Source organism: Muscardinus avellanarius (assembly GCF_963383645.1).
Source record: "Muscardinus avellanarius genome assembly, chromosome: 3".
Taxonomy (NCBI): Eukaryota; Metazoa; Chordata; class Mammalia; order Rodentia; family Gliridae; genus Muscardinus; species Muscardinus avellanarius.
In genome coordinates this window covers 12561787-12631632 of record NC_137788.1, presented here as the reverse complement: position 1 = coordinate 12631632, position 69846 = coordinate 12561787, and the positions used below count along the sequence as shown (strand labels likewise).

The window sequence follows — 69846 nt, the reverse complement described above, 5'->3', positions numbered from 1 at the left end:
ACCCTCCTTACATCTGAGAACTAAGAGGAAAAGATGGGAAGAGGGATGAAGAAATCAAGAGAAAGCTCGAGAGAGCCGGGCGTGGTGGCGCACACTTGTAATCCCAGCTTTTGGGAGGCTGAGACCGGGGGATCATGGTTCGTGGCCAGCCTCAGCTACTTAGTGAGGCCCTCTGCAACTCAGTGAGACCCTGTTTCAAAATAAAGAATAAAAAATAGGGCAGGGGGTGTAGCTCAGGGGAAGAATGCCCCTGGGTTCCATGCCCAGTACCATACAAAAAAAAAAAGATCAAGAGGAGGAGCAGGAACCAGAGGAAGGTGACCCCGAGGAGAGGATATGGTGATGGAGAGCGCAAGATAGGAGAGAGGGAGCGGAGGGAAAAGAAACACATGTTTCCACTCAAAGTTCTTTTTTGTTTAAAATAAAATGGACCCAACAATGTCTGTTGCTGACGCTTGGCGCTTGGCCGGAGCCCAGGCCCCGGGCGGGCAGAGTGTGACCGCGGCCTCCTGGCCCCCTGCCTGGAAACTCTAGCCATCCCTGCTGGGGCCGGCTCCCAGCCACCTCTGACACGGTGCCCTGTCCCTGGATGCAGGCTCGGGCTGGAGGGTCCCAGGAGAGGCCCGCAGGCAGAGCCCCTGCCCTGGCGCAGGCTCCAATACGAGCATCTTTGGCCATTCTTGGCTAAGGCCAACAGACAGCCAGACACCGGAGGCCTGGGGTGGGGGCCAGGCAGAGGACTGCAGGGGTGGGGGGCTGAGAAGGGACAGGCTCCAGGCTGTAACTTGGGGCTGCACTCTGAACCCCAAGAGGCTTCCGCTTCTGCTCTCCAGAGACAGAGACACAGGCCAGGCTCTGCAAACCCTTGGGTCCTGCACCCTACAGCCCCGGGCTGAGAGTGACACTCGTTCCCTGGGGATTGTGCAAGTGTGCATGTGGGGAGGGGCAAATAGGTGTCAGGGTGGGGCCGTGTCTCCAGCACCCCTGGCCTGCTCCAAGTCCCCACTGCATGCACGCGCTGTACACACTGCAGTCCAACCCTACCCTTGTTCTAGCCTGAGCCCCGGGTAGGTGGGCGAGGCCCACACCGCGTGCTCCCCACCCATCTTCTGGACCCCTCAAGCCCACCAGGTGGGAGCCATCCTGGGGTCCACTCACAGATGGCAAAACTGAGGCTCAGGGAGGTTGAAACACCTGTGCACGCCTCCTGGTGACTCAGACCCCTGGGCGGGATCTGAACCCAGTTTCTCACACACCGCAGCCCCACCCTGGGGTAGCGAGGCACTTCAAGAGTGCATCCCAGTCTGAGCCCCAGGGCCCACGAGGGACCCCAGTTCATCCCTCAGGCCCAGGCCTCCATCCCTTCCGGGCTGAGAGGGGCCAGTCAGAGGACAGCTGATCCCCGGGTTTTGTTCTTGGCACAAAGGCTCCCGGATCCGGGCTTAGCAGTGAATGGCGGCCCAGCAGCCCCCTCCCTGGGGCAGGCCTGGCAGGCCCAGCCCTGCCGGCTTCCCCACAGCCCGAGCTTCCCATTCAGAGCCGGGCTCAGCCACCCCCAGGGGAATCAAAGGCCGGCAGGTCTAGGGGATTAAAGGAGGCCGTGGGGGGCAGGTTGGCAGGGGGCTGGAGCGTGCACCTGGGCTCTGGTTTCCAAGGACCTGCGTGTGCGGGGCACCGCATGATCTCCTGTGCAGCGGTCTGAGCACATGAGTATTTATTTGAGTCTGAGCATCTCTAACCTGAAAAGCCCCAAATCTGAAACTTTCCTCTGAGTGCCAACATGATACCCACTGGACTTCAAAGGCGAGAGAAATGGGGATTTTGAGCTTAGGGTTGCTTAACTGGCAAAGTCTACGTAACCATGCCCAGATCTAAAAGTTCTGCAATCTGAAAACTCCCAAATCGGAACCATGTCTGGTCCCAAGGGACACGCAACCTACAATGGGAAACGGAAGACCGGAGAGGACAGGGAGCCGGCCAGCGCCACACGGCAAGTCAGACACAGAATCAGGTGTGAGCCTCGAGGGCTCAGCTCCAAGCCAAGCCTCTCTTCACAAAAGGGCTTCTGCGTGCTGCAGACACCCCTGGCCGGTGGCCTCTAAAGACCAGAGAAGAGAGACAGAGAGGAGGAGGAGGCCATGTCAGCTGCAGGGCGGGCGCAGAAGGAAGGAGACAGGGGGTGTCCAGGGATACAGCCAATCCCTGGTCTGGTGGATGAGCCGGAGGTGGGCAGTGGTCCCCACTGGGATGGGGTTCCTGGAAGAGGGCAATGGGAGGCAAGTCCCCCCCCCCCGAAACCCCACAGACAGTGTGAGGAGCGGGGCCTGGGGGTCCTCGTGGGCCTGGGGGGCTCAGACTTGCCCAGGAGAGGAGAGTGAGTCTTGCTCCTCTGGGACACAGAAGCTGCATCCCAGGCAGTCAGGCCTTGACACTGCCCCTGCTGTGTGGCTGCAAGGAGGTGCCAGTGCCTCTCTGGGCCTCAGTCTCCCTCCAGAGCGCCAGAGCCTGAAGGTGCCTCTCATTCCATGGCAGAAATGAGGGCTCAGTAACCGAGGCCCTTTTATGGAATCGCTCCTCTGGAGAAGCAGGCTTGTCTGGGTCTGCGTTCCTATCATCCAGTCCTGTCTAAAAGCTTCTGTTATTTCCTTCCCGCGCTACAGGCGAGGAAACTGAGGTTCGAAGAGGCCTCGTCAAAGGTCACGCAGTGTATAAAGGGGCATGGTAGCACACGCCTATAATCAGTTCTTGGGAGGCTGAGACAGGAGGATCTCAGGTTTGAAGCCAGCCTCAGCAACTTGGCAAGACCTCAGCAATTTAGTAAGACCAATTCAAAATAAACATTTAAAAGCCGGGCATGGTGGCGCACACTTGTAATCCCCACGCTTTGGGAGGCTGAGACAGGAGGATCGCACAGGTTCGAAGCCAGCCTCAGCTACTAAGTGAGGCTCTCAGCAACTTAGTGAGACCCTGTTTCCAAATAAAGTGTAAAATAGGTCTGGTAGTGTAGCCTGAAGGTAGAAAGCCCCTGGTTCCATTCATTCCTGGTATCACAAAAATAAATAAATAAAATAAATTAAAATGAAAAAGAGCTGGGGGTGCAGCTTGGTACTGGGCTCAATCTCCAGTATCAAAAATAAAATAAAATAGCCGGGCGCGGTGGTGCACGCTTGTGATCCCAGCGCTTGGGAGGCTGAGACAGGAGGATCGCACAGGTTCAAAGCCAGCCTCAGCTACTTAGTGAAGCTCTCAGCAATTTAGTGAGACCCTGTTTCCAAATAAAAAATATCAAATAGGTCTGGGAGTATAGCCCGGAGATAGAAAGCCGCTGGGTTCCACCCCCAGTACCACCAAAATAATAATAATAAAATAAAAAATAAAATAAATAAGAGCCTTGTTCGCTTCCTCTGGCCCTGGGCTGGGGCCCTGCAGCAAGCTGACCCAGAGCCCGGGCCTGGCTGGCTCCTGCCTGAGGCTCCCTCTTGCAGGTGCCAGGGTGGCAGAGGAGGAAGGTGTCTACCTGCACCCGTCCCAGGCGCCTCGCCACGGCACCCCCCAGGAATGCCGCTGCATTCCATTGCGGCGGGGTGTGGCTGCCCGCGGCTCTGTTTGCCCGAGGCGGGGCGTTGCTAGGCAGCCAGCTGGGGCGCTGAGTCAGCGGCTCGACTCTCCAGCGCTCTCTCTCTCTCTCCCCGGGAAGGTGGCTGCAGAGAGGGGAGGAAGCGCCGCTTCCCCGGAGAAGGGAGCGAGGGAGGCGCGGGCTTAAACCTGGGGTGACGCTGGGAGTGGTGGGGAAGGCGGGCCCAGGACTCCGCATGGGAGAGGCAAGCCATCCCTCCGAGAAGTTGGGGGTGCATGTTTTGGGGGTCAGGGTAAGGATTTCAGAGGGGAAGGAAGGTGACTGCCTTGCTCAGCACAATCCGAGCGCCAGGCGCCTGGCTGGCGGCTGTGCCCATTCTCTATCTCATAATAAAACTGACTCACCCCTTATCTTCGATTTCAAATGAGGGGAAACCGAGGGGCACTTGGCTCTTTAATTGTGTGTGTGGTACTGGGGCTTGACCCCAGAGCCATTTTACCTCTGGGCTCCACCCCCCCCCCAGCCCTATTTTATTTTGTATTTTGAAATAGGGTCTCGCTAAGTTAATAAGACTGGCCTGGAACCTGTGCAGCCCCCAGGTGCTGGGGCTCCCGGTGTGCGTTGGCGCACGTGTGGCCGGGACAGGCCTTGTGACCGGGCGTGCTGTGCTCGCCAGACCCCCTGGGCCTCAGTTTCCCCATCCAGGGTCTCTCCAGGGAAGGTGAGATAATCAGTTCTTGGGAGGCTGAGATGGGAGGAGCGCAGGTTTGGGGCCAGCCTCAGCAACTTGGCAAGACCCTCAGATATTTAGTAAGACCATTTCAAAATCAAAATGAAAAAGAGCTGGGGGTGTAGCTGGTACTGGGCTCAGTCCCCCTCAGCGTGACTGGCTCCGGACTAGGGACCGGAGACTTCACGAGCTGGCCTTTCCCCTCCGGCGGCCTTTGAAGGCCCAGTAGCCTCCGGCCTCGGATCCCTTTATCTTCATGGGCAGTGTGCCCTGGCCAGCCACTCCACCCCATCCCAGGCTGGCATCTGGAGGGCAAACAATGGCACACCCAGGAGGAGCCAGGTGGGGGCCCTGGGGGCGGGGCCTCGGGGGTGGGGGTCTGGGATGCCTGCCTCCTGAGAGGCCAGTTCCGTGCCCTCTGGGGCCTCCTTGGAACAGAATTGGCGGGGTGTGAGCATTGGGTGCCCAGATGGCGCAGGCGGGGTGGGACGGAGGGGGGGAGGTGGAGGGAGAGGTCCAAGAGGCCCGGAGTTTCGATGGCTGGTTTTGGGGTTCTTGATAAGAGAACCAAGGGGCGGGCAGAGTCCGTGGGAGCGGAAGGGCAGGCGGGCGGGGCAGTAGGTCTGACTCCCAGGCCACAGAAGCATTTCTGTCTCTTTGCTCAGCCCAGGTCTGGCCCCTGCTGCCCGTTCAGAGCAGATGGCATTGAGCTGGGTGTGGCAGCCCACACCTATAATCCCAGTTCTTGGGAGGCTGAGACGGGAGGATCACAGGCTTGGGGCCAGCAACTTAGACTCTCAGAAGCTTAGTGAGACCTTGTTTCAAAATAAAAAAATAAAATGGGAGCCAGGTGTGGTAGCTCATGCTTGTAATCCCAGTCCTTGGGAGACTGCGACAGGAGGATCAGTTTCCGCTGCCAATCTCAGCTTCTTAGACCCTCTACAATTTAGTGAGACCCTGTTTCAAAATAAAGAATAAAAATTAGGGCTGGGGGTGTAGCTCCGAGTTAGAATGCCCCTGGGTTCCATCTCTAGTACCAAAATAATAATAATAATAATAATAATAATAATAATGATAATAATAATGATAATAATAAAAATAGGGCTGGGGCCGGGCGTGATAGCGCATGCTTGTAACCCCAGCATTTGGGAGGCTGAGACCGGAGGATTGCGGTTCACAGACAGCCTCAGCTACTTAGTGAGGCCCTCCACAATTTAGTGAGATCCTGTCTCAAAATAAAGAATAAAAAATAGGGCAGGGGGTGTAGCTTGGAGGTTGAATGCCTCTGGGTTCCAACCCTAAACCTCCCCCCCCAAAAATAGGGCTGGGGGTATAGCTCAGAGGTAGAATGCTCCTGGGTTCCACCCTCAGACCCACACACACACAAAAAATTAAAATTAAAAAAAATGGATCAGGAGGTGCAGCTCAGAGATAGAATGACCTGGGGTCAATCCCCAGCACCCCTCTACGCACACACACACAGGCTAACAGATGGCATTAATTGTGTCAGGGCTGGAAGCGGCAGTGTCTCTGCAGCGCTGATGTCCCTGCCCCTGAGATGTGGTCCTCTGATGGGGGAAGCTGGCCTCTGTCCTGGGAACAGCCCTATCTGGTGCAGGAGCCATTACCCCTGCTGGAGGACAGCTCATCTGCTGAGGGCACACACTCCAGTCCTGGTAAAGCCCTCATCAGCTGGAAGAGCTTCCCCTCTGGGAGCTCCCGGCCTGAGGGCGGGGGCAGGGGGCGCAGCCACAGACTAGCAGGCTGGCTCAGTGCCCAGGCCCTTTCCTGCTGGGCCCTGCCAGGCCAGTGTGAACGTTTCCCATGACTCCCCCGGCCCAGGATTGGCTGGGTCAGCCCTGGGTGAGGCCTGGCTGGGGAGGGGTCTCCCTCAGATGGGCCTGAGGCCGTGACAGGAGGCAGATTCACTGAGCAAAACAGTTATTACCAGCGCTCCTCCAGGCCGGGCGAGACAGGCAGGGCCCATTACAGGGTGGGGCACAGGCAGCCCTCCCTCTCCCCACCCTACCCACCGCACACAGACACACTCAGATCCAGACACACACCTGCACGCACATGCCCGCCAGAGACACGCTGGCCAACCCCACTCCTTCTACCCTCCACTTCTCTCTCTCTCTCTCTGGCCCTTTCTTTCTTTCTCTCTCTCTCTCTCTCTCTCTCTCTCTCTCTCTCTCTCTCTCTTTCTCTCTCTCTTTAGTGCTGAGGATGGAACCCAGGGGTGTTCTACCTCTGAGCTATCCCCCCAGGCACCACAGGCAAAGTGCTCACGCGCATGTACAAGACATTGGAGGGCTGTGGCCAGTACCCCAAAGGGAGCCCTCACTGCCTCCACCAGCAGCACTCTGTTGGAGTGAACCTCAAGACAGCCAGGTCCCACCCAGTAGGGTGCGCAGGCTCAGGGCTCCTTAAGCCTTAGCTCCCCGAGAAATGTCAGTTTAGCCGAGGGAAAATGGGTGTGAGAAGCTGGGCGTGGTGGTGCACCCTTAAAATCCCAGCATCTGGGAAGCTGAGACAGGAGGCTCGAGGTTCCTGGACAGCCTCAGCTACTTAGTGAGGCCCTTTTCAACTCAGTGAGACACTGTTCCAAAATAAAGAATAAAAAAAAAATAGGGCTTTCCAACTTGGGCCCGGCAAAATGGCTCCCGCAAAAAAGGGTGGCGAGAAGAAGAGCCGTTCAGCCATCAACAAGGTGGTGACGCGGGAGTACACCATCAATATTCACAAGCGCATCCACGGAGTGGGTTTCAAGAAGAGTGCCCCTCGGGCACTCAAGGAGATCCGGAAGTTTGCCATGAAGGAGATGGGGACTCCAGATGTGCGCATCGATACCAGGCTCAACAAAGCCGTCGGGGCCAAAGGAACCAGGAACGTTCCATATCGGATTCGTGGGCGATTGTCCAGAAAGCAGAATGAGGATGAAGACTCGCCCAACAAACTTCACACCGTGGTCACCTACGTTCCCGTTACCACCTTCAAAAATCTGCAGACAGTCAACGTGGATGAGAACTAACCACTGAAAGCCAAATAAAAGTTATAAAGCTGAAAAAAAAAAAATAGGGCTGGGAGTGTAGCTTGGAGGTAGAATGCCCTGGGTTCCATTCCCAGTACCATTAAAAATATATATACATATATATATAATTTAAAATATATATAATATATAATATATATTTTAATATATATTTTTAATATTTTTAAATATTTTTATATATTTTAATATATGTTTTAAATATATATTTATTTTTTATTTTATTTTATTTTTTTGGTGGTACTGGGGGTGGAACCCAGAGGCTTTCTACCTCCGGGCTATACTCCCAGACCTTTTTTATATTTTATTTGGAAACAGGGTCTCACTAAGTTGCTGAGAGCCTCACTAAGTAGCTGACGCTGTCTTTGAACCTGTGCGATCCTCCTGTCTCAGCCTCCCAAGTGCGGGGATTACAAGTGTGTGCCACCACGCCCGGCTGTATGTATGTGTATGTGTGTGTGTGTGTGTATATATATATATATATATATATATAATATATATATATTTTAAATGAGTGTCCAAATGCCAGCTCTGGGGCTGGGGTATAGCTCAGTGGTGAGCCCTTATTTAGAGTGTCCAAAGCCCTGGGCTCTACCCCAGTGGCAGGGGAAAACAAAAAGCCACCAGAGCAGGATATCTGGGTGAACACCAGAACACCTGTCATCCCAGCTACTTAGGAGGCTGAGGCAGGAAGGCTGCAAGTTTGAGGACAGCCGCAGCAATAGAGTTGGCAACTTAGGGAGGCCCTGCCTCTAAATAAAATGTGAAAAAAGGGGGCTTAGTTCAGTGGGAAAGCCCCCTGGATTCCATCCCCTGTTCAAGAGAGGGAAAAAGCTGGGCGTGGTGCCTCTCATTTATAATCCCAGTACTTGGGAGACACACAGGAGGATCACAGATTCATGGCCAGCCAGCCTCGGCAACTTAGTGAGGCCATCTGTAACTTAGGAAGGCTCGGTTGCAAAGTAAAGAATAAAAAATAGGGCTGGGGGTGTATCTCGAAGGTAGAATGCTCCCTGGGCTCCATCTCTAGCCACACACACACACACACACACACACACACACACACACACACACACAGCACCTCTGCCCCTCTGGGGCTCAGTTTCCTCCGTCAAATGGGGAGTGGGAGAGGGGGGTGGGCTCCATAAGACGGTCCAAGTCAAGTGCGGTGCACGTGAGGTGCCTGGGATGTAGCAGTGCTGGATGGATTGACTTGGGAAGGCAAAACCCATCCGGAATGTGAAAGAAAAGAGATAATTATCAGGTGCATTCAACAAAACTATCATGTTCCAGGCCCTGAGCTGGGCTTTGGAGCCTCCGATTAAAAACAAAGCAAAACCAAACCGAACCAAACCCTGTTCCCTCCCTTCTCCGAAGGTGCTCACCCAGCCCTGGAGACAGCCAGCCCCAGTGTGAGGCGCTCGGGAGACCCAGGGCACAGGGGAAGGACCTGGATTCCCACTCGCTAGGGGGTAATCTTAGTTAAGTGACTTAACCTCTCGAACTCAGTTTCCCTAGCCATAAAATAGAAAGAAACAGCCACCTTGCTGGGCTGTGGTTTCTTTTCAGGTGTTGGGCACATAGCTAGACTTGCTAAGGGGTGCTGGTGCTGGCGGGGGTAGCTTTCTGGGGGGTGGTCTCGGGGGCCCTCCTCTTCTGAGCCTGTGTGAGGAAGGCCCTGAGAGTCTATGCCCATGGCAGAGCCTGCCAATGACCCAGGTCCAGAATGCAGGAACAGGGTAAAGAACTGAGACGGAGCTCTGGGATGCGCTTGTTCACACAGACGTGGCCGGCCGTGGCCAGCCTGGGTTGGGCCATTTTGTGACCACAGTCCTGGGGGAGTGGCAGAGACATGCTAACCCTTAGCAGCACCCAGTCTAGTGGGAGAGGCACCACCCTGCCCCAGGAAGTATCTCTTGTCCTGGAGTGGGTGCAAGTCACCCCTGAAGGGTTTGGAGCTGGAAAGTCCTTTAGAGATGTCCCTGGGGTCACCAACAGCTTGACCTGGAGAGACCGACTCAGAATATACAGGGTGAGCCAGGCATGGTGGCCCACACTTGTAATCCCAGGACTTGGGAGGTTGAGACAGGAGGATCACAGGTTCGAGGACAGCCTCAGCAAGTAGTGAGCAGCTCACCAACCTCGTGAGATCCTGTTTCAAAATAAAAATAAAATAGGGCTGGGGGGTTTAGCTCAGAGGTAGAATGTCTCTGGGTTCAATTCTCAGTACCAAAAAAAAAAAAATATCGAGGGTGAAACTGATACCAGAGGTGATTTTTTCTAGCTGCAAGACTTTGAGCGGACTCTCTGCCAGCCTTAGTTTACTCGTTGGTAACCACAGACAAAAGTAGTCTGTCCATACAGGGGTTAGTACAAGGACAAAAAAAAAAAAAAAAAAAAAAGCTGTCTGAGTCTGGCGGGGTGGCACACGCTGGTATCCCAGTACTTGGCAGGCTGAGATAAGAGGATGGCAGGTTCATGGCCAGCCTCAGCCAGTTAATGAGGCCCTTCGAACTTAGATCCTGTTTCAAAATAAAGAATAAAAAATAGGGCTGGGATGTAGGTAGAATACCCCTGGGTTTAGTCCCTAGTACCTAAGAAGAAAAACAGGGGACTGGAAGGGCGCGGCCCAGAGCCTGGCAGAAACAAAGTCCAGCTCGCGCTAGCTGCGATGATGATTATTAAATATTATTGTTAGGAAGCGCGGTGGCGGTAGCTGGAGTCGCTCAGGAGGAGGTGGCCTAAAGGGTGTGTTTTGCGGAGAGGGAAGGGCCGGCGGGGTGTCCGGGACTCTGGTTAGCGTGCAAAGAAATTCAAGGTTCGCAGCGTGAGCGCAGAGAGAGTCCGGATGCCGGGTCCGCGGCCGCCGCCCCCAGGGCCGCCCCTGTTTCCATGGCGACGGAGGCATCCCCACCGCCGCGGGGCGGGGTTTACGAGGCGCAGAGGGACGAGGTTCGCGCTCGGCCATAAACCGCACGCGGCGACCCTCAAAGGCGGCACCTGCGGGGTCGGAAGCGGGGGCCGCGGGGGTGCGAGACGGGGGCGGGGTCGCTTCCTGGCCTCCCGCCCCCCGGCCCTGCGACCCTCCGGAGCTGCGGCCCGGCGGAGGGGGCGCCCCCAGCCCGTGACCCTGCAGGGGACCGGAGTCCCGATCTCCGCACCTCTCCAGGCTCCCCCTGGCAGCTCCTTTGTCCGGACCCCCTTCGCGCTCCCGCCCCCTCGGGTCCGCCTGGGCTCCACGTGGCCGGGCTCCCCGGGCTGCTCTGGGCTGAGGCTGTGTGTGTGGCCCCCCTCTGCGCAAGTGGCCCTCTGGTCCCTCTGCAGCAGGGACAGCCGAGGGAGCAGCGGTGGCAGGCAGTGCCCTGGAGGAGGGAGCTGCTGGCCCGAGGCAAGGGCTTCCAGGACTGGCAGCTGGACCCCCAGCCGTCTTGGGCACTGCAAATAGGAATGGGGGCAGGAGCCGGGCCTGGTGGTGCACTCCTGTAATCCCAGCCCTGGGGGTGGGGGCTGGTACAGGAGGATGGCAAGTTTAAGGACAGCCTTAGCAACTCAGACTCTCAGCAACTTAGACCCTGTTTCCAAATAAGAAATAAAACAGAGCCAGGTATGGTGTCGCACGCTTGTAATCCCCGCATTTGGGAGGCTGAGACCTGGGGATCACGGTTCACCGACAGCCTCAGCTACTTAGTGAGGCAACTAAGTGAAACCCGTTTTCAAAATAAAAGAATTAGTCGGGCGTGGTGGCACACACTTGTAATCCCCGCACTTGGGAGGCGGAGACAGGAGGATACGATGGTTCGAAGCCACGCTCTGGTTTAAGAGACCTGTTTCAAAAAAAAGTATAAAAATAGGTCTGGGAGGGTGTATTCATTTTGGGTCACCACCCCATGCCATTTATGGGTCTGTATTTCTATTTTCTTTATTTCTATCTTTCTAATAAACTTCTTAAAAAAAAAATAAGTCTGGGAGTATAGTCCGGAGGCAGAGGGTTTCCAGGAACCCCAGTACCACCAAAAATAAATAAATAAAGAAAGAAAGAAAGAAAGAAAGAAAGAAAGAAAGAAAGAAAGAAGAAAGAAAAAACAGGCAGGGGGTGTAGCTCGGAGGTCAAATGCCTCTGGGTTCCACCCCCAGAACTGCCAAAAGAAAAAAGAAAGAAAGAAAAAAAACAGGACTAGCAGTGTGGACGGGAGGTCGAATGCCCTTGGGTTTAATCCCCAGGACCAATAAAAGAAAGAAAAAAAAGAAAGAAAAAATAAAGAAAAAAAAGGGCCGCAGAGCTTTTCAAATTTGTATTTTGAGGATTTTGTTGTTGTTTGGTTTTGAGGTTTGAGCAATTGAATCCATTTTACCTCAGAACTACACCCCCAGCCTGGTTTCAAAACATCACTGTACTGGGATTACAAGCATGTGCCACCAGCTCCACTTTCAAAATATGTTTCTTTTTCGTGTGTGTGTGTGTGTGTGTGTGTGTGTGTGTGTGTGTGTGTGTGTGTGTTTGGTACTGGGGATTGAACCCAGAGGCAACACCCAAGCTACACCCAAGCTACACCCCCAGCCCTATTTTTTATTCTTTATTTTGAAACAGGGTCTCACTAGGTTGATTAGAGTCTCACTACTTGCCCCCTCCTTTCCTCAGGAAGGCCCCAGTTTCCCCTCCCAGCTCACTCACACAAGGCCCTTCTCACACGAGGCAGAACCGTGTCCGGGTCTCTGGCCCTCATGTGCTTGGCAGAGGACTCAGCACAGTGCCCCCACGTGAACACAGTTTCCTGTACACACACACACACACACACACACACACACACACACACACACACACACACAGCCCAACCCCAGAGCTGGCTGATGAGAACCCTGGTAACCTGATCAGGGGACATGTGGCCTGTGGCGTGATGGATGGGCTGGCAGACAGACTGATGGATGGGCAGATAGACGGATGGACCGGTGGACAAACAGAGCAGCCAGGAAGAGGCTACCTGGCAGGCAGATCTGTCTGGGAGGTGATGGATGGGCTGCAGAGAAGGCTGAGAGGGACTGGGCCCAGAGGGGGAAGGAAGGAAGTAAGGACGGATAGATGGACAGACTGACAGATGAGGGAGACAGATGAGAGGGTGTGGAGGGGAAGAGTGATGAGGGACCCTGCTGAGAGAGGGGACAGCGGCTCGCTGGGGTGGGTGTGGCAGAGATGAAGGACAGGGCCGGGTAAGGATGGACTGTTCACAGCTGGACTGGCCTCTGGCTGACAGATGGACTTGTCATGGAAGAGTGTCTCCGGAAAAGTGTCCCAGGGGCTCCCAGAGGAGGACACTCGACTCGGGCCGGCGGGGTCCTCGAGGTGGCTCATGGGAAAGAATGTCAGCACGTGTCAGTAGAGATGCAGAGATTTACTTGGGAAAACAAGAGAGGTGGCTGGGTGTAGCGGCGCACGCCTGTGGTCCCGGCGCTTGGGAGGCAGACAGGAGGATTGAGGCCAGAGAGACCTGCAGCAACTTAGTGACACTCATGATATTATAATAAATATAAAATATTATATTTATTATTATAAAATATTATAATAAATTTTTTAAGAAGGAAAGCTAGCTGGGCTTGGGGGCGCACGCTCGTAATCCCCGCGCTTGGGAGGCTGAGACAGGAGGATCGCACGGGTTTGAAGCCAGCCGTCCTGACTTAAGAGACCCTGTTTCCAAATTTAAAAAAAAGTATAAAATAGGCCTGGGAGTGTAGCCCGGAGGTAGAAGGGTTTCCACGAATCCCAGTACCACCAAAAAAAGAAAAAAAAAGAAAAAAAAAGAAAGCAAGAAAAACACGTTCAAGGGAAAATGTGGCCAAATCCAGTGAGAGGTTTCTTTGGGGGCTCATGGCTCTTGTTTTGTTTTGCTTTTTGGAGCTGGGGATTGAACCCAGGGTGCCTTCTACTTCTGAACTATATCCTTTTTATTTTTATTTTTATCTTTTTTTTTTTTTTGCAGTACTGGGGATGGAACCCAGGGGCATTCTACTTCCAAGCTACACCCCCAGCCCTATTTTTTATTCTTTATTTTGAAACAGGGTCTCACTGAGTTGCAAAGGGCCTCACTAAGTCCCTGAGGCTGTCTGCGAACCGCGATCCTCCTGTCTCAGCCTCCAAAATGCTGGGATTCCAAGCGTGCGCCACCACGCCCGGCTTATTTTTTAATTTTGAAACGCAGTCTTGCTAAGTCATGGCATGCTGGCCTCAACCCTGTGATCCTCCTGTCTCTGTCTCCCAAGTACTGGGATGACAGGCTTGCACCACCAGCCCAGGGGCTACGGCTCTTTTGTTGAAGGAAGTTTGGGGACAGGTGGGGGGTATGGGAAGGGATGTAGGGATGGCATCAGTCCAGTGATCACAGGAAGGCTTATGGTGATCTGGCCATCTTCCGGACCCTTGACATGGTCTGCATTGTCTGATCAATAGATCATTTGGGAAAGTCCTCTAAATTATAGGTTTCTCAAGATATCCTATCTGTCTTGGCTAAACTCTTTATCAGGAAAGTTAACAGTGCACAAGGTAATTATGGTTTCTGGTTAATTTGAAAATGTACAGATTTCCCAGGAAATTGGGAGGAGTGACAGCCTGGGAAAGAGAATGGGTTGGGGAGGCACAGGCCTGGAAAAATATGTGGAAATTCTGAATTAAAATTGTATTTCTAGCCGGGTGTGGTGGCACACGCTTGTAATCCCAGCATCTGGGAGGCTGAGACTGGAGGATCGCAGTTCGCAGAAAGCCTCAGCTACTTAGTGAGGCCCTCTGCAACTCAGTGAGACCCGCTTTCAAAACAAACAAAAAAATAGGGCAGGGGGTGTAGCTCAGAGGTTGAATGCCCCTGGGTTTCATCTCCAGACCCCCCCCAAAAAATTGTATTTCTAAGCCAGGTATAATGGAGTATACCTGTAATCCTAGTACTTGGGAGGCTGAGACAGGAAGATGGCGGGTTCGCAGCTAGCCTCAGCCACTTAGTGAGGCCCTCTGTAACTTAGTGAGACCCTGTTTCCAAATAAACAATAAAAAGTAGGGCTGGGGATATAGCATGGAGGTAGACTGACCCTGGGTTCAATCCCCAGAACTACATAAATAAATAAATAAATAAATAATAAATAAATAAGCCGGGAGTGGTGGCGCACACTTGTAATCCCCGCGCTTGGGAGGCTGAGACAGGAGGATCGCACAGGTTCGAAGCCAGCCTCGGTTACTTAGTGAGGCTCTCAGCAACCTAGTGAGACCCTGTTTCCAAGTAAAGTAGGAAATAAGTCTGGGAGTATAGCCCACAGGTAGAAAAGCCCCTGGGTTCTACCCCCAGTGCCACAAAAAATAAATAAATAAAAATAAATAAGTTAATAAATAAAAATAAAATATGGCTGAGGACGTAGCTCCAGGGGAAAGCCCCGGGCTCACTGTATTTCCTTCCTCTTCTTTTATGTCTTCTTTCTGCCTTTTCATCCTTCTGTCCTGCCTCGGACTCACACAGGGTCCCCCTGGGACTTGTTGATAGAGATGGATGGACAGATGGAAGGAGCCAGGACAGGAAGGAGGAGTGGGGGGGGGGCTGGTTCTGTCTGAGATGTCCCGGTGGAGCGGCAGGGACCTGGCCATTAGAAAAGTGCATGTTTAGAAGCTGAGTGTGGTGGCGCACACTTGTAATCCCAGCATTCGGGAGGCTGAGACCGGAGGATCACGTTTTGCGGACAGCCTCAGCTACTTAGTGAGGCCTTTTGCAACTCAATGAGACCCAGATTCAAAATAAAGAATAGCTGGGCATGGTGGCGCACGCTTGTAATCCTCGCGCTTGGGAGGCTGAGACAGGAGGATCGCACAGGTTCAAAGCCAGCCTCAGCTACTGAGTGAGGCTCTCAGCAACTTAGTGAGACCCTGTTTCCAAATAAAGTATAAAATAGGTCTGGGAGGATAGCCTGGAGGTAGAAAAGCCCCTGGGTTCCACCCTCAGTACCACAGAAAAGAAAAAAAAAGAATAAAAAATAGAGCTGGGGGTGTAGCTTAGAGGTAGAATGCCCCTGGGTTCCATCCCCAGTACAGCAAAAAAAAAAAAAAAAAAAAAAAAAAGTGCATGCTTAGGATGCTTGTGGACACACGTGTGTGTGTGTGTGTGTGTGTGTGTGTGTGTGTGTGCGCGCGCGCATGTGTAGGCTTGTGAGGGTGAAGGCCTAGTGATGGGCTTGGGAATGGGAGTCTGGAGTGTAGAGGTCTCCCCTTTTCTCAGGGGCTTGATGGGGTCCTGGCAGGTTTCTCCAAGGGACACTGCAAGAAGAGGGTTTGGGCAGACTTAGTTATTTTTTGGTACTGGGGATGGAACCTAGGGGCATTCTACCTCTGAGTTACACCCTCAACCTTATTTTATTCTTTCATTTTGAAACAGGGTCTCACTAAATTGTAGAGGGCCTCACAAGTTGCTGAGGCTGGCTGCAATCCTGCGATCCTCCTGTCTCAGCCTCCCAAGTACTGGGATTACAAGCGTGCGTCACCACTCCGGGTTCTGGGGCAGACTTATTAATGAATGGGCCTTGCTAGTCGGAGCCAGCTGGGAGAGAAGGAGCTAAGGCGGGTTTGGGGATTCTCAGAGGGAGAAAACAAACAGGCCAGCTTCTCTGATTCTTTTCTCTGTCCACCAGAGCCTCCACGCTGGCCGGCAGGACCCAGGAAGGGAGCTATACCTGGCAGGTACTGTGCCAGCCTGGGCCCCCCAAATATGGTATCAGTGATAAAAAATAATCACAGCTGACATTTTTGGAATCGCTGCCGCGTGCCAGGCTTTCTGCCAAGTTCTTCACACTTTTAATTCTCTCCCCACACACAAGGTGAATATTGGATTATTTTTATCCTGCTTAATGGAAGAGAACACAAGTTCAGAGCTGTGAAGTGCCTCATCTGAGTCCCATGTGGTGGCCCTGGAAGCCTCAGTCCCTGGCTCACCAGGGCTCCATCCCACTTTCTGCTCCCATCCAGGGGACCCAGCTGTCAGGGAGGGGACCAGGCGGACAGAAGACAGCAGTAGGCGCAGTGGCCCCCCGGGGAGCTGAGATGTCTGGAGCCAGGGAACACCAGGAGCTTGACTTAGGTCTTGGCTTCTTCCCTCTTGCCTGCTACACAGCTCTGAGCAGGTTACTTTGCCTCTGTGTTCTTGTCTGTGAAATGGGGAACACGCTGTTCACAGGGCTGTAATGAAGGTTTGAGATAGGCTTGAAGAAATAAAAGAACTAGGCTGCCAGGCGTGGTGGTGCACGCTTGTAATCCCCGCGCTTGGGGGGCTGAGACTGGAGGATCGCACGGGTTCGAAGCCAGCCTCAGCTACTTAGTGAGGCTCTCAGCAACTTAGTGAGACCCTGTTTCCAAATAAAATATTTTTTAAAAAAGGTCTGGGAGTATAGCCCGGAGGTAGAAAGCCTCTGGGTTCCACCCCCAATACCACCAAATAAATAAATAAATAAATAAACAAACAAACTAGGCCAAAAGCGGTCCTTTAGGCTGAGACTGGAGGATCACAGCTTCAAGGCCAGCCTCAGCACCTTAACAAGACCTTGTTTCAAAGTGAAAAAATAAAAAAGCCCAAAACAGAAAAAGAAATGGGTAGGTAGGTAGAATGGAGACATCAAAGGAAGGATGAGGAAAATAAAACTTTTACTATTTTTATTTTTTGTGGTATTGGAGATGAAACCTCTGAGCTACACCCCCAGCTTTCTTTTATTTTTTGTTTTTTGACACAGGGTCTCACTAAGTTGCTGGAGACTCTTACAAACTTGCTGAGGCTGGCCTTGAACCTGCAATCCTCCCGTCTCAACCACCCAAGTAATGACATTATAGGCATGCGCTTCCACGCCCGGCTAAAAACCTAACTTTACCATGAAAGTCTGGTGCTACGGTTCCTCAAGCCTGCACTCCCCGGCCAGGTGCAGCAGCTCTCCAACATTTCTGGGAATCTACGAGTCTTTCCGCATTTGCCTATGATAATTGCCTTGAGCCTGGCTGGATGTCTCACCGATATGTGAGTCAAGCAAGAGAGATCCATCGAGCAGACAATGGGACCACATCAAAGATCCGGAAGGAGGCTCACCCTGAGCTCCAGGTAATCAGTGGGCTGCGGTCACCCTCGCCCACCCATTCCAACCTCCCCTGCGCCAAGCTTCCTTTAAAAGAAGAGCCGCAGACCTCCAAGATTCTCCCTGCACTTGCTCCGCTAAACAAATCTGTCTACGATTCTAACTGATGCTCCCTGAAATTCCTGACATTCCCTCCAGCCTCCCACCCACCCCCATCTCCTGAGTTGAGTTCCCCTCTCCTACAACTGAGAGCTCATTGGACCCTTGTAGTACTGTGTGTGTGTGTGTGTGTGTGTGTGTGTGTGTGTGTGTGTGTGTTCGTGCGCATGCACAAGGGCGCGTGCTCACAACTGGAGCTTGAACTCAGGGGCATTCTACCTCTGAGCTACACCTCTACCTCTGTTTTATTTTTTTATTTTTTTATTTTTTTATTTTTGTGATACTGGGGATGGAACCCAGGGGCATTCTACCTCTGAGCTCCACCCCCAGCCCTAGTTTTTTTTTTTTTTTTTTTTTTGTGGTACTGGGGTTCCTGGAAGCCCTTCTACCTCCGGCTACACTCCCAAACCTATTTTTATACTTTTTTATTTGGAAACAGGGTCTCTCTCTCTCTCTCTCTCTCTTTTTTTTTTTTTTTTTGGTGGTACTGGGGTTCCTGGAAGCCCTTCTACCTCCGGGCTACACTCCCAGACCTATTTTTACATTTTTATTTGGAAACAGGGTCTCCTAAGCCAGCGCGCACAGCTGGCTTCGAACCTGCGCGATCCTCCTGTCTCTGCCTCCCAAGCGCGGGGATTACAAGCGTGTGCCACCACGCCCGGCCTAGTTTTTATTCTTTATTTTGAAACAGGGTTTCAGAGTTGCAGAGGGCCTCACTATGTAGCTGAGGCTGTCCATGAACTGCCAGCCTCCTGTCTCAGCCTCCCGAATGCTGGGATTACAAACGTGTGCCACCACGCCCGGCTTATTTTTTATTTGGAAACAGGGTCTTGCGAAGTTGCTGCAGCCACCTCAACCTTGTGATCCTCCTGTCTCAGCCTCCCGAGAACTGGTATTACAGGCATGCACCACCACACCCAGTTTTGTCCCTCCTTAAAATACTGTCTTCTTCCAGGACAAAGGTAAAATAAGATAATGTGGGGGAAGCAGGGTAGAAGGCCCCAGGGCCAGCGTGGAGGATTCTGGGACTCCAGGGAGGCCGCTTGGGGGCTCCGCTGGCCTCGTCCCTGCAGCAGTGGGGATTCCCATCGGGTGTCATCTCTGAGGTCTCTCCTGGTCTCTAAGCAGGAAGCCAGGCTGCTGCCTGGCACCTGGTCACCTGTGCCTTCTTGGCATCTAAGAGCCTGAGATGCTGTTATCCCCCAGTGACTGATGGGAAAGTGAGGCCCACTACACATCCAGGAAGGGGGGCAGGGAGTAAGGGGAGTGTGGGCTCTCATTTTGCTATTTTGTTTGTTTATTTATTTATCGGTACTGGAGATTGAACCCAGGGGCATTCTACTTCCAAGATATACCTCCCATTGCTTTTTATTTTTTATTTTTTGCTGTACTGGGGATGGAACCCAGGGACATTTCTACCTCCGACCTACACCCCCAGCACTATTTTTTATTCTTTAATTTGAAACAGGGTCTCACTGAGTTGCAAAGGGCCTCGCTAAGTAGCTGAGGCTGTCCGCAAACCCCGGTCTTCCAGTCTCAGCCTCCCGAATGCTGGGATGACAAGCGTGCGTCACTAAAGCCCGGCTCCTCCCAGTCCTTTTCTAATTTTTATTTTGAAACAAGGTCTGGCTAAGTTGCTGAGGGTATTGCTAAATTGATCTTGAACCTGTAATCCTCCTGTCTCAGCCTTCTAAATACTGGGATTATAGGTGTGTGCCACTGTGCCAGAGGACGACAACTACTACTACTACTAATTATTATTACCATTATTATTATTATTATTATTATTATTATTATTATTATTATTTTGCAGTACTGGGCATTGAACCTAGGGACATTCTACCTCCAAGCTATACCCCCCCATCTACTTTTTATTCTTTATTTTGAAACAGTGTCTCATTAAGTTGCAGAGGGCCTAAGTAGCTGAGGCTGGCCAGAAACCTGCAATCCTCCTGTCTCAGCCTCCCAAGTACTGGGATTTCAGTCTGGAACCATGCCTGGCTCCAGACTTATTTTTTTAATTATTATTATTTTTTAAATTTATTTTGGTACCAGGAATTGAGTCCAGGGGTATTCTACCTCTGAGCTGGTGTTCCCCAGCCCTTTTTGTTTGTGTGTTTGTTTGTGTGTTTGTTTGTTTGGCACTAGGTTACTGAGGCTGTCTAAGAACCTCACAATCCTCCTGTCTCAGCCTCCCAAGTACTAGGATTACAGGTGTGCCACCATACTGAGCAGGTTTATTTGTTTATTTTTTATTTATGAGTCAGGATCTTGCTAAGTTTCCCAAATTGGCCTTGAATTTGCTGTTCTCCTGAGTAACTAGGATTATAGGCCTATACCACTGAGTGTGGCAGGGTGTTACTAGTTTCTTTCTTTCTTTCTCTCTTTCTTTTTTTTTTTTTTGGTACTAGAGATTGAACCCAGGAATATTCTAATTCTGAGCCACATCTCCAGCCCTGTTTCATTTATTTATTTTTTACAAGTTTTCAAAGGCCTGATTCTTTTTTCTTTTTCTTTCTTTATGGTCTTATTTTATTTGTATACTCATGTATTTATTTTGTTTTGTTGAACCCAGGGGTATTCTACCCCAGAGCTTACCCTTTCCCCAAGGCTTGCTAAATTGCTGAGGCTGGTCTCGAACCTGCGATCCTCCTATCTCAGCCTCTTAAGTACTGGGATTACAGATATGTGCCACCACACCCGGCCTTATTTCATGTTTTATTTTAAAGGTCTTGGTATGTTACCCAGGCTGGCCTGGAACTCGGAATGTTCCTGCCTCAGCCTCCCAACTACTAGGATTACAGGCCTGTGCCATCCAGCTGAAATGGCCTATCTCAGTATTTCAGATTTGCTTATTTTGTTTGTTTCTGTGGTGCTGAGGGTTGAACCCAGGGGCATTCTACCTCTGAGCTACACTCCCAGCCCGATTGTTTATTCTTTATTTTGAAACCGGGTCTCACTGAGTTGCAAAGGGCCTCACTGAGTAGCTGAGGCCGAATATGGATACTCTGGTCTCAGCCTCCCAACTGCTGGGATTCCGAGCGTGCGTCACCACGCCCGGCTGTATTTTTTATTTTGAAGCAGGGTCTGGCTAAGTTGCTGAGGGCCTCTCTAGGTGGCTGGGGCTGTCTGCAAACCTGTGATCCTCCAGTTTCAGCCTCCCAAGAACTGGGGTCAATTACAGGCGTGCACCACTGTCCTTGACTTTGATTTTTGAAATACCTGACCGTGGACTGGCGCTCAGAGGCTGGGGATGGGCCTGGGATCAGATAGTCAGGGAAGGGAGTGGAGGGCCACGTCTTGTTGGAAGGGCAGGAGAATATGGAGGGATGGGGGAAGGAAGGCCAAGCAAAAGAAGAGCGCGAGCCAGTAGCTGGGTTGAAGCCGGGACTGGGAGGAGGCGGGAGGGGGCGTGGCCTGAGGGAGGGGCGTGGCCGTCTGCTGCCCCCGCGGAGGCCCCGCCCCGGAGGCCCCACCCACCGGGCCCCGCGGGCAGGATTTGCCCAGAACCCACTTCAAAGGGTCCCAGGAAGCGCGAGTGAGCCCCAGAGGAAGCGGCGCAGCCTCTAATCCAGCTCGGGGGTGGGGGAAGCCCCGCAATTATGGAGGGGTTTCCTCCTGCGCCACCCCCCCAAATTCAGGAGCCCACCTTTCCTTTCAGTCGTTCCCCCCACCCCCCTCACCTCAGATCGCCTCGTCGCTGGGGGCGGGGGAGTCACGGTGCTCAGCAGTTTCACCCCAAAAACTTCACCTGGAAAGCTGAATTCACAGTCTCGGGTTGCAGCTGCAACTGCGGAGGGTGTTCTTTTGAAAAAGATGGAGTTCTAGTAACCCAGAGACATGTGCTGAGCACCTGGGGCTCCTGGGGCCGACAAAATGGAGTAGACAGGGTCTTCGTCCCTCCAGGAGCTTCTAAAGGGGAGGGATTATGAAAGACTAAGGGGGCCCGCAGTGGCGCTCCCCCTGCAATCGGCACTAGAGAGGCTGAGACAGGGGATCGCACCTCGGAGGCCAGCCTCAGCAATTTAGTGAGACCTTGTTTCAAAATGAAGAATAAAGCCGGGCGTGGTGGCGCACGCTTGTAATCCCCGCGCTTGGGAGGCTGAGACAGGAGGATCGCACGGGTTCGAAGCCAGCCTCAGCTACTTAGTGAGGCTCTCAGCAACTTAGTGAGACCCTGTTTCCAAATAAAATATAAAAAAGGCCTGGGAGTATAGCCCAGAGGTAGAAAGCCTCAGGGTACCACCACCAAAAAAAATAAATAAGTAAAATAAAATCTGGGGGTGGTGGCCCACACCTGTAATCCCAGTACTTGGGAGGCTGAGACAGGCAGATTGCAGGTTCTAAGACAATCTCAAAAAGTAATGAGACTGTCATTAACCTAGCGAGATCCTGTTTCAAAAACAGAAACAGGGCTGGGGTGTAGCTCAGAGGTAGAATATCCCTGGCTTCAATTCCCAGGGATATACCAGTATTAAAAAAAAAAAAAAAAAAGCCGGTCATGGTGGCACAGGAGGATGGCAGGTTTGTGGTGAGGCCTTTTGCAACTCTGTGAGACCCTGTTTCAAAATAAATAATAAAAAATAGGGCTGGCGGTGTAGCTCAGAGGTAGAATGCCCCAGCTTCAATTCCCAGTACTACAAATAAATAAATAAATAAATAATAAATGAAAATCATGAGAATGGATTGTTGTTCATTACAGGTTAAAGCTGTTTATTGGGCCTCAGAAGTCCAGCTGGCTTTGGCTTTTCAGAAGTGGCTTTCGCTGTAGAGGCAGCAATAGCCAAGATTTAATACGCGCACTGGGTGTCAGACAGTGCTAAGAGCATTAGCCGTATGATCTCATTTAATCCCAGCAGCCACCCTGGGGGGTGGGAACCTTTGTTACCATGCCCACGGTACAGGCCACACCGTTAGCTGCCTCCGTCCATTTACCGGGTCTATTTTGGGTGCACACTGCGGGTCGGGTGCTCTCCTATGCTTTGGGGGTCCTCTCTCCAGGGCTCCTCCGAGGCAGATTTGAAACAGTGGATGGATGGCCAGATAGAAAGAGCCAGGGAGAGGGTACAGCGGGGGCAGAGGCACGCAGGCACGAAAGCCTAGGACACGGGAGGGCTAGCCTCGCTCTGGGGCCGGGCGCACTGAAGCCTTTAGTTCCATCCCTGCCACACGGTAGTTGCGTGACTACAGGGAGGCCCTTTTCTCCCAGCCCCACTTTCTCCATCTGTAAAAATGGGATGCCGGGCGTGGCGAGTGGTGCACGCTTGTAATCCCAGCATTTGGGAGGCTGAGACAGGAAGACTGCGGTTCGTGGCCAGCCACAGTTAGTGAGGCCCTTTGCAACCCCGTGAGACCCTGTTTCAAAATAAAGAATAAAAAATAGGGCTGGGGTTGTAGCTCGGAGGTAGAATGCCCCTGGATTCCATCCCTACTACCACAATAAAATAAAATAAAGAATAAAAAATAGGGCTGGGGTGTAGCTCAGAGGGAGAATGCCCCTGGGTTCAATCCCCAGTACTGAAAAAAAAAAAAAAAAAAAGAAAAGAAAGAAAGAAAAGGAATATTAGTTTTTCCTTCCAGGGCTTCTGGGAGAAGGAAATGGGTTTACATAGGTGAAGTAGCTGGGCATATGGCAGAAAGTCGAGAAATACGGATTGAAATGGGCGGAGGAAACTGATTCAAAATGTCATCACCAAATGAAAGCATCTGCTGAGTGACTCTCGCCAGTGTCAGGAACGCAAAGGGCTCTTGGTCATTCAGCCCTGCCTCAGGGAACTTTGCGGTCAGTCTAGGAGAAAGAGCGGACACTCAGGAGGGCAAGGAAGACTTTAGTGTGTACTGGGGGGGGTGGCACCCACTTGTAATCAAAGTCCTTGGGAGGCCGAGGTAGAAGGACCAGCCATGTAGTGAGACCTTATCTCAAGACAAAAAATAAAATGGGGCTGAGGGTGTGGCCTGCAAGTAGAGCACCCAGTACCAAAAAAGAAAAAGAAAAGAAAAAGAAAAAGAGTTCAGTCTGCCTGAAGCTTAGGGTCTCAGGGGAAGGCCTGGTCCCTGGGGTTCCTGGGAGAGGCAGTCCTTAGGCCTTGAAGACCTGGCTATAGAAATGGGCAGAGTGTTGAGGGAGGCTGCTGTCTGGGTTCTGTGAATTTAAAGCAGAGGAAGAGCGAGGCACCCAGGAAGGTGTGTGTTGGATCCCAAATGAGTAGAATCCCAGCTCCAACTTTCCAACTTTTTTATTTTTTATTTTTTGTGGTATAGGGATCCCTTGGGGGCATTCTACCTCCAAGCTATACCTCCAGCCCTATTTTTTTTTTTTTTTTTAGTCTTTTTATTTTGAAACAGGGTGTCACTGAGTTGCAAAGGGCCTCACTAAGTAGCTGAGGCTGTCCTCGAATCACGATTCTCCTGTCTCAGCCTCCCAAATGCTGGGGTAAGAAGCATGTTCCATCACATTGGGCTTTCAATTTTCAATTATTATTATTTTTTTTTTAAGGAACTGGGGATTGAACTCAGGGACATTCTACCTTCAAGCTATACCCCAAGCCCTATTTTATTTTTTTATTTGGAAACAGGGTCTCGAGTTGCTAAGTTGCTGAGGCTGGCTTTGAATCTGCAATCCTCCTGTCTCAGCCTTCCAAGTACTGGGGATTACAAGTGTGTGTCACCATACCCAGCTCAGAGTAAACATTTTACTTTTTATTTTTATTTTTATATTTTTTTGGTACTGAAGGTGGAATCCCAGGGTGCTCTCTACCCCTGGGCTTCATCTGCAGCCCTTTTTATTCTTTATTATGAGATAGTCTTCCTAAATTGCCCAGAATGGCCTCAAACATGCAGTCCTCCCTCCTGTCTCAGCCTCCAGTCTCTGAGAAGCTGGGCGTGGTGGTGCATACTTGTAATCCCAATTTAGGAGGCTGAGACAAGAGGATCACAGGTTTACAACCAGTCTCGGCAACTTAGTGAGGCCCTCCATGACTTAGTGAGACTCTGTTCCAAAATAAAAGATAAAATAGGTCTGGGAGCCGGGCATGGTGGCGCACACTTGTAATCCCAGCATTCGGGAGGCTGAGACAGAAGGATCGTGGGTCACAGACAGCCTAAGCTACTTAGTGAGGCCCTTTGCAACTCAGTGAGACCGTTTCAAAATAAAGAATAAAACATAGGGATGGGGTGTAGCGCAGAGGTAGAATGCTCCTGGGTTCCATTCCCATTACTGCAAAAAAAAAAAAAAAGGTAAAAATAAAGAATAAAAAATAGGGCTAGGGGTGTAGCGCAGAGGTAGAATGCCCCTGGGTTCCATCCCCAGTACTGGGGGGGGGGGGAAAGGTCTGGGAACGTAGCTTAAAGGTGGAATGCCCCCGGGTTCAATCCCCCCAGTACCACAAAAAAAAAAAACCTACAAAAAATAAAGAATTTCTGTGATTACAGGTGTGGGCCACGGTGCCCAGCTGTAGGCACTTTACAAGTGTTGGCTAAGTGATCTTTTCTGATAATATCGACGCTTGCCCAAACGCAGGTGCAAATCAGCGGTGGGGTGGGCGGAGCCATGGCTTCCACATTCATCTTGTCGGCTGTCACTTGTGCCCAGCCCTCGGCCAGGTCCCAGCAAAGGTGGGCCCCGCGCAGGCAGAGGAGGCAGCCGGAGGCCGCTCAGGTTCCGCCTGTCTGTCCGGGAAGCCTCCAGTGGCTCCTGGGCCCTGAGGGCTCTTTGGGCCCTTTATGGGTAATTCCATCTCCATTAGAGCTGATTATGTCACAATAAATACCACATTTCGGTGCCGCTTTGCAAGACTCACTGGGAACTTTCCTCCTCAGTATACAGTCACCCATCGCCAGGGACTCTGAGCTGGACAAGAGGAGGAAGGGCGTGTGACCAGGTAAATGACTAAGCCGAGCTCCCCACCCTACGCCCTCCTGCCTCATCACCTACCCCCTCTTCCCACAGCTCCCCGCACTCCCGGGCTGTGGAGGAGGACATCCTGCTCCGGGCTCCGGCCTGGGCTCCAGAATGGACGGCTGGGCACCCGGCCCACCGCCATGGATGGGGCCCGCTCACGCAGCACGGGGATGGGTCTGACCTTCGGGGCCTGTGCAGGAAACCTACACATGCGTGCAAAGGACCAGCCCACACTTCGCGGGGCTTTAGTGTGTCGCAGGACTGGCCGGCACTCTCGTTCAGTGGAAAGTCCATTAATTCAGCAAATGTTGTTGGGGATATCTACTATGTCTCCTTTTCTACAGACACACATCCTTGCCATCGGGAGTGTGTTTTCTAGTAACACACCAACACACACAACCTGCAAATGGCATGTAACACACCTATACAAACGGTTTTCTTAGCCGGGTGTGGTGGCACACGCCTGTAATCCTAGTCCTTGAGAGGTGGAAACAGGAGAATCACAGGTTCTAGAACAGCCTCAGCAGGTAGTGAGACCCATCAACGCAGTAAGACCCTGTTTCAAAATAAAAATAAAATAGGGCTGGGAGTGTAGGTCAGAGGTAGAATGCTCCTGGGTTCAATTCCTAGTACCACTTAAAAAAAAAAAAAAAAGTTTTCTTTGGGGGAAGGAGATTGAACCGGGGGCAGGCATTCTACTTCTGAGCTACACACCTCTAACCCTTTTTTATCTTTTTTTTTTTTTGGGTGGGGGGGGGTGGTACTAGGGGTGGAACCCAGAGGCTTTCTACCTCCGGGCTATACTCCCAGACCCTTTTTATATTTTATTTGGAAACAGGGTCTCGCTAAATTGCTGAGAGCCTCACTAAGTAGCTGAGACTGGCTTCGAACCTGTGCGATCCTCCGGTCTCAGCCTCCCAAGGGTGGGGATTACAAGCATGCGCCACCATGCCCGGCTTCACCTCTAACCCTTTTTTAAAAAAAATTTGTTCAAGGCCAGGCATGGTGGTTCATGCTTGTAATCCCAGCACTTGGGAGGCTGAGACAGGAGGGTTCCACCTCCCAAAAGTATTAGTTTGGAAGCAGGGTCTTGCTAGGTTGCTAAGGCTGTCCTTGAACCTGCAATTCTCCTGTCTCCGCCTCCCAAGTGCTGAGATAACAGGCCTGTGGCACCATGCCTAGTTTACAAATGGTTTAATTTTAATTTTATTTTATTTTGGGTACTGGGGATTGAACCAAGGGACAGTCTACCTCTGAGCTCTACCCCTAGCCCTATTTTATATTTTATTTGGGAACAGAGTCTCACTAAGTCACTACGGCCTCACTAAGTAGCTGAGGCTGGTTTGCGAACCTGTGATACACCTGTCTCAACCTTCCTAAGTACTGGGATTACAGGCATATGCCTCCGCACCCCACTTACAAACGGCTTAATATACAACTCATGTAGTCATACACAGACCTTAGTGCCCAAGCCTGGCATGTCCAATACGACACGCAGACACCTGTACCGTGTATACACGCAGGCACACACTCATCTATACCAAACACGTGCCTATCTGAGCCCTGTGCACACCGCATGCCCGCCTTCCCAGATGGAATTCTTTTTACACTACATGTGGCAGTGATGCCAGCTGAGATTGAACTAGCACTGTCATCCCAGCCTATGAGGTTTACCTGCGTGACCTGATCTGATCTTCACGCTAATTGTCCAAGGATGTCTTTAGTCTTCATGGACTAAAGAGAGGCTCAGAGAAAAGAAAAACAACTTGTCCAAAACCTCACTGGCCACCTCCACGGTCCTTGTTCTCCACCACTGCAAAGGGTGGCACGCTTACAAAGCACACACAGACACAAATTCTCCCACATGCACACACTCATACGTGTGTCCACACATCCCTATGAAAACACAATTGTACACACAGTGCTTTCATGTACAAAGCCATACACACTCATACCCCAACACTTAGGTCCACAATCCACACACACCCATACATGCATCGTACTTAGACCTACACACACCCACGGTTTCACACTCACAAGCACTCACTCTCAGAAAACCAGCGCTCCCCGGTCGTGGCGGCGCACGCTTGTATTCCCAGCAACCGGAGGCTGAGAACGGAGGTTGGTTCGCAGCCAACCTCAGCTACTTAGTGAGGCCCTTTGGAACTCAGTGAAACCCTGTTTCAAAATAAAGGATTAAAAAATAGGGCTGGGAGTGTAGCTTGGAGGTAGAATGCCCCTGGGTTCCATCCCCAGTACTGGGAAAAAAAAAAAAAAGAAAAGAAGAAAAAACAGATTCCCCTCCCATCATCCTGATCAAAGGTTTTAATTAACCCAACACCTTTAATTAACCCTTCCTCTCCCCCTCCAGGGGAGATGTCTGGACCCGCTTCTCAGGGACAGACGCCAGGACCGAAATGTCCGCATCTGGACCCGGGTTGCCCAGCCAGGCTGCTGGGTGGGCTGGCCGGGAGAGTCCAGGTGGGGACAGAGTCAGAGAGGAGGAGGTGGGAGGAGGACACCAGGTCCAGCTGCAGCTGGTCCTTCCACACTGGCCACATGGTGACGGGAAGCCCTTGGTTTGGCTGATTTTAGGAGGGGAAGTGGTGAACTCGGGTCCGCGGAACCTTTGGGGTGAGGCCCCTCGGAGAGGCAGGTGGGAGGCAGGTGTCCTCTGAGCCTCAAGTCACACCAACACGTCTGCCTGTCAGGGGCAAGGGGGGGTGCTCTTTGAAGTGGCCTCTTGCCCACTCCTCCCCAGTATGGAACAATAGATAAGGCAGAGACCGCTGGGTTCGAATCCTTCCTCTATTACTTGTGAGTTTAGTCATCTTTGGGCATGTGGCATAAACTTGTTGTTGTTGTTGTTGTTGTGAGGATTGAACCCAGGGGCATTATACCTGAAGTACACCCCAGTCTTACTTTTTATTTTGAAACAAGGACTTGCTAAAATCACTGAGGCTAAGCCTCTAACCTGTGATCCTCCTGTCTCAGTCTCCCAAGTACTGGGATTACAGGCATTCACCACCTTGCCTGACTGGTATTAACTTCTTTCTCTTTCTTTCTTTCTTTCTTTCTTTCTTTCTTTCTTTCTTTCTTTCTTTCTTTCTTCTTTTTCTGGTACTGGGGATGGAACCCAGGGGCGTTGTACCTCTGAGCTACATTAGTTAATTAATTAATTAATTAAATTTCAGTATTGGGAATAGAATCCAGGGGCATTCTGCCTCCAAGCTACACCCCCAGCCCTATATTTTAGTCCTTATTTTGAAACAGGGTCTCACTGAGTTGCAGAGGGCCTCAACTAAGTAGCTGAGGCTGTCGACAAACCACGATTCTCCTGTCTCAGCCTCCCGAAGGCTGGGATTACAAGCATGCGCCACCACGCCCGGCTTTGGTATTGACATTTATAAATTGTTTTCTTTTCTGTAAGTTTCCTCTTCTGTAAAATGGAGTGACACCCGCCTCCTTTCTGAGAATCAAATAAGTTGCATGTCCGTGTCCCAGAAATGGCAGCTCTTGGCTCACAGTAAATTTAGAGGCTCCCGAACAGAGGGTGCTCTCCTCCTGGGCCTTCGATCTGGGCCGGTGCACCCTTCAGGGGTCCCACAAAGAGAAGAGGGGCATCCGGCTTATTTCAGGCCTGCCTCTCGCACCTCCAACCCAGCTCTGCCCAGGCCTGAGGACAACGTGGAGTTCAGTGGGGACTGCCCAGCGCGGGACCATCCCCACATTTGGGCTGAGGACCCCCAGCTCAAAGATCCCGCGCGTGGGGCGCGGGCACTTTGAGGGATGCAAACCCGGGAGGACCCGGGGGGCGCCGTCGAGTCCAGAGCGCCCCAAGGTCCTTCTTCCCAAATCCCTCCGGACTTCCCCGCCCCTGGGGTGCCAGCCCCGCCCCTTTGAGGACATTCCTGGGGGCGTGGCTTCGGTGACGTCAGCGCGGGCATGAATGAACAGGAGCGGGTTCTCACCCAACTTCCATTAAGGACTCGGGCAGGAGGGGCACGAGCTGCGCGCGGGCGGGCGGGCGGGAGCCGGGCTCCGAGGACTCCGAGGCCGGCGGGCGTGCGGGAGCCGGGCACCGGGGTCCAGCGGAGAGCCGGGGCGCGCCATGGAGCTCCGGGCAGCCGGCGCCGGCCTCGCCCTGCTGTGGGGCTGCGCGTTGGCGGTGGCCGCGGGGGCGCAGGGCAAGGAAGGTCAGTGTGAGCGCCACGGCCGGACCCGCGGGGCCCGGGGCCGGGGTCCCCGCGCTCCTGGAGCCCCGCGCCCCGGGGTGCGCGCAGCCTGGGGACCCGGCCGGGGGCTGCGGGTGGGGGGCGAGCCTGGGACGGGGCGGGGGCCCCGGAGGCCGGGAGGGGGGACGCGGCGCGGGCCACGCGGTGGCAGCCTTGGAGAAGGGGGCCCCTTGGAGAAGGGCCGTCTGGGCGCTCGCCCCGGGCTCAGCTGCCTAGTGGCCAGAATTCACCGGACTCACTCGCCCAGTTCTGGGGAGGGGGTTCCTCGGCTGGCGGAGAAGCTCCTGCTCCCCAAAACTTTCTGCGCGCCCAGTCCCAGGGGTGGGCGCAGAAGGGCTCGGGTGGGCTCTCGGCCCCCGGACCGCCTGGGGGGGGGAGATCAGAGGACGGGAAGCCGAGGGCTGGGGAAGGGCTGACTCTAACAGGAAACTCGGCAGGTGGGGGCGCGGCCTCCCCAGGTGTGGAGCCGCCACCCCTGAGCCCGTGGGGAGCCGGGACCTGGGGCGGGGGCCTGAATCCCCCACCCCCGCCCGCATCCCGGTCCCCCAGCCCCTCGGGGCCGCAGACTTTGACCCGGGCGGGGCCCCTGGGCCAGGTCGCTGGGAAGGTGGGGGCTCCTGCCCTTGGCCGCGGACCTCCAGGTCCACCCAGCCGGGCAGGCTTCGGTGTCCAGCTGCGAGAACAAGTTTGTCCGCCCGCTCGGGCTCCGCCAGGGGGACGCGGAGGAAACCCCGCGCCGGGGAGAAGTTCTGCGCCTCCGCCTCCGGACCCGGCTCGGAGGCTTTGATCTTCCTGGTGGGGAAACTGAGGCGCCCGAGCTGGCGGCCGGGGGGCGGAGGGGCTTGGGGAGTTGCACCCGGCCCATGGAGCTGCCGAGGACCCTGGTCCGCACTGGGACTCCTGGGGAGGAGTGCGGGGCAGGGATTTCTGCTACGCCCAAGGCCTCCCGCTTTCGTCCTCCCCCTTCCTAGGGGTCTGTGGTTGGAGAGAAGGGAAGAGACAGCTGGAATCCCCACCGGCCTCTCGGGGGGCGGGGGTGGGGGTAATAAGCGGTTAGCCCGGCCCTTCCCCCACCCTGCGGGAAGCCCGGCCTCGCCCCCGCCCCCGGCCCCTGCCCCATGCACTTCCCTCTTTTCCCCACGCCCACCCACCATGGGATGGGGGAAAAGGGGTGCGAATTGTTCTGGGGTGGGGGAACATTGTTGCTTGGGTTCCAAGAGTCCCTAGGTGCCGTGCCTATCTGGGATGGGAGTGGGGTGCGCGGGGAGGAGGGGGGTCAGCCCAGCAGACAGCTGCTGGTTTCATTTCTTTTTTTTTTTTTTTTTTTTTTCTTTTTCTTTTCTTTTTTTGTGGTACTAGGGATTGCACCCAGGGGACAGTCTACCTCTGCTACACCCCTCTTGAACCTGGGTCTGTCTAGTTTGCTGAGAGAGTCTTGCTATGTTTTTGAGGCTGTTCTTAAGCCTGCCATCCTCCAGTCTCAGCCTCCCGAGTACTGGGATATTAGGTCTGTGCCAGCACACCTGGCTGGCTTTCTTTTTCTTTTCTTTTCTTTTTTTTCTTTTTCTTACCAGGAGTGTTGAACCCAGGGCATTCTACCTCTGAGCTACACTCCCAGCCCTTTTTGTTTATATTTTTATGTTGCTACATTGTAATTACCCAGCATAATGAGGTTCTGAGTGACTAAAACATACAAGGACACAGAATTCTTCCTTTCCTGTCCTGTGCCTCCCAATTCCCCTGCCTATAGGTAATATTTACATTGACACAGATAACTTCATGCATGAACAAAGGATTATTTGAATTGTGTCCATCATCAGATCTCCTCTTTCCTCTCTCCACCTTCCTCCCCAAATCCCCTTTTTTTGTTTTATCTTAGAAACGGTATCACTAAATTGCTGAGGCTGGCCTCGAACCTGCGATGCTTCTGTCACAGCCTCCCAAGTAGTAAGATTATAGGCGTGCGCCACTGTGCCTGGGTTCTTTTTTTTTTTCTTTTCTGCAGATTGGACTCAGGAGTGCTGTATCACTGAGCTACCTTCCCAGCCCTTTTAATTATTTATTGTGTGTGTGTGTGTGTGTGTGTGTGTGTGTGTGTGTGTGGTACTGGGGGTGGAACCAGGAGTCTTCTAACTCCAGTCTATACTCCCAGAGCTATTTTATTTGGAAACAGGATCTCACTACGTTGCTGAAGCTACCTTTGAACCTGCAATCCTTCTGTCTCAGGCTCCCAAATACTGGGATTACAAGCGTACACTACCATGCCCGGCTTCCTTTTTATTTTACTTTGAAACGGGGTCTCATTAAATTGCCTAGGCTGGCCTGGAACATTCAGCCTCCTAAATTGCTGGGATTACAGGTCCCCATATCTTGGTGGGTTTTTTTTTCCTTTCTTCGTGTGTGTGTGTGTGTGTGTGTGTGTGTGTGTGTGTGTGTGTCAGAGATCCGACTCATGGCCTCTCGCCTCCTGCATGCTGGGCAAGCACTTTGCCACTAAACTGCACCTTCAGGCCGGGCCCACCAGGGATGGGTTGGGGTGGACAGGAGGACACAATGCCTTCTCCACCCTGGACCTAGGCCGCTCTGACTTCTCTTTTGCCCCACCCTTGCCTTTGGGAGTGCATTGGGCCTGTTAGTTTTTCTCAACAGCCACCTAATCTTGCCTCCTTTCACAAACTAGGGAACTGAGGCAGACCTGACTCTTGCCAGCCAGGTCCTCTGCACAGAGGGTCTGACCTGAGCATCTGGTTTCTTGGGCTGCCAGAGCCAAAGAGCCTCTTGGCTTTGCAGTTGATTTCAGAAGGGTGTGTGTGTGTGTGTGTGTGTGTGTGTGTGTGTGTGTGTGTTACTGGGGATTGAACCCAGGGGCAGTCTACCTCTGAGCTATACCCCATCCCTATTTAATTTTATTTTTAAAGTTTTAAACAGGGTCTTAGTAAGTTGTGGAGGGCCTGGCTAAGTTGCTGAGACTGGCCGGGAACTTGCCATCCTCCTGTCTCAGCCTCCTGAGTACTGGGATTCCGTGCATGTCACCATGCCCAGCTTTTCAGGGTGCGTTTTACTGAAGTATAGCTGAGCCAGGGCCACTCCAGGGCCGGAGCTGGGCAGTCCTGGTAGCCAGATTGCTGACCTGAGGGGGCTAAAGGAATGCCCAGGAGGCCTGGGCGTGGTGTGTGTGTGTGTGTGTGTGTGTGTGTGTGTGTGTGTGTGTGTGTGTGTTGCTGGGTGGGGATTGAACCCAGGGCCTGCCACATGTTAGCGCTCTACTACTGAGTTACATTTTATTTATTTTGGTACTGGGATTAAACTCAGGGGAGTTCTACCTCAGAGCTACACTCTGTGCTTTTCTTTATTTTTAAAATTTTGAAACAGGGTCTCTCTAAATTGCTAAGGGTCTCACTAAATTGCTGCTGAGGTTTGCCTCAAACCTACGATCCTCTTGTCTCAGCCTTCCAAGTACTGGGATTATGGGACTATACCACCAACTTTTTTATTTGGACACGGAGTCTCACTAAGTTGTCCGGCTGGCCTGGAACTGAGATCCTCCTGCTTCAACTTCCGGAGTGGCTGGGATTATAGGTCTGCGCCACTGTGCCCATGCATGGGCTTCTTAATTCTGGAAGGGCCTGGTCTGCCTCTTGGCCTTTTTACTGTTTTCCTGCAGGAGTTGGAACTAGTCTTGGGTACAGAGGTATGGGGAAGTGGGGAGATGGTAATAGGGAATGGGTGGTGGTACCACATTTGTGGAAAAAATTCATAAAGCAATCTAGACCACAAGAGTGACATTTGGGGGGACTTTGGGGGTGGGCAGAGGGCCCCGGGGGCTTCAGGGCTCCCAGGGAAGCTGAGTTTCAGCTCAGGCAAAGAGCCCAGCGCCAGGGAGCTGGTCAGGGCGGAGGGACCTGGCTGGGGTCCTCCTGTTCCTGGTGGTTGGTTCTAGGGAATTTCCCGGGGAGGGGGCTGTGGCTGGAAGCCCCTGAGGGAGGCTTCTTCCTGGTGAAGGTTTCTTTTCATCTCAGATTGAGCCCTGTGATACTTTTAGAACCGGGGCCCAGGCTGGGGGTGGGGAACCTTTATGCCAGGTTAACCCTTCAGAGCCTGGGAGCAGTGAGCCTCCCCCTCAGTGGCACAGGTTCCAGCATCTATCCTGCCCAGTGTGTGTGTGTGTGTGTGTGTGTGTGTGTGTGTGTGTGTGTGTGTACCACAGGAGCACTTAGGTTGTCCTCCTACCCACCCTGTTGGAGTCAGGAACCCCTAAATTCCTTCCTGAGTAGCTGGAACATTCCACTTGCTAGTAGGGTTAGTGAATTTTCAAGCTGGGGCCCTGGACAAGTCTGAACAAATCCCTCCCCCACCAGCCCTCCAGCCACCCTCCCGGTCCCTGCAGCCGCTGCCAGGGCCACATCGGATTTCCTCTTCCCTGTCTGAGCTGCCAGGCCCTTCCTAGAGAGATTTGGCCAAGGGCAGTGGTCAGGTGCAGTGCCCCATGCCAGGTCTCAGGGCCTGCAACCCAGGGAGGAGGGTGGCCAACCTCAGGAGAGGGCCCTTTTATGTTATTATTATTAATATTGATACTGGGGATTAAACCCAGGGGTTTCTGTCTCTAAGCTATACCCCCAACCCTTAACAACAAAAAATATATATATATTTTAAATTTTGGAACAGGGACTTGCCAAGTTGCCGAGTCTGGCTTCAAACCTCCAATCACAAGTATTGGAATTACAGGTGTATGGCTATACTATTATTACTATTTATTTATTTATTTATTTATTTATTTATTTATTTTTGTGGTGCTGGGAGTGGAGCCCTATGGGCTTTCTACCTTCGGCCTACACTCCCAGACGTATTTTCTATTTTTATTTGGAAACAGGATCTCACTAAGTTGCTGAGGCTGGCTTTGAACCTACGTAATCCTCCTGTCTCAGCCTCCCAGGTATTGGGATTATAAGCGTGTGCCACCACACCCGGTTTACTATTATGCTTATTACTATTATTATTATTATTATTATCATTATTATTTTGTGTGTGTGGTTCTGGGGATTGAACCCAGGGACATTCTACCTCTTGAGCTAAACCTCCAGCCTTTTTTTTTTTTTTTTTTTTTTTTAAATTTTGAAACAGTCTCACTAAATTGCTCAGGGCCTTGCTAAGTTACTAAGGCTGGCTTTAAACCTGTGATCCTTCCTTCTCAGCCTCCCAAGTGCTGGGATTACAGGTATGCGCCACCACGCCTGGCTACCAAACCCTTGACCCACCTCCCATCTTTCCAAACTAGGCATTCCGGCTCCCAACTTGCCTCGGTTTCCCCTCAAAAGCCATTCTTCCAGGCCTGGCAGGGAGGAATGCTGCTTCTTGACACCAGCCCTCAGGCTCCAGGGCCCAAAGGAGTGATTGGCTTGGTGCCTTTCCTCTTTCTTTCTTTCTTTCTTTCTTTCTTTCTTTCTTTCTTTCTTTCTTTCTTTCTTTCTCTTTCTTTCTTTCTTTCATGGTACTGGGGATGGAGCCTAGAGTCATTCTGCCTTCAAGCTACTCCCTCAGTCTGATTTCATTTATCTGGAAACAGGCTCTCGCTAGGTTGATGAGTCTCACTTCTTGCTGAAGCTGTCCTCAGACCTGTGATCCACTGTCTCAGCCTCCCAAGTACTGGGATTACAGGCTCCTTAGGGCTTTACTTTCTGAATGCAGGGAACTGACATTAGGCTAAGCTCAGTGTACGGAGTCTCCCTGCCCTCCAGGGAGGGTGGCGCTTAATTGGCTACTACCTGGACATTTCTTGGAAATGGGAGGACAGTGTCTCAGGTCTTGGCTCCAGCCACCCAGCCTGGTTGAGCATCAGGGTGGCCCACGGGAGGGGTCCAGGGGTGGGGCTGTGTCTAGGGAAGCCCCTGGCAGTGGGTCCCTCTGCCTGGCCCAGAGGCCTCTTGGGGGAAACCGTGGTCCTGGCACCTGGTCCCTCTGGGCCCGGAAAGTCCCCTCCAAGGCTTTTTATCCCTGGTCTCCTGGGTACTCCTGGCAGGAACAGCTGGAGTGATTCCCAATGAGGGGACTTTACCAGCTGTGTGTACCTTCGGCCCCTCCTAGAGGCCCCTATGGGTCCAGAGCTTCACCCTGCCTGCTCTGTGGCTTTTGCGGTGCCAAGATCAGTTTCCAGGCCTGATCTCTCCCCCTTCCCAAGCTGTTCTCACCTATTCACAGCTTTTTCTTACAGAGTGCCACGAGACATGTGTGTACACACATGTGTATGTGCATGCTGTGTGGCCTGGGTGGTGTCTGGCCGTTTTATGCCAGGGGGATGTGGCAGAAGCCGACACCAGTGTCCCCTGACCCAGCATCTCCAGGGCTCATGTGTGCGAAGTGCTGCCCAGGGGCCTTTTCTAGGGAAGCAGACGGGGCAGTGGGCTGTCACTTAATCCCCAGCCCCTACTCCAGCGCTCTCCCAGCTGCCGGGAGTTCTTGTCCTGCTCTGCCCAGCTGGGGGCTGACCAAGGGGCAGTGTGGCTGGAGCCTGGCCTGGGAGATGGGAGGCTGGGTCCTGACCCCGGCCAGTGTGTGGCTGCGAGGGAGCCCGTTCCTGCTCAGGCGCAGGCCTTTGGATCCTGGGAGGACTCTCAGTCTCACCCAGCCCCTTTCCCATCTCTCTTGCAGTTGTCCTGTTAGATTTTGCAGCTGCAGGAGGGGAACTGGGCTGGCTCATACATCCCTATGGCAAAGGGGTAAGTAAGCTGGAGCCGGGTGGGGCGGGGCGGCTGGTCCCCGCAGACCGGGAAGGAAGGAGGGACCCAGGGAGGCCGGGGCCTGGCTCAGACCCAGCAGCTGGGCCCTGCTGCAGACTGGGGTCTGGGGCCTCCTGCCTTGCTCAAGGGAGCTGGCCCAGGCCAGCGCTCGCAGAGCTGGACCCTGGGTGCCCCAGCAGGGCAATGGCCAGAGGGATCTTGTGGCCCCTCTGTCCACCTCTTGAGAAGGAAGTAGTTACAGGCTTCTGTCTTAGAGGGCTCTGGCCAGGAGGTGAGGGGTGAAGGCAAGATAAGAACAGCAGTCCCCAGCTCCCCACCCCTCCAGCCACTTCCTTCCTGCCCTGCCGTGACCAGGATTGAGGGCCCAGAGGTGGGGGTCCCTTTCCTAGCTTTGCTCTGGCTGCCCTGTGATCTTGGGGAAGGCTTGGCTGCTCTCTGGGCCTCAGTTCCCCTCTCTGTACAGGGGGCCCTTGCTGAGTTTGCCTGGGGCCCTGAGCCAGGAAGAGGGCTACCCCCAGGGGGCCTTGGGACAGTTGCCACAGCTGGCCTGATCTGTGCCACCCGGGTCCCTATCCCTGGCCGCAGCTCCAGTGAGGCCTGGGCTGTAGCTCTGAGTGGGTTTCTAGGATCCTGGAATATCCAGCTGCAAGGCAGAGCCACTAATCCAACCCAGTCATCATAAAGGGTGGGAATCTGAGACCCAGGCCATGTGGAGCCGCACATGCAGACCAGGCCTCTTTCAGATCCCCTCCTCATTCATTCATTCATTTATTCATTCATTCAACCAAGAGTTCCCTGAGCACCCACTCTGTGTCAGGTGGGCCCTGGGGCTACAGAGATGAATCAGATGTGACACCTGCTCTGAGCTCAGTCTAGCATGGGACCTGGCTAGGTGTCATGATGTCCCAAGAGCTTTGATAAAGGCAACTTGCAGACTGGGGACCAGAGGGGAGAGGCACTGGGGAAGGCTGGGGGGGAACCTGTTTGAACCTCCAAATCCGAAGCCAAAATGATGGCTGGGGATGGAACCCAGGGGCATCCTGCCTCCAGCTACACCCCCAGCCCTTTTTTTCTTTTTGATTTTGAAACAGAGTCTTGCTAAGTGGCCTAGGCCGTCCTTGATCCTGCGATCCGCCTGCTTCAGTCTCCCCACTGTTTTATTTTATTTTATTGTTTTGTTTTTGGTACTGAAGATCGAAGCCGGAGGCATTCTACCTCTGAGCTATACACCCAGCTTGTTTTATTTCTTATTTGGGAGGTTACTGAGAGCCTTGCTAAGTCGCTGATCGCAGGGTTCAAACCTACGATCCTCCCGTCTCAGTACTGGGATTACGAGTGCGTGCTACCATGCCTGGCCTCCCCGCTATTTTAAGTTGGCCCCCTACACACACACACGCACACGCACACGCACACGCACACACGCGCGCGTGCGCGCATGACCAAGCAATGATAACTGCAATACCAGCCGTCTCGTATGATGGTTCCCTTGGGCCTAGCATGTGCTCAGCGTTTTGTAGACATTCTGTCGCTTACCCTCACCAAGGTCCTGCGAGGGAGTAGCTATTACCCCCATCGTAAGGATGGGGATGTCCGAGGCCACACTGAGCTCTGGATTCCACCCCCGAGACGTTAGGACCAGAGAGACCCAGGGTCAAAGCCTGGCCCAGCTGCTTCTAGTTGCGCCTCTCCGGGCCTCAGTTTCCCTTCCTGTAGCACGGGAGGATGGGACTATGAAGCATCTTCCTGGTGCCCCGCTGTGCCCCTGGGCCTCAGTTTCCCTTCCTGTAGCACGGGAGGACGGGACTAAGAAGCATCTTCCTGGTGCCCCGCTGTGCCCCTGGGCCTCAGTTTCCCTTCCTGTAGCACGGGAGGACGGGACTAAGAAGCATCTTCCTGGTGCTCCGCTGTGCCCCTGGGCCTCAGTTTCCCCGGGCGCCTCCCCACACCCCCTGTCGCTGTCGCCCCTCGCGCAGTGGGATTTGATGCAGAATATCATGCACGACATGCCCATCTACATGTACTCCGTGTGCAACGTGGTGGCCGGCGACCAGGACAACTGGCTCCGCACCAACTGGGTGTACCGCGGGGAGGCCGAGCGCATCTTCATCGAGCTCAAGTTCACGGTGCGGGACTGCAACAGCTTTCCCGGGGGCGCCAGCTCCTGCAAGGAGACCTTCAACCTCTATTACGCCGAGTCTGACGTGGACTACGGCACCAACTTCCAGAAGCGCCAGTTCACCAAGATCGACACCATCGCGCCCGACGAGATCACCAGCACCAGTGACTTCGAGGCGCGCCACGTGAAGCTGAACGTGGAGGAGCGCTCGGTGGGGCCGCTCAGCCGCAAGGGCTTCTACCTGGCTTTTCAGGACATCGGGGCCTGCGTGGCGTTGCTCTCCGTCCGCGTCTACTACAAGAAGTGCCCCGAGCTGCTGCAGGGCCTGGCCCGCTTCCCCGAGACCATCGCAGGCTCTGACGCGCCCTCCCTGGCCACCGTCGCCGGCACCTGCGTGGACCACGCCGTGGTGCCCCCGGGAGGCGAGGGGCCCCGCATGCACTGCACGGTGGATGGCGAGTGGCTGGTGCCCATCGGGCAGTGTCTGTGTGAAGCTGGCTACGAGAGGGTGGAGGAGACCTGCCAGGGTGAGTGGCGGTTCCCGAGTGGCGGGGAAGGGGTGCTGGACTGGGCTGGGAGGTTGCTCCCCGGCTTCTAGTCTCTGGGACTCTGGCATCTTGGTATGCTCATCCCTGCTCTGAGGTGCCCTGGTCCTGTTAGCGGAAGTTCCAGGCCTTCTGTGGACATGTTTCCCTATTTACGACTGGATTCATTCGATGATTCTGAATGAAGGAACTGGGAAACGGTATAGGATGGAGATTCTGAGCCGGCACTCTAGAACTAAAGAAACGCCTGGCCTTAATTTCCGACGCTGCGTCTAGCTGTGTGACTTTCGGTCATTTCCTTAACCTCTCTGCGCGTGGGTTTCATCATCGGCAAAGCGGAGAGGGTCATGGTATCTACCTTGCAGGGTGGTTATGATAACCAAATGACCTCATACTTGAAAAGCGCTTAGGTCAGTGCCTGACACATGCGCTTAAGTGTAGCTGTTATTTTCTTTTATTCATCCCACGTTCTAGTTCCCGAGTATCTGCTGTGCACCAGCGCTGTGGAATGGTCCGGCCAGTTATTTCCATTTCTGGCGTGAATGCACGATGTGACTTCCGGCAAGTCACGTAACCCTCCGAGCCTCAGGCTCCTCTTTGGTAAAAGTGATTGAATTGGACCCCCGGACTCACATTACGAACCCCTGGGGAGCCGGCTGCCCTTCTGGCCCGATCCTCCCCAGGGCTGCAGACCCAGATGAGCCTGGAGAGGGGCCTAGTAGATAGAATTCTCCCTGGGAGAGGGCCTGGGCGCGAGGCTCCGTGCAGGATGCCGCGGCTTGGCACCAGCAGGGCCCGTGACAGCGGAAATCTCCCACGAGGTGGATTCTCAGCAGATGACTCTTTCTGGAAAGGGCTGAGGGGCAGGGTATTTGAGGAATGTGGGCGACCTTCAGAAGCCAGCTCACCCCCCCACCCCACCCCTGGGAGCTTCTGTACTGAGCTAAGTGGGGTGTTGAGAAATTGGCTTGGTCCCTGGGATTACACATACCTGCAGGTACCTCGGGTAAACCTCTCCTCCACGCTAGCCTTGGGTGAATAAATGAAAGCATTTTATTCCAACCCCCCTAGGATTGGTAAACCTGCTCTCTAGCCATGGCTCCTGCAACCATAAAGGGGATTCTCAAAGTGGATCCTCAGAATCTTGCAGTCTGGAAGGCCCGGCGTGGAAGGTTCCTAAAGCGCTTGTGGCCCTCAGCCTCGCCCTTCCCTTCACCCTCTGTCCTCCCGGCTCCCTCTGCTGAGAGTCCCTTTCCCTAGGCGGCCCCTGTGTAGGCGACCTCAGACGCACACCCCAGCTTCAGACAATGACTGGGGGTGGGGTGGGGGCCGCCCGTTGGGCCAGCAGACTCCTCCCCATGACATCCTCACGCAGGAATGCGGGGGTAGGGGTGAGGGGCAGCTCAAAACTTTCCACAGGCTGGTGATTCAGGCCCTGCAGAGATAAGTGGTGGGGTGGGGGGGGTGTTCCCTGGGCCACCTCCCCTCCTCTGGAGGTGGGGGCCAGGGTCCTGGCAGGCTTTGTTTTTAAAGCGTCCAGAGGTGTCTGTTTGGGAGGACAAGTTCCAAAGGGGGACTTTTTGCTAAGCTGGCGGCACCCCCTCCATTGCCCGCCACCCATTGCCCCGGGTTTTCCTGCTTGGAATCCCCCCCACCATTACTCGCTGAGTGACTTGGGAACCCTCCGCCACGGTGCCCTGGTGGGCCCGCACCTGCCTCTCTCTGGATCAGGGACCGTTGTTAATCTCACTGAACAGATGAGGAAACTGAGGCTCAGAGAGGCCAAGGGTCTTGCCAGGAGCACCACAGGCAGTCACGGGACATCAGACCATAAACCGAGGCAGGCAGGCTGCAGGGTGGTCAGGGAAATGGGACAGGAAATGAGCGGTTCCTTTGGAATCCCTGACTCAGCTCCGGGCTCTCTGGGCAGCCCCAGGATGGCAGGTCCTGGCCCCGGCGCGGGGGTTTGCTTGGAGGTAGGGGTGATTGGAAAGCCGTTGCCGGACTCTTGCCGGACTCGCAGCACTGGGGCTTCGGCGGGTGACAGGCCCATACTAGAGGGGAGGTGTGGCATCCTGGGGCCATTCAGCTTCTCCCAGAGGAGCCCAGGAAAGAGTTAAGTGGGCAGCAGAAGGGAGACACCTCCCAGGTGCTGTGTGCACCGGACAGGTGGGCACGCTGCCCGGCCTGCCGCTCGGCCCGCCAGCTATGTTAGGAATGAGCCCACTTCCCTCTAGCGCCCCCCGCCCCACCCCTCCTGGGCCTGCCCAGGGGACAGCGGAGTCACTGGGGCTGACCGCCATCCCCCTGGGCGGCCGCTTTGTCTCTGCTTCCTGTGCTGGCAGTGGTGGCTGAGCTGGTGGGGCCCCGGCTGGCGCCTCGGCCCAGGGGGACCAGCCAGGTGAGCAGGTGGCCGGCGGCCTTGGCCCCCGGCTCAGCCCAGCAGCTGGGAGGCCAGCTCCTTGGAGAAGCCCTTCCCGACTCCAGTTTCACTGTCCCCCAGTTCACAGACACCCCACTCCGGGCTAAGCATCCCACCAGCCAGGTTCCCTTCGAAACTGATCCCAAGAGGATGAGCGTGTTGCCTCCATTTTACAGATGGGGAAACTGAGGCCTGAGAGCAAACAGTGACCAAAAGACCTGGGGTCTTGTTCACCCTCCCCTGTCGCCCCTGGCACGTCCTTTCAGCAGGAGCAAGTGTGACCCTGGCAGGGTCCCCTCTGGGCCCGTTCTCCCGTCTGTACAATGAGTGGGTTAGCCAGTGGCTTCAGAGGAGTCTGTGTTCTGGTGGCAGAGGACCTCGCACCCTGGTGACCAGCTCCTGTGGTGCTGCTGCACCCCCAGGGACTCACCACGTGTTGGGGGGTCCCAGCACTGGTGTGTGCAGTGGCCCAGGCCCCTCCCTAGGTCTAGAGGGCCGCGCCGGGGACAGGCATAGCTTTGGTTGAGGTGGCCTTGGGCTCTGGCGGGGCTCTCGGCAGGATCTGTGCTTCCTGAGGCCCTGGGCTGACTCCTGGGCTGGGCACTCCATGGGCCTGTCTGCCCTGTGCCTCTCTGGCATGCCTCCTCTCTGGGCACTGCTACCTGCCCTTTTTCTGTGGCCTGCGGAGGCAGGGATCTGGGCGGCAGCCCCCCTCCCCCGTGGTGGCTCTGACCTCCCGCCCTGCCTGCCGCTCTCAGCTCACTCGCTGGGGGCCAATCTGGGCACCCGGGGCCCCTCCCTCTGGCTCCGGAGGTAAGTGGGTCCCCAGAACGGAAGGAAGGAAGGAGGCTGAAAAGCAAATGTAAGATAAAAGGCTGGGGGAGGGGACAGGAGGCGGGGGCATGCTTATCGGGGGAGGAATGCATCCACAGATCATTCCCGAGGTGTGTGAAAGGGGCGGGGTGTTCTGGCTGCAGCCACCCTGGGAACAGGTCCCCCCTCTGCAGGGACGGCAGGAAATCACCTGCTGGGGAACAGGAAATGACCAGGCCTGACTTTATCAGCTCCCCTCCTTTGCTGGGTCAATAACTTACAGGGCCCCGTGTGCTGCCTGTCAGGGAGGGCACAGTGGCAAAGTTCAGGCTCCACTCCGTGGGCCGAGGTGGTGTCCGCGGTCACTCTCTGGGCCTGGCTTGGGGAGGTGACTGGCCCTCCGTGAATTGCCACCGCAACCTCTTAACCCCACAACCTCGCCATCCCGCAGCCTGGGAGACCCTGGGGAGGGGCTGGCCTTGCGTCAGGCAGAGGGCTGCGTCTGTCCTGAGTCACCTGTTGCCACCTGAGGGGCGGGCATCGGGAACTGGAAAAACCGGGGTACAGCCCTGGGCGCAGCCGCTGTGCCCCAGTTCCTCGGCTTGGAGTGGCCGGGCCTGCCAGGCAATGGGGCCAGCGATGCTCTGCACAGGTGTGCCACAGGTGTGCAAAAGTCAGGCTCCTGTGCCAGGAGGGAGGGTGTCCAGGTTCTCATCCTCCAGATCACAGATCACTTCTGTGGCCCCTGAGTGCGTGTTTAATGGCCTGTGGTGGGTTTTGCTGTTCGTTCATTCATTCATCTTACGTCCACCCATTCAAGAAGCTTCAGCTGAGAACCTACTTCGTGCCCCACCCTGGGCTGGGTCATGGGAGGCAGATGAATCAGACTCCACCTCCGTTCCTGTTCCCCAGGGGCTGCCAGTCTCATAGAGGAGCCCAACGTGTGCAGAAAGCATTTCAAATGAAGCCTAAAAACCAGGCTATGGATTTCCCTGGAAGGGAAAGGATGTTTATCTGTCTTCCCATCACATCCCAGCACCCAGGGTTGTGCCAGACTTGTAGGAAGTACTTGTTTCTGTTTGGTTAAACATGAGTAATAGGTGCCTGAGGCGGCACTAGGGGGCCTGGGTATTGGGCAGTCTGGAGGGCTGTATAGAGGAGCTCAAGCTGGGTATTTATTTATTTATTTTTGTTGTTGTTGTTGTAGTACTAGGGATGGAACCCAGGGGCTTTTCTACCTCCGGGCTATACTCCCAGATGTATTTTTTATACTTTATTTGGAAACAGGGTCTCACTAAGTAGCTGAGGCTGGCTTCTAACCTGTGCGATCCTCCTGTCTCAGCCTCCCAAGCTTTGGGATTACAAGTGTGCGCCACCACGCCCGGCTCAAGCTGGGTATTGAAGGACGCCTAGGAGTTTACTGGTTAGCAAAAAGACAGTGGGTATTATTGAGTGGATGTGGACATATTTGTGCATGTGTGACCCTTGTTCCCACTTGCCTGCCCAGAAAGCTTGTAAATCCAGCCAGGTTGGAGGTTTGCTGGTGTCCTGCTCAAGAACTCTGGGACCTCGGAGCACTTGCAAAGTCTGGTGGGGCCTGGGGGAGACCCTTAGTCCGGCTGTGGTTGGGGGAGGGGCAGCACATTCTCTGGCAGGCAAGTTCTTGCCCTGTTGACGCTGCCTCCCCACTTATTATCTGGTACATCCGCAGCGGAAATCTCTCCAAATTCCCTCTTTCCTGCCGGCAGCAGGCAGGCCACCCCCAGGCGCTGGGGCCAAAGAATGGAACCCATCTCTTCCCCCACCTCTTCCTCTTGGCATAGGACTCAGGGCTGGGGAGCCAGCACGGGGTGGAGGATGGGGGCCTGCAGAGGTTGCAGGTGCCCAAGGCCTTCAGTACAACTGAACCTGGGCCCAGGGGTTGCATCCCACTCCCCAGCCTGAAAGCCTGGTATGATTGTGGCTCTGGGGGCTAGACCCACCACCCCGGAAAGCCCCTAATACCTCTGGGCCTGGACCACCCGGATCCAGCACTTACCTGGGAAGCAGGAGCCTCGGCAGACAAGTTAGGGCATTTGGGGGAAATTGAAACCCCAAGATAAATATGGCCTGGCTTTTGGGAATCTCATTTTTTTCTTGGTGATCTGGGGGAGAAGAGAGCTATTTTTTGTCTTGTAGCAGATATGTAACGGAAAGAATGCGAAATAGACGTGGATTTCTTAAATCCAACAGGAGACTTAAGACATTTGGAGTTCGAAGGAGCCTGCTTTAGCTAATCCCACCGACCGCCCTGGGTGGAGTCTGTTCTGCCACAGACACAGTTGGGGGGGGGGATTGCTACCTCCCCCAGCCCCCAAGCTGCTCTGAAATGTGTCTCCCGGTTTTGTTTGTTTTGTTTCAGTACTGGGGATGGAACTCAGGGGAATTCTATCTCTGAGCTACACTCCCAGCCCTATTTTTTATTCATTTTGAAACAGTCTCACTATGTTGCAGAGGGCCTAAGTAGCTCAGGCTGGCCACCAACTTGCTCTCCTCCTGTCTCAGCCTCCCAAGTACTAGGATTACAAGCAGGTACCACCACGCCCAGCTTCTCATGGCTGTTGAAGGAGCTCAGGACTTCTCTCTTGGCTCATGGTAGAGCCTTGATTTCTCTTTATTGCAAATGGTTCCTGGGAGCAGAAGTGGGACAGGAGAGAGGCCGGGTATCCTCGGCTTTCATCTGCGGTCTTCAGAGCTGGGAGACCTTGGTCAAGGCGTGTGAAGCTTTCTGAGCACCATCTGCACACACACTGAGCGCTACGGTGCCACGTGTAACGTGTATTCAGAGGACTAGGTGTATTTGAAGTGCTTGCCCAGGCCCTGCACACAGTAGGAGCCTCCTCGGCACTTGCTACCCTCAGGGCTCCACGCTCTGCGCAGGTCAAGACTTGGTGCTGGGCCTCCACTGTTCTGGACAAGCTCCCTTCCCAGTGACATGGGCCTGAGCTCTTGGGGCTGGCAGAGGGGTCTGAGATGTTCGTGTGGCCCGTGGGCCCGGAGAGCAGGGGCTGGGCTGCCTCCAGGGCCCCTGAAGGACCGGGTGCAGCCTCTGAGTGGACTTGGGGGTCACTGTCTGAGACTTATGGAGCCACTGTCCTTTGAGGTCCTGTCCCTGGCTCCCAGTCTCTGTCTCCACCTGTGGACATGGCCTCAGTAGGGGCTTGGCGCCAGGCTCCAGCCCTTGGTGACTGGCTCAGACCAGAGGGCTGCTTAGGCCAAGAGTGTGCGTGTGTGTGTGTGTGTGTGTACGTGTGTTGCTGGAGACTGAACCCAGGGCCTCGCATGGGCTAAGCAAAGCCCTCTGCACCTTCAGCAGGCTAAGGCACCTGAAACTCGCTCCCCTGGGAGTCTGCCTGTCCCTAGGCCAGAAGGGGCCAGGCTTTCCCCAGAGCTTAGGTAGCCTTTGTCCAGCAAATTTCTGCTGGGTGCAGAGCTGTGTGTTTCCCTACATCAGACCTTCGTGGGTCCCTGCTTCCCCCAAGATCAGGGGCTGCTTCTTGGCCTGGCCTCCGGGGCCCTTCTTGACTGCTTTATTTTCTGCTGCCCCCTCCGTCCCTTTGTGTCCTCTTTGTTCTCACTCCTGATTCCTCCCGTATTTCTGCCCTGTTGAACTCCTATGCAGCCTCTGGAGCCCAGCTGAAATGTCCCCTCTGTAGCTCCTCAGACCTCTGGCCGAGGTCATTTTCGCTTCCCCACCCTCCTTTGCCCACCCTTTATTATAGACATCGCCGCGTGCTTCTGCTCTGCGAGTCTGGGGGCTTTGTTTTCATCTGTGCAGAGTAGGGGATCAGTGTTTAGTAAATGTGGCTCTGAGGTGGAGTGTCCCAGGATGAGCCGCAGGGGACAGTTATAGGGTTCTGGGGGAAGGTCCCCAGGGTGACCCCACTCTGGCCATTTCTGCATCACCCAGGCCTCGGACAGCCCTGTGTGGTGAGCCCTGTGTCTGAGCAACTTCCTGCTTGTGGGGCCAGGAAGGGTTTGGGGCAGAGGCAGGATAGGGCGGTGGGAGGAAGAAGCCCCTCAGTCAGGTGCCGGATCCCCTAGCCAGCTGGGCCAGGATGAAGCGGCCACTGGAGGAGGAAGAGCTGCTTCCTGGCTGCCCTGTGAGTGGTGGAAATGACTCCTCTGGATCCAGGTCCAGAGCCAGTGCTCGGGGCCGGCCTTCCTGCTTCCTGGTGGGCCAGCCCAAGACAGGCAGGCCATCGGGTCCTGGAGTTGGGGAACCCTTTGTAGTATGGCACCCCTTGCTGTAAGGCTGGCCGATCAGTCAGGGTGGCAGCAATAGCCAGTCAGCAAACACAAATGGCCAAGAAGATGCTGTTGCTATCCTGGGCGGCTCGAAGACAGGCTGGTCTGCGTAGATCCGAGGTGACAGGGCAGGCGGGTAGCCGGACCTGAGACAGGGTTCTTAGGAAGCCAAAAGATGAGACAGGGACCTGAATGCCAGGCTCGGGGGTGTGGTGCCTCCTGCGAGGTCAGCGGGAGTGGTGCCAAGGTTTGGCGGGCATACGGAGGCAATGGGTGCTGGCTGTGCGGTTTTTCATCTCAGTTGAGAAAACAAGTCCATGGAGACTTAGCCAGTTGTCTGGGATCCCCAGCAAGGGCGGGGACAACCCCTGGGAGTAAGTGTGCCCTAGTGACACCCTCGTGCCCTCTGTCCCCCGTGCCCGCCAGCCTGTTCACCCGGGTTCTTCAAGTCCGAGGCATCCGAGAGCTCCTGCCTGGAGTGCCCTGCACACACGCTCCCGTCCCTTGAGGGTGCCACTTCCTGCGTCTGCGAGGAAGGCTACTTCCGGGCCCCCACGGATCCGCTGTCGGCGCCCTGCACCCGTGAGTCCTGCGGCAGGGATGGGTGGGTGGGGTGTCGCTGGCTGGGCGTGGCGGAGACTGACGCAGCTGACTCCCCTCTGCGTAGGCCCGCCCTCGGCCCCGCACTACCTCACAGCGGTGGGCATGGGTGCCAAGGTGGAGCTGCGCTGGACGCCTCCCCAGGACAACGGCGGCCGCGACGACATCTTCTACAGCGTGACCTGCGAACAGTGCTGGCCAGAGTCCGGCGAGTGCGTGCCCTGCGAGGCCAGCGTGCGCTACTCGGAGCCCCCCCACGCGCTGACCGGCACCAGTGTGACCGTCAGCGACCTGGAGCCCCATATGAACTACACCTTTGCCGTTGAGGCGCGCAATGGCGTGTCGGGTCTGGTGAGCAGCCGCAGTTTCCGCACGGCCAGCGTCAGCATCAACCAGACAGGTGAGGCCCAGGGGTGGTGGCTGTGTCCTGGGGGGCCCGCCCAAGGAGGATTTAAGGACAGCCACCCAGGGCTCGGCTGCCTTCAGAGAGGCAGCAGAACAGGTGGTCAAAGGCACCATCTCTGGAGCCGTTTCCAAGCTCTGTGACTGTGGGAAAATTACTTAGCCTCTCTGGGCCTCAGTTTTTCTTGCTTGTGAAATGAAGTTAGTAACAGGGCTGTTTAGAGGGATTGATAAAGTATTGTATTTAAGGATCTTAGAGCAGTTTCTGGCCCTTAGAAAGGACTAAGCAATTATTTTATGATTTATGCGTTCCAAAATACTCAGTGGTGCCCCTGGTAAGCCAGGCTGGGCCCTGGGGCTCTGGGCTCTGGAGCTGGGAGTTCAGGGTCCCAGGGTGGGGTTTGGGAGCCTGGGCTGTGGGGGCTGCAGGCTCGGGTCCCCTCGTCCTCTGCCCCTCATACCCCCCTCCCACCCTCGTCCCTGCCCAGAGCCCCCCAAGGTGAGGCTGGAGGGCCGCAGCACCAATTCGCTAAGCGTCACCTGGAGCATCCCGCCGCCTCAGCAGAGCCGCGTGTGGAAGTACGAGGTCACCTACCGCAAGAAGGTAACTCGCCGAGGGTCGGCGGGGCCCGCCGGGCGAGCACGGGCCATGGCTGGTTTGTAGATCTCAGTGCGGCCACCTGGAGAGGCTCCTGTCTGCAGCGGGGGAGACTGAGGTGTGGAGCCTCCCAGGCAGCACAGCAGAGATCTGTAGGAAAGAAGAGTTCTGGCTCCTCGGGAGGGCCGGTGAGGGTGGGTGGGAGAGGACAGGGCCTGTGGGATCACGGTCCTGGTTAGAGTCATTTGCTGGTGAGGCCTCGGATGAGTCTCCACGTCCCTGAGCCTCAGTTTCCTTCTATGTAAGAAGAGCATCAAGGTAGTCAGGCATGGGGGGCGCACGCTTGGCATGCCGGTACTTGGGAGGCTGAGACAGGAGAATCAATGGTTTGAGGCCAGCCTCAGCCACTTAGAGTGAGACTCTTTTAAAATAAAAAATAAAAGCCAGGCATGGTGGCACATGCCGGTGATCCCAGTATTTGGAAGGCGGAAACAGGACGATTGATTATTGCAGGTTCAAAGCCATCCTCTGCAACTTAGTGAGGCTCCCACTAAGTTGAGACCCTTGTTTCCACATAGAAAATAAAAATGAGCTGGGGGTGTAGTTCGGAGGTAAGAACACCCTTGGGTTCAATCCCCAGTACCAAAATAGTAATAATAATAATAATAACAATAATAATAATAAAAATTGTGTATCGTGGTACATGCTTGTAATCTAAGTATTTGGGAGGCTGAGACAGGAAGATTGCAGGCTCAAGGATAATCTCAGCAAGTAGTGAGACTCAATAACCTAGTAGAACCTTGTTTCAAAATAAAAAATAGAGCTGGGCGTGGTGGCGCACGCTTGTAATCCCAGCATTTGGGAGGCTGAGGCAGGAGGATCGCGGTTCAAGGATAGACTCAGCTACTACTTAGTGAGGCCCTTTGCAACTCAGTGAGACCCTGTTTCAAAATAAAGAATAAAAGTCAGGGCTGGAGGTGCGGTTCAGAGGTAGAATGCCCCTGGGTTCCATCCCCAGTACCACAAAATAAGTAAATAAATAAATTAAAAATAGGAGCCGGGCATGGTGGCACACCCTTGTAACCCCCAGCATTTGGGAAGCTGGGACAGGTGGATCGTGGTTAATGGCCAACTTCAGCTACTTAGTGAGGCCCTTTGCCAACTCAGTGAGACAGACCCTGTTTCAAAATAAAGAATAAAAGCCGGGCGTGGTGGCACACGCTTGTAATCCCCGCGCTTGGGAGGCTGAGACAGGAGGATCGCGCGGGTTCGAAGCCAACCTCAGCTACTTAGTGAGACCCTGTTTCCAAATAAAATACAAAATGGGTCTGGGAGTATAGCCCGGAGGTAGAAAGCCTCTGGGTTCCACCCCCGGTACCACAAAAATAAAGAAAGAAAGAAAGAATAAAAAATAGGGCTGGGGTGTAGCTTGGAGATAGAATGCCCCTAGGTTCAATCTCTGCTACCAAGAAAATAAAGAGCATCGTCAATTATCAGGGTTGCTGACGCAGGCGGGCCACCCAGCTGGCTGGGGTGTCTCGGGTGGACTGTGCCACGGCCCTGCCCGGCCCTCACTGCACACTCTCCGCCCACAGGGAGACGCCAACAGCTACAATGTGCGCCGCACAGAGGGCTTCTCCGTGACCCTGGACGACCTGGCTCCGGACACCACCTACCTGGTCCAGGTGCAGGCGCTGACGCAGGAAGGCCAGGGGGCCGGCAGCAAGGTGCACGAGTTCCAGACGCTGTGTGAGTCTGGGGAGCCGGGGCGCGGGCCAGACCGGAGCCCTGAAACCCAGACATCCTCAACAACATTCTGGGAGGGGGAAGTGGGTCTGAGAATATAGAGTGGCCCCCTCGTGGTCAGCCAGCCCTGTGTAGGCTGGTGCCATGCCGTGGAGAGGGTTAGGATTGCGGGCTCTGCAAACCCGAGTTCAAGTCATGCATCGCAGGAGCCTGAGCTCAGAACCCCACACCTGGGAGTCCCTCAGGAAGGCCCCTGGAATGAATGAATGAATGAATAAATGAATGAATGAATGAATGCATTTCCTCGTGGGACTTCACGAGTCTTCACACAGGTACCCAGGTGCCTTAGGCCCTTAAAGCGAGCGTTAGGTGCAGCTGTGGGTGTTGCCGTGATTGGGGGTAGGGGCTCCCCGACACCAATGGGCCTTTCCCCGCAGCCACGGAAGAATCTGGCAATATGGCGGTGATTGGCGGTGTGGCAGTCGGCGCCATCTTGCTTTTGGCGCTGGCAGGAATCGGCTTCTTCATCCATCGCAGGTCAGTCAGAGTCCACACCCATGCTCCCCAAGGGCTTAGGGAGGGCGGCGGGCAGGGACCTCAGTTCCCTCATCTGAAAAGTGGGGTAGACGGTAACCTCACCTCATCTGATCCCTGCCTCCCGGGCGGCCCGAGGTGGAATGAGCCGTCCACACTTAGCGTTGAGCCTGGCACGCGGCGGGGGCTCGGGACGCAGCGGCCGCTCTTGTTATTAACGGTGTGACCACACTTCCTCTGGACACCAGGCAGGAAGCGCTGGGTAGACTAGTGAGGAAAGCCCTCGTTACGGCTGCTTACGGGGCCATCATGGGGCGTAGGTTCAGAGAATGAGTCCTGGCTTGCTCATTTCCTCTGCCTTCCCCGCGCCCTCTGCCCGAGAGCGGGGCCTGGGCAGGGCGCTGAGCACACTGAGCCCCGCGGGTCCCCCTGGCCAGAGCGGCCTCGCTGACCCCCTGCGGGCGATTCCCCGTGGATCTCTTTCAGGAGGAAGAAGCTACGTGCGCGCCAGTCCTCAGAGGATGTTTATTTTTCTAAGTCAGGTAAGTTGCACCCCTCACGCCATGTCCGACTGGTCCCCAGGAGTCGGGGTGTTCCCTGGACGCTGGGGTGAGGCCCAGCAGCTGCATTAGCAGCCAGCTGGAAGGGGCTCAGCCCGCGGTCTGCGCCGACAGCCTGGCCCAGGTCTCCCCAAGTCGCCGGTCAGATGGCTCCGCCTTCTCCCTGAGCTGTGACACTGCCCCTCCTTCCCCCTTGCAGAGCAGCTAAAACCCCTGAAGACGTATGTGGACCCCCACACATACGAGGACCCCAACCAGGCTGTGCTGAAGTTCACCACCGAGATCCACCCCACGTGCATCACACGGCAGAAGGTGATCGGAGCAGGTGAGGCCGCGGGGCTGGAGGAGCAGGCGGCGGGCGTGGGGGTCGTGCCGCCCGGTGCCCAGGCTAACCTCGGTCCTCCCGCCTTGCCTGCCCGCAGGAGAGTTTGGGGAGGTGTACAAGGGGATGCTGAAGACGTCCTCGGGGAAGAAGGAGCTGCCCGTGGCCATCAAGACTCTGAAAGCCGGCTACACCGAGAAGCAGCGCGTGGACTTCCTGAGCGAGGCGAGCATCATGGGCCAGTTCAGCCATCACAACATCATCCGCCTGGAGGGCGTCGTGTCCAAATGTGAGGCTCGAGGGGGGGCCCCGGGGGCCGCCCCAGGCTGGGTGCTCTTCCTGTCCCGCCCGTCTCTCACACCTGCGTCCTGCCCACAGACAAGCCCATGATGATTATCACGGAGTACATGGAAAACGGAGCCCTGGACAAGTTCCTTCGGGTGAGGATGTGGGTTCCGGCTGCTGGGGTGGCTGGGGCAGAGGCCGGAGCTGGAGGCCGGCTGCTGAGCACCTGCGCTCCGGCAGGAGAAGGACGGCGAGTTCAGCGTGCTGCAGCTGGTGGGCATGCTGCGGGGCATCGCGTCCGGCATGAAGTACCTGGCCAACATGAACTACGTGCACCGCGACCTGGCCGCCCGCAACATCCTGGTCAACAGCAACCTGGTCTGCAAGGTGTCTGACTTCGGCCTGTCCCGCGTGCTGGAGGACGACCCCGAGGCCACCTACACCACCAGTGTGAGTTGGGGACGGGGCCGTCCCTGCTGGAGGTGGGCGCATGAGGGGGTCCTCTGAGGCTGGGTGTGGCGGTGCTGAGGCTGGCCCAAGGGGACAGTGCTGACAGGGCCTGGGTCCCCACAGGGTGGCAAGATCCCTATCCGCTGGACGGCGCCCGAGGCCATCTCCTACCGGAAGTTCACCTCGGCCAGCGACGTGTGGAGCTACGGTATCGTCATGTGGGAGGTGATGACGTACGGCGAGAGGCCATACTGGGAGCTGTCGAACCATGAGGTCGGTCCCTGCCCCTGCCTACGGAGTGGGAGGCCCAGGGCCCGGGCAGAGGAGTTGGGGGGTGGCTTTTATCTGGCACCGACCATCTGCAGATTCAGTGGCCTTGTCCTGAGTGCCAGGCTCTGGTCCCTGCTTATAGTCCAGAGGGTACAGACAAGGACATGGGATGTGTGTGTGTAGTGTGTGCATGAGTGTGCCGCATGTACATGTATGTGCACACGTGTGTTGAGGTACCTTGGGCTTCACCTCCCTGGAGGCCTGGGAGGCCACATCTGTCAAGACCCAGGGCCCAGGGGAAACGAGGGCAGGGAAGAATGCTCTAGTCAAGGGGACCTGGGCTGCAGGGCGGCCAGTCGCTTCTTCCACAGAGCCTGAGGATGGCTCTGAGTGTTGTGCGTCAGACTAAGGGAAGCCCGGACCATCTGTGTCTGGGGCTCCCTCCCGTTCTTGCCTCTGCGTGTGGGGTCTCTGCGCCAGGTCTCTGTGGCCTCCTGGGTGGCCGCCCTGACCCCCATGTCCCCCAGGTGATGAAAGCCATCAACGATGGCTTCCGGCTCCCCACGCCCATGGACTGCCCGTCCGCCATCTACCAGCTCATGATGCAGTGCTGGCAGCAGGAACGTGCCCGTCGCCCCAAGTTCGCCGACATCGTCAGCATCCTAGACAAGCTCATCCGCGCCCCCGACTCCCTCAAGACCCTGGCTGACTTCGACCCCCGGTGAGTCCCACGTCCTTGGCCCGTGGCGACCCCCTGTGTCGCAGCTGAGTCACTGGTACAGCGGACAGCTGGGGAAGGCCGGTGGCCAAGGAGGCTCAGAAGTCACGCACCGGGCTTCCCTTGGGCCCGACGGGGACGGGACGGCTCCAGTAACGGTAGCAGAAGCCGACTTGCGCCTTGCGGGTGCCGACACTGCTCAGCACTTAACGTGTTTTAACTCATTTCAGCATCCTCTGAGATGGGTCCTATAATTATCCCCTTTTCGTAGATGAGAAAACTGAGACACAGCAATTTAACTGGCTTTCTATTTTTGAGGAGGTAGGGGGTACTGGAGATTGAACCCAGCAGCATTCTACCTCTGGGCTACACTCCCAGCTCTGATTTTTTAAAAAAATTCTTTATTTTTAATTTAAAAAAAAATTTTTTTTTTTTTTGGTGGTATTGGGGATGGAACCCAGGGGCTTTTTCTACCTCTGGGCTATATTCCCAGACCTATTTTGTACTTTATTTGGAAACAGGGTCTCACTAAGTTGCTGAGAGCCTCACTAAGTAGCTGAGGCTGGCTTCCAACCTGTGCAATCCTCCTGTCTCAGCCTCCCAAGCGTGGGGATTACAAGCGTGCGCCACCACGCCTGGCTCATGCCTGGCTGATTTTTTTTTTTTTTTTTTTTTTTGGTGGTATTGGGGGTGGAACACCCAGAGGCTTTCTACCTTCAGGCTATACTCCCAGACCTATTTTTTATATTTTATTTGGAAACAGGCTCTCACTAAGTTGCTGAGAGCCTCACTAAGTAGCTGAGGCTGGCTTCGAACCCGTGCGATCCTCCTGTCTCAGCCTCCCAAGCGTGGGGATTACAAGCGTGCGCCACCACGCCTGGTTCATGCCTGGCTGATTTAATACCTTTTGTGACTGGCGAGTGGCTAGACATAGATTATAACTCCAGGACCCTGAATCTCTGCTCATAGCATTTTGTGATTTGGGGTTCCCAGCGCTGGTCTTGTTTAGTAGGATAGAAGAACTACCGTAGGGATAAACCTTGAGCGTTTCGTGTGCCAAGCTGTCTCACTGAACCCTACCTGAGTGGGCTTTTCCATTGCCCAGATGGGGAAACCGAGGCACGGGCAGCGTACACTGCCCGGGTCAGGGAGCCGCACGCTGGGGCCCGGGGCGGGCTGGGTGCTGCAGGTCTCACTGACAGGCGGTGGCTCCTCTTACAGGGTGTCCATCCGGCTGCCCAGCACCAGCGGCTCGGAGGGGGTGCCCTTCCGCACGGTGTCCGAGTGGCTGGAGTCCATCAAGATGCAACAGTACACGGAGCACTTCATGGCGGCTGGCTACACGGCCATCGAGAAGGTGGCGCAGATGAGCAACGAGTGAGTGGCCGGGCGCGGCGCCTCCCTCTGCCCCAGCCCGCCAGCTCTCCTTCCGGCCCCGTCTGCCCCAGCCCGCCAGCTCTCCTCCCGGCTCTTGCTTTCTCTTTCTCTTCTTTGGGGTGAGAAGCTCTGGGAAGAGCAGAACTAGGCCAGCAGCCAGTGATTCTGGGCACCTGCCCTCGGAGGCCTCCCCTTCCTGCCTCCGAGCAGGAAAATAATAGTAAAGGTAACAACGTAGCGGACGCAGTCCTCCCGAGGACTGGGCAGGGAGGGCCTGTTAATGCCCCCACTGGGCAGGTCAGAAACGGGAACAGAGGAGCACACTGGTTTGCCCAAGATCCCACGGCCTTGAGGGTCAGTGTCAGGGGCCCAAACTCAGAGACCATAGAGGTCAGCTGGGGAAACTGAGGCTGAGAGGTCACCCCGCTTGCCCGAGGTCCCAGGGCCAGTTAGGGACAGCACTCGGATGCTCCAGCTGATGCCCAGGAGCCCCCCCCCCCACGGCTCCCAGGCGCCTCTCCCTGCATGGTCGACTCAGCCCTGCTTGCAAGGCCCAGCCTGTGATGCTCGGCTGCCCCTCCCTCCCGGAGCTCATCTCCCTCCCCAACTCCAGCGCTGTGACTCTTCCCAGCAAGGCCTTGGCAGGGACACCTCTTCCGGTCCCTGGAGAGCAAAGACTTTATCCTCTAGCTTTTTATGCATCTAAAAATAGTAGTGGGTCCTGACAGCCCGGTTTGTACAGGGTCCAAGGTCACAGCCCAAACAGGCCAGGGGCCGGGAGGTTTTGGGAACCGCACCGCGGGACGACCCGTACCTCTCACATTCTGGGTCACAGAAGTTCTGGGATTTGGGCCTGTGCGTGAACATTCTCTGGGGCCTTTGGAAACTGCTCTGCTCGGCTTCCAACCTGCTGGCCATGGCCGGCCCCGGGGGGACGGCCGGGGATGGGAATCGGGCAAGGAAAGAGTTGTCCCCATGGGAAAAGGAAGATGGGTCCCAGGATCTCCCTTGCTGCCAGCCAATGGCAGAGCTTACCCTTGGGCTCCGCAGACACACTTTCTAGCAGATGACCTTGATCGAATTAGGTCCAGTTTTGACCTTGGTTGGAATGGCACAGGGCGCACACAGTGAGGGCCCGATCCGGGTCTCTCCTCTTTCCTTGCTTCCTGCCCACAGACTGTGGTCAAAGGCCCAGGTGCCAGGACTCTCCTCCTCCCTGAGAACCTGGGCTTCCCCCTGGAGGACGACACAGCTTCTCTTCTGGTGACCAGAGCTGAGGGCAAGGAGAAGTGCTTGCAGGAAACACATGATCTTAGCCGGGTCCCAAAATAGCCCGGGGTGCTCCTGGCCAATTCCTTTCCCACGAGCAGGGTCAGCCTCTCTGGGCTGGACGAGGCCGTGCGTGTGCACACACAGGCAGTGTGTGCACGTGTGTATTGTTTAGAACAGGCCTGGATAAAGCCAGGAAGTCACCCAGCGCCCCTCCCCCTCTGCCAGCTGGCTCGCGCTCAGAGCCCGGCCTGCAGGACCCCGGGCATTGCTGCTTCCCCTCCTCATGGACTCCCCAAATTAAAGGGGAGCTCAAAGCACTTCTGGGCGCTCTGTACGTCCCAGAGAGAGCTGGTGGCGGGAGAATTCAGCCCTTCCCAGTGGGGTCAAGATTTAGGCTTTGATGCCCCATCCCTCCCCCATGTTGGCCTCTCAGCTTCCTGACCCATCCCCAAGGGGCTGGCCGCCATTTCTTCTCTAGTCCCCAAGCAAATTGGATTTGGTGGAGTGCCTCACTAGACTAGTGCGGTTTTGAGTGTTTTCCGAGGAGCGTGTTTGACCCCCAAAAAGACACGTCTAGCCCAATAGCAGGTCCCACCCCGTGTCAAGGCTCAGTTCAGCAAGCAGCGTCCAGCTCAGGGGATGGGGGCCTTGGTTGATAGGGTTTCTGGAGTGTTTGCTGGGGGGGGGGGGCGGATGCTGTGGTGCATGCGGCTCTGGGAACCATTTCTCATGTACACAGAGGCCGCGCACAGTAAGTATTCATTGGGTGTGCGGCCTCGGAATTGCCCAGGGCCGGGGCTGGCATTGTGAGCGCTCAGGAGAAAGAGGTGCAGAGGCAGCCTCAGCCATGTCTCATGCTCCTGCCCGGGAAGTTGATGGCATGGCTGCCCTGCATCACTGAGGGGAAACTGAGGCAGGGGCCCGGACCAGCTCGGGATGGTCTGCAGTAGGCTGCAGACGTTGGCCAGGCCATGACCCTCATCCCAGTGTATTTCTCTGCAGCCAGGAGGAACAGGGAAGGTTTGCAGGGAGCTTGGTGTGGACGAAGAGGCTGCTAGGGCTTCCCATTTCACATGGAAAGAATCCGAGGTGCCAGTGCAGTGGTGCACACCTGTAATCCCAGGACGTGAGAAGCTGAGACGGGAGGATCGCAGGTTCGAGGCCAGCCTCGGCAACTTAGTGAGACTCTGTTTCAAAACAAAAGAAAGATAAAATAGGGCTGGGGATGTAGCTCAGAGATAGAATGCCCTGGGTTCCCAACACCACAAAGAGAGAGTGAGAGGGAGAGAGATCATCTCCACCCCGAGGGCTTTGACTTGAGTGTACGACTAGAATTCGGCTTCCTGCCTCCAACCCTAGGACCTTTGCCTCCCAAATAGACTCAGGAAGCAAGTTCAGCCCCCACCCTGCAAGATGGACCACCCTGGCCTGGGAGAGGCCTGAGGTGGCTGAGCAAAGCTCAGTTCACACAAAAGCCTTCATTTGTTCATTCAAGGGGGGAGGGGGGAGGGGGAGGGTGCCCGGCCCAGGGGACCAGGGGACAGACCCGCCCTCTAGGAGCTCACAAAATCCAGTGGTTCTTTTTTTGGTTCTGGGGATTAAACCTAGGGGTATTCTACGTCTGAGCCTCACCCCCAACATTTTGTATTTTTATTTCGCTTGTAATCCCTGTACTTGGGAGGCTGAGACAGGAGGATCTCAGGTTCATGGCCAGCCTCAGCTACTTAGTGAGGCCCTCCGAAACTTAGTGAGACCCTGTTTCAAAATAAAGAATATAAAATAGGGCTAGGGGTGTGACTCAGAGGTAGAATGCCCCTGACTTCAATTCCCAGTATTAGAAAAAATAAAAGAATCCCTCGGGTAGGCTGGGCATGGTGGTACACGCTTGTAATCCTAGTACTTGGGAGGCTGAGACAGGAGGATCGCAGGCTTGTGGTCTCCAACAACTTAGTGAGACCCTGTTTCAAATTAAATTAAAAAAAATAAGGCTGGGAGTATATAGCTAGGAGGTAGAATGTCCTTGGAACCACAAAAATAAATTAAATAAATAAATAAGACGTCTCGGTGGTAGGTTAGGAAGTTCTCCCCCAAATTTAACTTGGGGCCCTCCTACAGCAGCAGGAGCAGCCACCCCTCACCTGGACCTGCCCTTCCCTGCTCAGCACACAGCTGAGGGCTCCAGAGCCTGTGGGAAAGTCATGTCTCCGGAATTGCAAATAGGAGCTCGTACCATATAATTAGCTCCGTTTACAGCCAAGGGACGGCTGTAAAAACCTGGGTGTTTTCATGGGTTTGGGCTGGTGGGTGAGGACGGTAGAGGAAAAAACTCCCAAAGTTAGCAGTAAATGACCTGCTTGCGGGCTCTTGGGAGCTTAAGTGGTTTTACGAGGATGGAGGGGCGCAGAGGGGGAGAGGCCAGGGCAGCCTGTACCTCACCGGGGTGGGAGAGGAGGCTGCGCTCCCGGGAATGGCTCCCGATCTGGCACTGCAGCCTTCCCTCCCTGTGGGCTGACTGCGGGTCCCCAACCTCCTCCGGTAGGGCTCCAGCATCCCATTTTACAGATCAGGAAACTGAGGTTCCTGCAAGGGAGATGTCCTCCTCAGGTGACCCAGGCACTGAAAAGATGACCCCCAAGCCCCAGCCCCTAGACACTAGTAGAGCGTTAACCCCTGATGGTCCTTCAGCTCTTCCTGTACTGTAAGCTCACGGAGTCAACGCTTCTATAATTTTCCTAACTTTGTTGAGGGCGGGCCAGCTGAGCACGCTTGGTGAATCCTCCTGAGCCTCCCTACCCGGAGCCTTCTCACCCCACAACCTCCCCCTCCCCCCGTAGTGGCCCACCCCACCCTGCCGGGTCCAGCCCCTGACTCTCCTCTCTCCCTCGCCCCTCACAGCGACATCAAGAGGATCGGGGTGCGGCTGCCCGGCCATCAGAAGCGCATTGCCTACAGCCTGCTGGGCCTCAAGGACCAGGTGAACACAGTGGGAATCCCCATCTGAGCACCGCGGGGCCCCGTGCCCCCCTCGGCCAAGAATACTTGAAGACACAGAGTGGGCTTCCTGCCAGCAGCGCCAAGGCCCCGGGGCCTTATTTATTTCTTGTTCTTTATTGATGCCACCCTGGCCCGAACTAAGGAGATACCCAGGGATGCTGGGAGAGGCCTCTTCTCCTGCAAAGGGTGGCAGGCCTGGCAGGCACCTTCCTGTTCCCAGCATTCCCCTGGGCAGGAGCGCCAAAAGGATCTCTGGACTTTGACACGGGACAGCTCCAAACTGACCTCCTGCACAGGTGGCCAGGAGCCACCTTGGGACGTGGCGGGTCAGCCCTCGGCCACGAGAGTAGGGTACCTCAAGCCCCACCCCTCGCTGCTGGCTGACAGATGTTGAGCTTGGCTGAGCGAGACCCAAAGTGGTCCTCCGTCCTTCTAGTGCCTTCTGCAGACCCCTGGGCCCTGTCCTCAGCCAGAACAGGCCACTCTTGCTTTCCTGGGGCCCTCGGGATGCTTGGTTGTGTTGAGATTTTTTAAATACATTTTTTTGTACTTTGTGGAGAGAATGTGTGTGTGGCAGGGGCCCCCCCCCGCCAGGGCTGGGACAGCTCGCCCTGGGTCGGACATTCCCAGGCTGGGTGCTGCAGAGACTCCTGCCCGACGCCCAGTCCACCCGTCTCGCCCTTTAGACGACATTCCCTGCACTGTCAGTGTTAATAATTTTGTTTTGTTGGGTATTTTTTTTTCGAACCTTAATTTATTATTATTTTTTTATATTTATTGTTAGAAAATGACTTATTTCTGCTCTGAAATAAAGTTGCAGATGGTTTAAACCGATCTTGGCTTTTGGTCTTGGGAGCATGGTGTAGGGGCTGAGGCCTCCTGTGTGGGGTGTCGGGGCTGGAGGGCTCCCCCTTACTCCGAGTGTTTGAACAGAGCTTGCGCAAGGCAGGCATGTCCTGTCACTCCGGGAACAGGGGTGGGTGGGCACGGGCAGGGGGCCAGGGAGCAGGACTCGCCGAGCCAGCCTCCCTGCCAGCGGGCCCCAGTTCCCTTTGATCTGGAAGGACGAGATCAGCTGTCAGCCTCCCTCCCACGTGACCCCAAAGGGCTGTTGAAATAATTCTTCGAGAAGTATCCACGCAGGGCTCCGGGGTTTCCAAAAGCTTCTCACAGGTTTTGGCTTGCCAGGGCCTCGGCGTGCTCTTAGGAGTTTTGTGGGTGGTCCCATTTTATACAAGAGGAAAACTGAGGCCGAGCCCAGGGACTGCTCTTGCCCAAGGCCACACAGCAAGTTAAGGGCAGAGGCCAGAACTGAAAGCTGGGCCTGCAATCCCAGTCCTTGGGAAGCTGAGACAGGAGGACTGCAGGTTTGAGGACAGCCTCGGCAGGTAGTGAGACACTCATCAACCTTGTTTCAAAAATAAAAATAAAATGGGTCTGAAGGTGTAGCTCAGAGGTAGAATGCCCCTGGGTTTACCCTCTGGTATCACACACGCACACGCACACACAGAGCTGAGCCCGGAGTCCCAACATCTCAGATGGGAAGATGCTGGGGCCTCTTCCCCTGCCAAAAAGACACCACCAAGATCCTGGGAGGCACCAGTTCCCATTTCCCAGCATCCTCTGGGGCAGGAGTCCTCACCAGGATATCTGGACATTTACAGACTGACCTCCAGCCTTGTGAGTTGGGCACTGCCAGCCCTACCCCTCGCTCTCAGAGATCAAATTTTGAACTTGGCCAGAATTGCCCAGCAACGGCCCCAGGGGCAGCTGGGTCCCAATTTTAAGCCTGGAGCCTTCACTATACCACACGGGTCAGGGTGTTCGCAGCGAGGTCAACCCTGAACACTAGGGAACCGCCAGGTGATCAGAGATGATCTGGGGCCTAGGAGGAAGGCTTCCTGGAGGAGGTGACCCCAGGGCTGAGGCCTCAGGGACCAGGAGGAATGAACAGTGGCCGTGGGAGGGGTGATGCAGGCAGTCGGGCACGGGGGCGTGAAACCACAGTTGTGCAAGGGAACCACAGGCAATTTGGTGTTACGAAGATGTGAACGTGGGATGCTACAGGCCTTCGGGCCTTGTAAGTTCAGGAGCGGGGATTTTAAGATGAGGGCACTAGGGAGCCACGGCAGGTTTTAAGCAGGGTGTGGCATAACGATTGTCACTGGTGGAGGCAACCTCCTGACTCAGCCTGGAGTAGTGCAGGTGCAGGAGGGAAGCTGGCAATATCAGCAGGGCGCTCTGCTTGCCCTGGGGCGGCTCTGCCTGCTCCGCCTGGTTTCCCTCTGAGCCTGTGTGGCGGGCGTGGGGCTGGGTGAGGAGGGAGCTCAGGAAGCAGCCGGCCTGCCTTCCTCCTAGGCTGGGCCACCTGGGGTGCTGGGCAGGGTGCCGAGTCAGGCCTCGCAGGTGCCTGGCCAGGTGGCCACTCTAGCTGTGTGGCCAGGCTAGGGCCACCACGGTTGTGACAGCCCTTGGCCCACATTTGTAGATCAGCAGCGATGGGGTCAGGACTTAGAGTCCCGTCCCCAAAGCAACGGGCTGTCCGGTCCTGGGGGCCCCACCAATGAGCAGGCGCAGCGGGGCTCAGCCCGGGGATTGGCCTGGTGGGCAAATGGCCCTCACAGGGGCGTGTGAGGTGCTCAAGGCTGCTCAGGGACCAGTGGGCAGTTCTCTGTGGGTAGACCCCATGAATGGCAGGGTGGAAACTTTTTTCTCTCACTACGTTACATTATCTGAGATTGTCCTATCACAGCCTCCCAAGCACTGGGATTACAAGTGTGCACTGCCGTGCCTGGCTCCTTATTTATTTATTTAATTATTTATTTATTTATTGTGGTACTGGGGATGGAACCCAGGGGCATTCTACCTCCAAGCCACACCTCCATTTTTATTCTTTATTTTTTATTCTTTATTTTATTCTTTATTTTTGAAACTGGGTCTCACTGAATTGCGGAGGGCCTCCCTAAGTAGCTGAGGCTGGCCATAAACCTACCATCTTCCTGTCTCAGCCTTCCAAGTACTGGGATACAAGCATGCGCCACCACGCTCGGCTGTATTTTATTTTGAGACAGAGGGTCTCACTAAGTTTCTGAGGCTGGCCTCCTGTCTCAGCTTCCTGAGTCTCTGGTATTATAGGCGTGCACCACAATGCCTGGCAAAACCTTTTTTTTTTTTTTTTTTTGGTACTGGGGATGGAACCCAAAAGCCTCTGAGCTACACTCCCAGACTACTTTTATTTGCATACAGGCTCTCACTAAATTGTGGAGGGCCTAAGTTGCTGAGGCTGGCTTTGAACCTGTGATCCTCTTTCAGCCTCCCAAATTCTGGAATTATAAGCATATGCCACCACTCCTGGCTCCAAAACCTTATTTTTTATTTTTATTTATTTTTTATTTTTTTGGCACTGCGGATTGAGCCCAGGGGCGTTCTACGTCTGAGCCATAACCCCAGTCCTATTTTATTTTTATTTAGAAACAGGGTCTCGCTAGGTTAATGAAAGTCTCACTACTTGCTGAGGCTGTTCTCAAACCTGTGGTCCTCTGGCCTCATCCTCCCAAGTACTGGGATTACAGGCTTTCACCATTCAGCACCATACCCAGCCAAAACCTTATTCTTAAGTTGAACCAAACCCAACTTTTCCCCTTGGAGGGCCTGGGTACAGTGACACCCCTGCAGTAATACTCTCGCCCAGCCCTAAACAAGTCTAGGTTCCTAAACACCCTTCTCCAATAGAAGGAACCAAGGCTCCTTGGAGAAATGGTGGATTCTAGGGCTGAAGCAAAGGAGATACATCAGATGATCTGGGAGCAGCTCGTAGGGCTGAGAATGAGAAATCCCTAAATAACACACAGAGGGAGCCGCGTTCCACAGACACAGGAGTGCCCTGTGGCCCACACTAAAATAAGTTAACCCACGAGACAATATAACCTTTGATTATAACACAAAGTATAAAATAAATAGACCTGAAGCTGGGCCCAGTGATGTACGCCTGTAATCCCAGCATTTGGGAGGCTGAGCCAGGAGGATTGCAGGTTCGCGGACAGCCTCAGCTACTTAGTGAGGCCCTCTGCAACTCAGTGAGACCCTGTTTCAAAATAAGGAATAAAAAATATAACCGGGCGTGGTGGTGCACGCTTGTAATCCTAGCATTTCGGAGGTTGAGACAGGAGGATTGTGGTTCGCAGTCAGCCTTAGCTACTTAGTGAGGCCCTTTGCAACTCAGTGAGACTGTGTCTCAAAATAAAGAATAAATAAAAAATAGGGCTGGGGGTGTAGCTCGGAGGTAGAATGCCCCCTGGGTTCCATCCCCAGTACAAAAAAAAAAAAAATAGGGCTGGGAGCTGCTGGACGTGGTGATACACTTTGTAATCCCAGCATTTGGGAGGCTGAGACAGGAGGATCCTGCTTCACGGACAGCCTCAGCCACTTAGTGAGGCCCTTTGCAACTCAATGAGACCCTGTTCAAAATGAAAAATAAAAAATAGGACAGGGGGTATAGCTTGTAGGTAGAATGCCCCTGGGTTCCATCCCCAGTAACACACACACACACACACACACACACACACACACACACACACGGCTGGCAGTGTAGCTCAGAGGTAGAATGCCCCTGGTTTCAATCCTGAGTACCCAAATAAATAAATAAAATATACAAGACATACTGATATAAATGAAGGCAGGCAGGCAAATCTTCCTCATAGAATTTCAAATTATCCACGCAGATTCTTCTCCTCTGTGTGGGGGTTTGAGTTTGGAATGGACACCCTTCCAAAGAAAGCTTGAAGTATGAAACACACAGAAAGGGTTAAAAGAAAAAAAAAGTAACTTAAGGTGGTGGAAGAAACCTGGCAAACACTTCTGTAGCCAAGTGATCGAAGTTAAAAACAGGAGGGGAAAAACAAACCGACAGACCCGGGCTGCGGGAGCCCAGCTTGACTGTGAGCTCCCTTCAGCAAACACTCACCCAGCTCTGCCGGGAAGCCTGCACTTCATAAGTGCCTTGCCGGTGTTACTTAATCCTTCCCACACCCCTTCAAGCTGGGTACCATTGTTATCCCATCGTGTGGAGTTGAGCAGGGAGGCTGAGGATGTTACCCAACTTGCCAGAGCCACCGGGCTGATGGGCGGCAGGAGCCAGGGCCCAGCCCAGGCAGCCACGGTCCAGGGTCCAGGCCTCAGAGCCCAGATTAAACAGCATCCTGTCTGCACCTTGTATTTTTACTTGGGAACAGGGTCTCCATGGGGTTGAGACCTTGCTGAGACGGGGCATCCTCCCCTCTCTTCCACTGGAGGCCCCTCCCTAGAGAAGTCCCGGGAAGCAGGTGGCTCATTCCTAAAACCCCAGGACTCAGGAGGCTGAGACAGGAGGATCGCAGGGTCACCGCCACCCTCCGTGAGACTAAGTGAAGATTTTGGGCTTTGCAGGCTACAGGACCTCTGTCGCAACCAAGCAATGCTGATGTTAAAAACGTATTAAGTCAGAGAATACATACGCATCTAGCTCGGTGCTTTAAGTATTTAAAAAAATATATTTTCTACTGAGCACAGGTGTGTTTGTTTGTTTGTTTGTTTGTTTGTGGTACTGATGATGGAACCCAGGGGTCTTCTACCTCCGGGCTAAACTCCCAGACATATACATATACATATACATATATATATATATATATATATATATATATATATATATATATATTGTGTGTGTGGTACTGGGGTGGAACCCAGAGGCTTTCTACCTCCGGGCTATACTCCCAGACCTTTTTTATATTTTATTTGGAAACAGAGTCTCACTAAGTTGCTGAGAGCCTCACTAAGTAGCTGAGGCTGGCTTCGAACCTGTGCGATCCTCCTCTCTCTCAGCCTTCCAAGTGCAGGGATTACAAGCGTGCGCCGCCACACTCGGCTTAGCACAGGTGCATTTTAATAAAACTGTATAGACAGCCAGGTGTGGTGGCACACGCTTGCAATCCTGGTCCTTGGGAGGCTGAGACAGGAGGATCCAGGTTCAAGAACAGCCTCAGCAAATAGTGAGACTCATCAACCTAGCAAGACCCTGTTTCCCAATAAAAAATAAAATAGGGTTGAGGGCTTAATCAGAGTAGAATGCCCCTGGGTTCGAGTCCAAGGAAGGAAGGACTAGGAGGCACTGGTTCTGGGGAAACTGAGGCTGCCCCACACTCCAGGCACCCGGATTGTCCGATGCTGTGTGCCTTTCTTACTGTGTGCCAGGATGAGGCCCTTCTCTGGGGGCAGCAGGGCATAGAGTGGGACCCAGGCTAAGGGGGAGGAGCAGGGTTCACAGAGGCCGGAGGGAAGCACCTGCCCCAGCCTGGAACGTCCAGGCAGGCTGCCTGAAGGAAGAGCCAGCCAAGGCCGAGGAACAGTGGGAGCTCTTCAAGGGAAGTGTCCCAGAAGAGGCTGGCCTCCCTGCCTCCAGACTTTTGTGGTGGGGCTGAGCCTCTCCTCCACACCTGAGCCTCCCCCGAAGGACAAAGCTGCGTGTTACTTCTGGATCACGCCCCCCCCAAAAAAAAACATGTCCATACCTAGTTGGTCTCCAATAAATATTTGCCCAATAAACAGATAAATGAGCCATGAGTGGTGGTGCACACCTGTAATTCCAGTATTTAGGAGGCTGAGACAGGAGTATCGCAGGTTTGAGGACAGTCTCAGCAAGTACTGAGACTTATCAACCTAGGGAGACCTTGTTTCAAAAATAAAAATAAAATGGGGCTTGGGGGGTGCGATCCCCAGTAACACACACACACACACACACACACACACACACACACACACACACACACACACACCAGATAAATGAGAATGGAGAGGTACTGAGCTTTTGGAACCTGAGGACTTTATGGTGCCCTAGGGAGGAAGATTATCCAATATCCAAATCTAATCTGGTGGGTGTTTTTTTTTTTTGGGGTGGGAGGGGTTGTAAGTAAGTGTTGTACAGATGGTCCCAGCTCCTATTGGCTGCAATCTCAAAAACAGTGAAGGAAGCCCAGTGTGGTGGCGCACGCTTGTAATCCTAGTACTTGGGAGGCTAAGAAAGGAGGATTGCGGGTCTGCAGCCAGCCTCAGCTACTTAGTGAGGCTCTCAGAAACTTAGTGAGATCCTGTTTCAAAATAAAAAAAGATAAAATAAATAGAAGTAGAATGTCCCTGAGTTTAATCCCCAATGCCACAACACATACACACACACACACACACACACACACACACACACACACACACGCTAAAGGAAGCCAGGTACAGTAGTGCACACCTGTAAACCCAGTACTTGGGAGACTGAGATAAGAGGATCTCAGATTTAATATCAGCCTCAGCAATTTAGCAACACTGAACAATTTAGTGAGACTCTGTTTCAAAATGAAAAATAAGTTTGCTAGGTGTGGAGGCACATGCCTGTAATCCCAGTACTTGGGAGGCTGAGACAGGAGGATCACAGGTCTGAGGGCAGTCTCAGCAAGTAGTGTGACTCATCAGCCTAGTGAGGCTCTGTTTCAAAATAAAAATAGGGGTGGGGTGTAGCTTGGAGGTAGAACACCCCTAGGTTCTATCCCTAGATCTACAAAACAAAAACAAACAGTATTTCTTCTCTTTCTTTTTTTGGTCCTTGGGATGAAACTCAAGGCATTCTACCTCTGAGCTACACACCCCCAGCCCTATTTTATTTTTCTTTGGAAACAGAGCCTCACTAAGCTGCTGAGGCTGGCTTTGAACCCGCCATCCTCCTGCCTCAGCCTCCCAACTATTAGGATTAGGGGTGTGCGCCTCCACGCTCGACTTGCCATTGAGTATTTCTGAACACCTACTATGTGCTGGTCTGCGGGAAGCCCGAGACCCGTGTCATCTTATGGAAGGACCAGACGCTGCAAGCCCGAGTTTACCTCCAGTGTACAGATGGGGCACTAAGGTTCAGCAAGGTTACTGTGATAAGACCGAGATGCCGTACGGAGGAGGAGACAGTGAGATGTCAACAAGGACCTTAGGCTGGAAAAAGTTGAAAACTCAACCTTAGGCTCTGGGCATCTACTGCAGGGCAGGGCCTCCCTGGCTGTGGGGCCTGGGGCTTGGCTCTGGGTGTCTCTGATCCCAGGGCTGGGGGAAGTCCACCCAGCTTGGGGTGAGCCCCCCCCTGCTCCCCACACTGGCGCCCTCTCCCCAGGCAGCAGGCCGCGCTCCAGCCCTCTGGGTCGGGCTCTCCAATCCAACCCTGTCAGCCGGTCTGGTCTGAGTGGCTGCGGAGCCAGGCCGGGTTTCTGGGAAGCGGCAGCTCACCCCACCCTGCCTGGGATGGGGCCCCTCTCTCCTGCCGCGCCTGCCCCGACCCATTCCAGCCGCCTCATCACATTCCCCAGCGGCCTCGCGGCCCAGGAGGGACCGGCGGTTTCCACGCTGGTCTGGCAGAGCCAGGCGGCTGTGGGGCCAGGTCTCCTGCTGGGTGGTGGGGCCCCCACGGCCCCGGCGGGCGTCCAGGCCACCGGGCCCATCCCAGCACTTGGGTGCAGGCAGTGACAGCCAGAGATAAACATCCCCCAGAATGGCCAGACCTCTGTGCTATGGACTCTACTCCCCAGGCTGCCCTCAGCCCTCAGCTCCCCTGTCCTCTGAGAGCTCTCTGAGGCCACTAGTAGGGACTGGGCGGCCACCTTCCTACGCCCTTCAGAGCCACCAAGAGGCGGCCTTGATGTGTGTCTGTCTGTCTCTGACCCTCTCCTCTATGCGCTGACCCAGACCAAAAGAAAAGATGGCAGCCACTGCCCGCCTGCTCCAGCCACCGAGGAGGTTGGAAGACGCAGGTGTCCATCCCACCCCCGCCACGACCCCATTTGCAGCCATCTGTCCCGCCCCCTGCCCGGTGTCTGAGACGGTCCATTGTGGCCGCCCCTGACATCACGGCAGGGGGCAGCGTGATGTCACAGGGCCCCATTGTGGCCGCGCAGGGGGGTGCCCCCACCAGAGCCCGCTCCCGCCCCCACCCAATCCTATTAAGCAGAGGCTGTGACAAAAGGAAGGCGCTTTGTGTTTTCGCCATGTCCGGGAGGGGACAGGGGAGAGGTTGTGCATTCCGGAGCCTGTGGTGCCCCAGCGGGGCCTCCAGGTCAGAGAGAGGCCGCAGCCACCGCCAGGGACCATCGGCCTCCGCACCGGCCCCCAGACATGAAGAAACTGCCAGCTAGAGTGGATCGGGTGTCCCACCCAGGTCACCCTCAAATCTAAAGCCCATACCTGAAGAGGAAGCTGCTGGTGCCCCGGTGGGAAGAGGAGAGTAGCCCTGGGAACCCCAAGGGCTACGGGGATTGAGGCAGAGTTAACAGGAACCCCAAAAGGCCAAATTCCCCAAACACCTTAGCCCAGGAGGTAGAGCCAGGGGGGCCTGTCACCCAGCATTAACGAGCACTTGTTAAACACCCGCTGAGAGCTGTTCCCTCTGTGCTGGGGGTCATTTGGTCCCCATAAGCCTGAAAGGTGGTGGCCAGCACCAAGGCGGGCCTTGCTCTGGGACGGGTTGGTGGCCAGCTTCTCCCAGGCATCCCCTGGTCTCGTCTCGGCGGGGCAGAGAGAGGCCCAGGCTCCAGGTCCAAGGCCTCACTTGCTCTTCCTCCAAGTCTATTCCCGCCCTTCCCCCGGCCTAATGGGACCCAGGGCGCCCTTCCCAGAGTTGACAGGAGACAGGGACGGTGTAGATGGTGTGGGCTCCAAGACACTGCGCCCTTCACTCGCCGCCACCCCTTACTCTGTCCCCAGTTTGCCGGAGGCGTTTTCACCATCGCCCCAACCTCCATCTCTCCTTGGGCTCCGGTAATCAGTGAGCTCCTCCCGGGCTGGCTTCCGCACCCTCTGCTGCACCTGCTGGGCTCTCAGCTGGGAGGAGGGCAAGCTGCGGGGGGGGGGCAGCTTGGGGCAGGCAGCAGCTTCCATGAAAGTGCCCCCCCTTCCATCCTTGGCGGAGTGCCCGGGCACGCAAGGAAGCCAGGGGTGGCTCAGTCTCAAGCAACAAAGCCCCCTTTCTCCCTTTCCCCCAGTTCGAGGAATGCTCGGCACCCCCTCCTGCCCTGCCTTGATCCATATCTGCGACCCAGACCCAGGCTCTTCTGTTTACCCAGTGGGACTGGCAGCAGCCATGGGGTAGCCCTGGCTCTTTATGGGGTGGGGTGTTACCTCACCTCTTTGCAGTGCCCCCTGCCCATCTGGACAGATGCATGTCCACGTCCCCCAAAGCAGCCGAGTCCTCGGGTCAGAGCACCAAGTCCCATCCAGAGCCCAGCAGGTCTATGGCGATTCCACCCTGAGCACATCTGATCTGGTCAGGATCACAGGTAACACATGCCTGTAATTCCAGTACATGGGAGGCTGCAACAGGAGGATCACAGGTTCGAGGCTAGCCTCTGCAGTTTAGTGAGGCCCTCCGCAACTTAGTGAGAACCTGTTTCAAACTAAAAAACAAAATAGGGCTGGGGGTGAAGCTTGGAGGTAGAACACACCTGGGTTCGACCCTCAACAAAATAAGTAAATAATAAAATAAGGCTGGGGGTGTAGCTCAGAGGTAGGATGCACCTAGATTCAGTCTCCATCAACACACCACACATACACTGGCTGTGTGCCTGTGGAGCACCTGCTTTACCTGTCCTGTTCCTGTATCTTTGTGCTTGACAATTTTGTTTTGTTCTTGGTCTGGAGATTGAACCCAGGAATGTTCTATGTCAGAGCTATATCTCCAGCCTTTTTGCTTTTTTTTTTTTTTTTTTTTTTTTTTTGCGGGTCTGGGGGTGAAGAGGCACTTGATCTCCGAGCTACACCCCTTGGCCAATTTTTTATTCTTTATTTAGAAACCGGGTCTCAATGAGTTGCGGAGGGCCTCACTAAGTAGCTGAGGCTGTCTTCAAACAGCGATCCTCTAGTCTCAGCCTCCCAAATGCTGGGATTACAAGCGTGCGCCACCACGCTCGGGTTTACTTTTTAATTTTATTATTTCTTTAATTTTTTAAAGTTTTCCAGCCCTATTTTTATTTATTTTTTATTTTTTTATTTTTATTTTTTGCGGTACTAGGGACGAAACGCAGGGGCATTCTAC

At 54.7% G+C, this 69846-nt stretch overlaps 2 protein-coding genes across 2 annotated transcripts; both read left to right on the top strand.

The window, feature by feature from the left end:
- Positions 1-6954: 6954 nt before the first annotated feature.
- LOC308259915 (large ribosomal subunit protein eL31-like) lies at positions 6955-7338 on the top strand (the record flags this gene model as incomplete). Its single annotated transcript, XM_080691253.1, has 1 exon — positions 6955-7338. The coding sequence occupies exon 1, from the start codon at positions 6964-6966 to the stop codon at positions 7336-7338; it is 375 nt and encodes a 124-aa protein (XP_080547379.1). The 5' UTR covers positions 6955-6963.
- A 22259-nt stretch (positions 7339-29597) lies between these two features.
- EPHA2 (EPH receptor A2) lies at positions 29598-58773 on the top strand (the record flags this gene model as incomplete). The annotated part of the gene is made up of 17 exons (XM_080691247.1): positions 29598-29682; positions 36367-36434; positions 38429-39098; positions 47065-47220; positions 47306-47638; positions 48129-48244; positions 49834-49987; positions 50422-50521; positions 51005-51060; positions 51278-51403; positions 51501-51689; positions 51779-51840; positions 51926-52135; positions 52259-52408; positions 52933-53126; positions 54345-54500; positions 58668-58773. The coding sequence occupies 17 exons, from the start codon at positions 29598-29600 to the stop codon at positions 58771-58773; spliced, it is 2931 nt and encodes a 976-aa protein (XP_080547373.1).
- Positions 58774-69846: the final 11073 nt, after the last annotated feature.